Consider the following 72,089-nt stretch of genomic DNA (forward strand, 5'->3'; position numbering starts at 1 on the left):
TTGCTTCAGGTTTTGTATGATATAGCGTTCATGATAGTGCTATTACTGGTTTCGTGAGTGGGGGCGTGTTGTTGGTGGTGACATGTGACACTACAAAGGAAGCACTTTCATCAAATAAATCTCAGTTGGTAGTCAGCACTCGTCCTGTGGTTTTTGTGTCTTCAGTCCCGTACCTCGTGCTGTTATATTTAGAAATCTAAGGCGCGTTTGTGAATCCTCGTACATGTGCATCTGTAGTGCAGTGGGTGGAGCGCCCGGCACCTATCGTCGCGGACCGAGAGGTCGTGGGTTCGACTCCTAGGTCGTCCGAATTGACGAAAGCTTCTCTTCTGGTTTTTCTTTGTCTACTCTTCGTCTGCATTTTACCGATGTCGTTTCCGCGACAGAAATGACGTCAATGAAGTCTTGGTGGGCCCCGGCCGGCATAGAACACTTTCGTGTTAAAAATGGGCAGCATGGCAATAGTCTTGATTGATGTTGGCAACAAGTGCGGAAAAATGAGCTTTCTTTCTTTTTAAAAAAGACAGGCGCATGAAAGATGTCGGTGAATACGCAGTGGTGTATATTATCAGAAAAAACTACGTAGTCTTGAGAAGCCAAGAACCTTGGAGAATGATATCAATGCCACATTTATTGCCAGAATTATTGAAACAAAGTGGTGTATAATAGAGTAAGCGCTGGTAATTCCTCTACATACAGAACGGAGAATTCCCCAGAATATTAAGCGTGTCAGCTCTTGTCATATCGATCTCTCAAATGCTTGGCGCGAAGCAGAGATGTGACGCAAGCAAGAGTATAAGAACAAAATTACTTATAGAAATACACGAAGAAAATGGTTACCGCAGGAAAGAAAACTAGAAGATATAAATATCGACACAACGCAACAAGATTACAAGTGCTCAAGGGGTGCGCGGCATTCAACGAAACATTGATAGCGCCTTGAGTACAAATCGAATCACGAAGGTGACGCCGGCGTCATTTGAATAGTCTGGAGTTTATCTGCACTACATTCTCTTGAGCGTAATTGGAAAGTGAGGATTGCAGAACGCATGTTTTCTGCTATAATTTGGGGCGTTGGAATGTATGCGAGCTTGACGTTGCCCCCACATGTGATATGAAGCGTGTGTTTCTTTTTTTATTAACAGTGACATGTATCAGTCAGGTGCCTGTCGCGAGTGTTACATACTAAATTATCACAAACGAGTGATAACCTTTCTGTTTATGACAGTGGTTCTCAAATGAGGGCCCGCGAAGCCATTTTTGGGGATCAGCGAAACTCATTTTCGAAAAAAAGAAAAAACAACCCATTTTTCGGAGATCCCGTGACAGCAACCCCCTCTGATTTTTGGTATGCTTCACTGCATAACAGTTTTTATTGCGGCGGAGCCGACTTATGTTTCCTATTCTCCGTGAGATGACTGTAGAGCTTTCGTTGAAGCTTGATTCTACCCGAGCATACCTTTCTTAAGTTTACATATTTGAAGAACAAGCATAGCTAGAAACTGGCTGAATGTGGCTGCAGAGCACACAACTTGTTGACAAGCTGTATAGATCGAATTGGCATGGCACTTTAGTTTGACCATTCTTTGCCAGGGAGAAATACAAGGCACCTATTTCACGCTGCATGTTGTGCTAATTTTGAACCTCCCCCCCCCCCCCCCGCCCCCCCCGCCTCCTTGCTTTCACTGCGAGGGGTCCCCGAAACATCCGTGGCTGAGAACCACTGGTTTATGAAATGAAGTGAAACGCGACTGCTTGTGTGCGCTTTCGCAATATTTCTCTGTGATGAATATAAAAACTCACAGGGTCTCTTTATGCATTCGCCTAAGACGACTGCAGCTGTCTTTATATGACGTCACGTGATGATGGCTTCGCAAATATTGGCAATGTGTGACGTCATGATGACGTCATAACATGGTTTTTTCGTATCACCCATGCATCACTCGGTCGACGCCGACGGACAATTTAGGCGTTTGATGAGTATCTAAGGCATTCGCCATACAAGGCATATCAGCCTTAGCATAAGGACGGCCAATTAGTCACCGGTGTGTTACTTTTCGCAAAGGCTAATTAAATAAAGAGTATTGCTTACGAAGTATGTCTGGCTATTTTTCTCCCCGAAATCATCCGAGGAGCTATGCGAACCTGCTTCACGCTCTTTCAGACATCACCGCTCCCAGCGCGAACAAAACGCGCGAAAGACAATAAGTTGTCCTGTCTGCTGCACGTGAGTCAGAGAGCCGACGATTTCTAATGAACTATGATTGGTTCGAAGAAGAGCGTAACAACCGAAATTAGCGCGAGTTGTCTTGGCCGGGTAACGAAAGAGAGGCAGTGAGTCTTACATTCTTATCGAAGACGGAAGTCTAAGAACAGCAGTTCACAAACTAAGAGATCTATTATTCAAAAGGGGCACTGCCACCTTAAATTTCTTCACCTTAAATTTCTTCGTGGTTTGCGTCTCGTAATTTCATGAAATCATTCACAGCGGCGCGACGAAGATCAGGCATGAAGAGTGAGGACAGGCACTGGGAGGGAGGGCGTTTCCAGGTGTCAGCGTCAGTCGGCGTCACAATGAGAACACTCGTATCGTCGTCGTCATCACTACTAGAGCATCGTCACTCAGTATGGCATGGGCCACACCGAACACGTCACAGTGATGTCGATGTCGCAGGGTGCTGAAAGCCCCTTTGAGCTTTGGTACGCTCTTTACCCTCGAAGTACATTAATTTCCAGGTGACGGACGCCATTCAAACTTGGTCAAAAATACTCATCCATACCAAAGAATCTAATGAAGGACACATCTCGAGCTTGAAACTTCGTGTAAGTGCTCCCTCCTTCAAGGTGACTTGCAAACATGATGATAGGCAGGCACGTGAAACTGCCGAAATAAAACGAACATTATATACAAGGCGTCTGTCACAGTGCGCGTTTGCGATCTTCGAAACAACATGGTGATTCTTTCGGAGTTGTTGCCGCCCTAAACCTTGCCTAAGTGTACTCCATGACGCCTACATGCACTCAACAGCCTCGCTGTAACGAAAAAAAAAAAAAATTGATAGAATGATTACCCCGTAGATGTTAGCCTGATTCAACGCCTGCCCTTCTACTCCTGGTGTCGGGTTTACTCTTGTATATTCAATGATGACATATGTACACAAATAACACGTGCTGGTACGGGCGAGTAGCGAAGAGACGAAGCGTGAGGCTGGAAGTCTCGATACCACCTGATTCATTTTTCTTTGCCCTTGCCCATTCGCCGGGAGTCAGCTTCTCTTCCTTCCTCCTTTCTCTGCTCTTTTGTTGCGGTGGAGAGGGAGGAAAGGAATGACGTACTTCCGCAGGGTGCCGCGCTTGCAGCGACACGCCTGGACGGCGGCGCATTTAGAGTTCATCGCACACGTACAGTTATTCTCCTCTTCTAACCACCCCCCTCCCACCTCTAGCGTAGGGTAGCTAACTACGCAATTTTTATAGTTATCCTTACTACTGACTGCCTTTATATTGCCTTCTTTCAAATATCCCGCCATGAGCACTCAGAATGCCGGCGGCGCCGGCTACATCGCTTGTGTCGGCTATCGTCGACTTCGATACTTGCATCGGAACTCGGCGACCCACCGCCTGTATGACGCTGTCCTTCTTATCGTATTCGCTTTGGAGCCACGTATGTTTTTTGCTCTCCGCCCGCCGCTTATCAACCAGCGACAGCTAGCTCCGTCGAGCGCGACGCCAACCCTGCCGCCCCTTGCGACAACCGCCGAAACAGGAAGAAACCGAGCTGTTGAAAACAACGTCTCGAATCGACGTCGTCTTTGCGTGGACGCGTTATTGTGCTCGGTGCTTCGGTTCAGTCTACGCCTTGGTAACTTCACTAACAGCTCGTTAATAGGATAAAGAGGCTCGTTGCGTCGATGCGTTGAAGGTGAGTGCAAACGCTTCTCTCGTTCGTTTTCCGATTGCGATAACGCGGTTATCGCCCCTACAGTCTGAGTCAAATACTCGCCTTGAGTGCACAACGGGTTGATTCGGCTACCCTTCTTCGCAAAGTATGCATAGGTCGGCGCTGTGATGATACCACGCATGGTCATACCGCACGTTGTACTACATCAATAAGTGAAACCTTGCATAAAGTACTGTGAGGTAGTGGCTACGGCCTGCGCAGTGCCGGATCCCAGCCGGCCGCTAGACCACTTTAGACAAGGACGATTCACGGTTGAGACCGTACGTTACACTACTCTTGGTGGTACGAAGAAGGAACCCGAGGCACTTCACCGGAAAAAAAGTTTCTGACGTTAGGAAAATGTGTTATCTGCGCTCGCTTCTTGCTTGTGTTCGCACTGTCGGCTGTGGCCGGTTTTATATTTTGTGCTTGCCAGAAAAGATAATCTTCGCCTCAAAGGCATGGTTCGGCTTTTGCGCGAAAGTTAAATGTTTAGCACCTGAAACGCGAATGAGCAGTGCTCATAATAACACAGGCTAGCAATGAAATTCTGGCGTGTGTTGGGCCTTCTGTAGATTGCAAGTGCGCGAGGCAATCGTTCGAATTGATATTATGGAATGCGGGGGGTGATTTAATTCATATATTGAGTATAGAGGGCAAAATGCGTTTCCTTAATCATATTTCATACACATGGAGCGCTCGATACTGTCTGGTATATTAGCTCAATACGGCAGGACAAAACTCATAGGCATCGCTCCGAATGGAGTAAATTTTTTTTCCCCTTTTGTTGATCGGGGAGCAAAGAGCTATTTTTGTCCTCAAATCTCTTAATTTGCGTATTATCTCTGACGCACCAGTGCGGTGTTGTCGCTTAATGATTTATTTAAACCGCGAAACACTTCCGAAACTATGAATACGTGAAACTGCGAGCGCATAAAACATGGCGTCGCGGTGACTCAAGTAGCTCGGGCCTTTATCAGCCGAACATACCTGTCATGTTTTTTTTTTCAAGAAAGCGTGCGCTTTTATCTCCGTATCGCACTGGCTCATTATCTTCAGCGCTCTTTCGTTTACCGTTCGCACTTCGGCTCGATTTAGTGAACAGTGATGTTGAAATATCAAGTCTTCCGTAAGTCGCTTCACATTTTCCGATCTTATATAGTTGGCAAACGCTACAGCTATGCGAAGCCAGAGTTGCTGAACGAGGCTTTCGTCTACGGTGCAGAAATAGCTCGCGAACCACAGGTTTCGTGTGAAACAAAAAAAAAACTCTCCTGTGTGTAAAAAAATAACGACCGAGTAATGAGCACGATTACAAGTGCTTTAAACGGGCTGACAACTGGCCATAACATGTGATTAGATCCTGGTGGAAATGAACATTGAGATACTTCTGGTCACATGTTTCGCGTTGCCTCTTGTGATTCAAGACAGCTGTGTTTAAAGTGTGGGCAATGCCCAGTGACTTTTGTGTGATGTGATCGCATGCTACAAAGGACTCTGAGTTGAACTCTACGGCAAAGTGCGAATGATTCTTGTGTGTCTTGTGCGTGAACATTGTTGTCATCACGTGGACATTATGCGTGACGTGCGAACATTCCTTTTAAAAGGACATTGCCGTGAGTGAGTCTACTGTTATTTATAAGTTCGTGACGCAAATTAATAAGTAAGGGAAGAGGAGTAGCCGGAGCCATGCATAGACACCAACCTCTCCTTAAACACATTTAATAGTAATAAAAAAAAAACATACCGTGAATTATAGTGACAGATTCAAGCATTCTTTTCGGCAGCTGAGTAGGATTCATATTTTTAAATCGCGTTTTAACTGTAACAAAAAACAACAACAAATGGTATGCTACGCAGCCTAGCGGAAGAGCCTTCAAGCTGGATTATGGAGTCGTTCACTTTGGTGCACGTATATATAGGTATACAGTCAGATGCGTTCATGCGTGCCATAATTGGCGCTCAAAATTAGATTATGTATATTATTCATCCCAGCTCAATTGTGTGCTGCTTATGAGGTAAAAAAAAAAGTTGCACGCTGAAAAGCGGCGCTGCCTTCGAGACGACTAGTGGCACATGTCGAACAGCGGCGCATGCACGGGGAGTGCACGCATGCGCAGCAAACCAGCGCGTACAAACACGAAGCGATCTGACGCTGTCCTCCCACTGTTTGCAGCATGTGTTGTTTATATACGCCCTCATAATCGCCGCACTTCTGAAAAATTGATTATAAACGTTCGACGGCGTTTTCCGCGTTACCATTCCATGACTAAACACTCTGACCGCTAAGTTATCCGTTGCGCTAGAGAAAACAGGTACCATAATAAATGGCTGTCGATCCTTTCAAAACAGTATACCCTGGTATGTGCGCCCTCAATTTGTGTATTTTTTAATGATGATGATCGTCAGTTATGTTCGCTTTTATACAAATAAAACTACAAATAGCGATCTGGCCTGTTTGTTAATTTGTAACCTGACGTTATTTCATCTACAGGTAGAGGTGTGCGAATATTCGAAAATTTCGAATAACGAACCAACAAGCGCTCTATTCGATACGGTACTCGAATGGAGTACTGCGTATCGAAATACCGAATATTTTCAAGTATTTTTCGAATAATCGGCGCCGATGGGATAGACCCAAACGAACTAAACGTAAGAACAGCAAGGGATCATTTTCCTTGTTTTATTAATTTAATTACCAAGATGCGTGCAGCCCAAGCTTTTATCGACGCTACGTTGACCATCGGGTGGAGGCCTTCTTACCTCAACGTTTCCAGTGTCTACCTTCATTATCATGAGGCAGGTCATGGTCATGAACCGGTGTCGAGTACGGCTGCGTTAAGCTACAAAAGTGCGTGCGGTTTTTGTACGTATACGGGAATAACAGGCGTAAACGTTGTTTGTGTAATTTGCTCTTGCAGATACCGTATTCGACACGGCTGTTTGCGTGCTTTTGGTGTTAAGGCCCATGCCGTGATAACTGATTTATCGGTCGCATTACATGTTTAGCTGAATGTTCGGTGTTTGGTTCAACATTGGTTAACTTTATTTCTGTTTTATTTAAAAACTGGTCACAAAGTAACACTTTGATTACTGTCGTCACTGCTGCATTTTAACGTGCAGTTAAAATATATTTCAAAGGCTCTAGTAACTGCTATATGGGAGCTTACCTCAATATACATAATTGCGGCATTCTCCGTCGATTAAAAGTAATGGTAATGTTCTTTTACTAAAGTCCGTGAATGTTTATTATAAAAAAATGTCCTGGAAACCTAGAGCTGTATTCAAAATGGTTACCTCATTATTCGAAATTTAATCGAATAGAGTTCAACTCGTTTCTAGAATTCGCTACTCGCATACCCCTATCTGCTACAGTTCAAGCATACTGATAGTTTTATTTAATTGTTTTTTATCGCGATAGCAACTATATGGACAGTCTCGGCTGGTTTTGCCGTCCCCGTCGCCGCCGTCATGCATCGTATATGTATGTATGTATGTATGTATGTATGTATGTATATATATATATATATATATATATATATATATATATATATATATATATATATATATATATATATATATATACATATTTGTATATATAATAATTCCCCAATAAAAATAATTAAGAAAAATGCTTCCGAAGCGCGGAATCGAACCAGCGAACTCTCGCTCCGCAGCGCGTCGCGCTAACCACTACGCCACAAAACGCAGATCCCTCAGGTAGCTAACGGCGAGCGTTATATACACACCCTTTACCGCTGGCAGGACTCAGAGACGGCAGGCGCTTTAAGCGTTTCTTCATTACCAGCGAGATGGTGCGAGGAGCGCAACGGGCGCATTTAAAATTCGTCGGCCAGCTCGCTCGCTTCTTCTAATATTTGCGCAGGAAGAACCTTGCCCTTCCGCTGTCTGCTTGCGTGATAGGTGCTGCCGGGGGGGGGGGGGGGGGCAGATATTTCTGCAGCGTAGCAACGTGTCCATCAGGGCCGCTTTTCTTGCTATCGCATTCATTGCTTCGCCCTTACGGCGAAACTGTTACTTTTCTTTCATACAAGCCTCTCGTTCAACTGTGCACTGTTTTCTACGCTATATCTAGCCTTTATCAATCTCTCCCAGGCTTGTTTTTTGTTCCCCAATACTCTGAACGTCTCTCGCTTATCTCAACCTCCGGCCGCTTGAGACTTCCATCCGCATTGAAACCCAGAGCCTCTGAAAGATTCACATCTTTTGCGGGTCTTGTTGGCCAAGTACTTGGGCATTCCACTGAAATGTGTTGAGCGTTTAACGAACTATGCTTGTAACAAACACATACCTGATTCTATGGCGGCTATTCGCGCCGGTGTGTTTTTGTCCTCAGCCAGTTAGCTCGGTCATTAAACAACACAGCATTGCCCCTAATGTTCTCACACTAAATTTTCTTTCAGATTTTTGTCGCATTTGTAAATCTACGTGTTTAAGACTGGAACATACAGCGCTCAACACGGGACGGTGAAAGAACGACAGGCGAGGGCGCTGAACTAACAAGCACTGGTTTATTGCTGAGGTATGCAATATATACAGAAGCTTTATGTTGTTGTTTTTTTCTTTGCATCCTTCGCATTACTTTCCTTTCTTTGTTTCTGTTGCTGATGTCAATAATGGTGAGACGTGGCTGTCCCTTTGAAACGGTATGTCACATATGCTTCTTTTGAGCACTGGCGACACCTACTGAGCAGTACTCAAGTCACCGCTTGGCGGCGCCAAAAGCAAAATGTGTTGCGTAAGGGCTGCTACATTGTGGGCGTTCAAGTATCCTGCCGTATACGCATGACCTTGACGCGTTTTGGTTGTTTTGTAATTGGGTGCAATTTTGAGGATTCCGTTCCAGATTGTACAGCCAAATATGGGCAACGAAAACGATTTATCGTCGTACTGATCTCACGATCCATGAGTATTGAGCCTATAGCGATTCAAGGTAGCGACAAATCGTGTTGCTGAACACACCTTAAGTTACAATTTGCGCCTGCTGCGGTAGATTACAAGCCAAGAAACTTGTGCCGAGGACGCCAGCTCGATTTCCAGCCACGGCGGCCACATTTTTATGGCAAAGAAATTCAAAAAGGCCCTTGTCAGATTTAGTCGCTAGTTAATGAATCCCAAGAGGTCGAAATTAGCACAGAGTCCTGCACTATACGGCTTGCCTCATAACCATATCGTGGTTTTGACTCGCAAAACCCCCATATCGACACTTCAGGGCGCGAGAAGCAACGCAGGGGGGCCGTGTCAAAACAATCGACTGAGGAAAAAAAACGGAGGAAAAGGAAGAAGAGCATGGTTTTCGCCTTCGAGTTGTCTTCGGTGAATGCAATAAAAGACTGTGTGACTTATAGTCTCCTTGCTGTTTTTCATTATGTTAACTGTCGAAATTTTTCACCAACTAGCCAATAGTTAGCCACCTCGCTAAGTAAATTCGCAGAATTTAATTGTAAGTGCAATCTGTGCTAGTAATTGGCATTCTCATTCTTCGAGCAATATGCCACGCGCACTGTCTCCTAAATCGGCCCGCACTGCAATGGCACTCGCTCTTCAGGATGACGGCTGTATGACGATGACGCATTGAAAAAGAAGGAATGACGTCGATGTGACTTCAGAGGCGGCATGACTACATTCGATGGGATGACAATTCTGAAACGATTCAATCGTCCTTGCATAGAAGGTTAGGTCACGTGGAATCGCTTTGCTGAGGCGAGAGATGTGCTGTCGCGCCTATACTATATACAAGACGACGCTATAGTATTGTACTATGTACTCTTCTAGAGGAGAGCTGTACGGATGTGTCACTATAATTGTTTATTTAGAAACAAAGGGGAGAGATTAGAGTACTTGGTATTCTACCATGGGACAGCGGTAAGCTGCCCCTGTCTGTTAAGAAAAATAAGGTAACAGTTGAGGTCTACACACCCTGCCATGGAGGAGCTGTACGCAGCTGTCCTTCTAAGAGGTCATTTGAATATAGTTTAGAGTATTAAGTACTGTATTATGGGAGAGCAGTGAGCCATCCCTGTGTGTTCAGAAAGAGAAGGAAATGATCAAGAGTATTATGTACTCCACTGTGGGAGTATACTCCGCTGCCTCTTTAACTGTTTATTCAGGAAAAATTACGGTGCGAGTTGGAACAACAGGTACTCCGCTGTTGGACTGGGGTCGAAAGGATGCTTAAGTATTCGTACCACGCCGCAGCCGCGCAAGTCCAAGAAGCTATGGAGGCAGAGAAGATGATGTGCTGTTGGCCCACGTGTGGGAAGCCCCTGGTTGGTAAACCCAGGGCCCGGTTCGCCAGGTGCTCCGAGTGCGCTCACCTCACCTGCCTGCAATGCAAGGCGACACACGAGGGCACGAGCTGCGCGAAGTTTCAAGCTGAACGAGGACCGACAACGAGTCCCGTGCGCTCGCCCGTCTCATTGGGCGCCCGAAGCAAGAGCTACGACGCGTCGTCACCCTCGAAAGGGACAAGGTCAAGCGACGGCGAGAAGGCTTCGCCACGATCAACTCTCGCCGCGGACTTCGAGGACACGACACTGCCAAAGCCCCAAAGACCCTCTTGGGCAAACGCCTCGGCGAGCACGAGCTCGGCGGGCCCGTCCCACTCCCTGAACGTCACAGGACAGTCGACATCGCCGAGCAAGGTGGGTACAAGACAGAGGCGTAGCCAGAAATGTGTTTTCGAGGCGGAGGGGAGAGGTGTGTTAAACCATTCTTTGCGCACATCCACGCGTGGTTTGCATGTGTGGGTGTGTAAATACACATGCAAAATTGAAAAAAAAAATTGGAGGAGAGGGGGGGAGGGCACATTGAGCCTTAGCCCCCCCCCCCCCCCCCCAGAGCCTTCCCCCCCTTGCTATGTCAATGGTGGAAGAATTATTTTGCTTCCGTGTGTTACATAAGATAGAGCTCAAGGAAGGAAAGGTGGGAACATTAACGAGAAGCAATATTGTGGCTGGTACTTCACGTTAGAGGGTGGGGGAGGGATTCTTGCGGTGTTGGGATGAGGATAGAACGGTGGACGGGTGAGATCAGCCATGGGCTAGGAGCTCCGTGTGCAGCGTTCTCAAGGGAAACGCCTAATGCATTTATTGCAATTACACTAGATGATAGGACAACCAAAGATGGCAAAAAAAACGACATCAAAAAACATTTCAGCTAGCAATAAGAAAAATTTACTGTTATTCCGATTGAAACGTTGAAACTGTAAGGAAAAGGTGATTTAACAGTAGACGCATTTTAAAAATGCAGCTCGCGGAGGGAGCTGAAGCGTTTTATAATAATCTGTCATGCTATTTCTTTGTTTCAGTTAGAAAATAAATATTAAAACAGAAGCAGTTTAGTGGCGGCAAGGCATGGTAGAAGAAAAGAAGAAAGCATCGCTTTAAAAGTAATGACATGAGCTTCGTCTCATGAGTTAAATATAAGGTTCAGGTTGATGTTATCTGACCGTTTTTCCCGTACCAACAGTCTCCGTAATTCTGCTATTCAACTGAAAAAAAAAAAAAAGGAACCGTCGATATTTAAAGACGTCTACTTCTAAGAAACATCCTGAATTCAAGAAACATTCCTCGAACATGCAGATCCATTCTCTCATTCATCTTCTTTACACTCTCCATTTCTCACTTACTCTCCATGCGTTGCCTCCTTCAGCAGTCGGTGGTGGCTGATCGAGTGACCAGGTCAGAAAATCCAGGCGCATCGGGCCCATTGCGCAAGGCCATCTGTCGCACCGAAGACTGTGGTTACGAAAAGCAGGTGGACGCGAGTGAGACGGAATTGATGTGCCACAAGTGCCGAAAGACCACCTGCCTCGTCTGCAACGCCATACACGGCTATATCAGCTGTGAAGAGTATCGGCGACAGGTATGCCCATCAATCCATTACTCTAGATTGCGCGGTTGTGAGGCTGAGGTTAAAAAAAAAGGACATGGCTATTCCCTCCGACATAGGAATGGGTATAACACGAAAGTGGAGCCTGTGTTTACAGAAGTAGTCGATTGTTTACTGTGCAGTGGTATATGAGAGCTTGTGTAATGTCTATTGGTGTTTAACAGCTATAGCACCGCTTGCACCCACGGATGCACCATCGTTGACGCCTAGTGGCACATCTCCATCCCGACGACTAGCGCCCATGATTGTGATTTAACCGCTGTGGTAGCTAAAGTTATTAACATATACCTGGACACAGCATATCGTGAATCCCGCTCAAAGATAGCATAAACAAGCACATAATAAGCACTGCTAATCTATAGGCACTCCTTCAAAGCGTCGTCAATTGAAAAGAGAAACGCCAAGGTGTGCGCTCCCGAGTAATAGGGTAGGCAACCTGGGTCTGTGCTCATGCATGCACTACTACACTGCACTTCAGCAACACGAGCGGCAGGTGCTCGTAGCTTGAGCCGTGAACGCGCGAAGGCTATCCACTTCCCGCTGGCCTCTGTCTCGCCCCACCAAGGAACGACACTCGCCCGACGACATCGTTGCCTTTTTGCGGCGCTTATTGCATCAGTTTTATTAATCGGTGCTATTGCCCTCGAAACAGTATGCGGTGGAGAAACATCGTTGGTGCATGTGGAAGCTGCACTACTCCGACAATAAGCCGTCAATCGCTAACGCGAAACGAAAGGCAAAGAACGTAACTGCGTCTAGGGCGACTGCTCGAAGCCATTGCGGCCAGCGTTCCTTCGCTGGCATCGAGACGCCCTAACGGCGTCATCACCGAATCGCTGCCTATCGGCTTCGTTAGCGTCATGACGCAGTACTTCACTTCAATGCTCCTGCACGGCGGCACCATCCCGCCATCTAAGAGCACCGTGCGAGAGGGAATGTGTGAGATATAAGGCGTGTTTGTGGAGCCTAGTGCATGTGCGCCGGTAGCATAGTGGGTAGAACGCCGGGCACCTATCGTCGTGGGCCGACAGGTCGTGGGTTCAGTTACAGGCGACGTAACTTTTTCTTGCAGCTTTTCTTTGCCATTCGTTAGTGTGCCTTTTACCAACGTCATGTGCGTGACGGAAATCGTCAGTGAAGTGTTGGTTGGCCATGGCATAACACACTTTCGTGTTAAAAATTCAGAGCCTTTCCACTAGTGTGAAGACGGTAGCCAGCGGCTGCACGTTCTGCGGCAGTGGTTTCCCGTCGTTTTCGCGCCCATTCGTGTTTCTTCCTCCGAGCGAACGACACGCGTCCGCGCCATACCGAATCCAAAGGGCAAATGCCGATAACAGCGATAAAGCCATCTCTGCGTCACGAGGCAAGGGGCCCAACTACTGGTGGAAAGTACCGCACCGAGTATCGCGACAGTTGTGAAGGAGGCATTGGAGGTGGCGAGCTGCCGAGGGGCGCCGAAAATTGTTCTATGCGTCGTTTTGTCCGCGGACATGATCCACAAGAACCTAGCGATAAACAGCTTCGCTGTATTGACTAAAAAGCTGGGCTTAACCGCCGCTCTCCTTCTCATCGTCACTTCTCTACCTTTCAGCTCGAGGACCAAGAGGAAGAGATCCAAGTATGGTGCGCCGGCAAGGATTGCAAATATACAGTCTACGTGGGCGCTAGTGCGCAGCAACTCAAGTGCACACTGTGCGATAGCATCACATGCATCAAGTGCCAAGCTGTGCACGAGTTCCAGACCTGCGAGGCCTACGCTCGGGTTCGCCGTCGGTCGAACGGCCCGCAGCCGCGAGAAGCGACGACCGCGACGACTGGCGGCGCCGACGAGACTCACCCGGAGGAGGAGCCCACAGTAGAAGATAGTAGGGGGGAGAAGAGCGAGTCGCGTGACGTGCCACCGGCTTGCGTCGCCTCTGCGAAAGCACCTATCCGCCGAGAAGCACCGAGACAGAAGGAAGTGCTTGTTCAGCAGGCAGCGAACAAGGCAAGTAATGTAAGAATGGAGCCTGAGCAAGCACAACGTGGGCAATGAGGATGCAACTTGGGATCGTTGGTGGGACATCATTCAGACTTGAAAAACTTTCTAGTGCGCAAAAACTTGAACGAAATGAAGGTGGACGCGCGAAAGTAGGAAAGCCTTTTGAGTGCGCTCGTTCCTGTCATCTTAATTTCTTTGAACACTCTGTTCACTACAAGTATTCTCCTTGTCTGAAAGATGAAGATCAGGGATACTTGGAAAGCGCCGAACTACGTCTTTTCTACAGAGCACTGACTTGCACGAACAGCACAAGTCCTGTTAGTGACGTCTTTCCGTCGTGTTTTCTTTTTTCTTTTTTTCATTTGCGTGTGCCTCATTAGTGCACTACAATCAGTAGCATACGAGAAGCTAAAGTTCCGTTATGGTTGTCACCATTGCGCTTTCGTTTTTTGTCTGCAGCTTCGTCCCAGCGAGACTGCGTCTGAGCGTCCGCAACCCAGAGCCAGGCAAAAGGCGACTGCTGCGGCACCGCGAGAAAATGTCGTGATGGTCGAGTGCTGCGCTTGCGCAGTTGAGTCAAATATCGAGGAAATTGTCGATATCCTTGGATGCGGCCATTTGCTCTGCAGGTAAGACAATAAACAAAACTTCATTTTATTCTGAGGGATGAAAATCACTCTTTCTGCTCGTGCGTTATGCCGTCGTTGAAAATACGGCTGTTCCCCGTAACGGGAGCCAATATTAAACGTTCTCCGGCTCTGTACGCTTGTACGCTTAACCATGGCCGCTGGATAGAAGCGTACGTGGTGCGTTTCCGTCCAGTGGTCGTGGTTTAACATATATTTAACGCATTTGCTACTGGTAATGTGAACTAAACTACTTTTTGAATTGACCAGCTGATTTTTGGTACAGAGGCTTCGAGGTATATACCTCGCTCCAGCCTGCTCTTCTGCCCTGAAGACCGGATGGCAAAGGCTGTGCCGGTAACAATATTGCACCACATGCATGGCAACAACTCATGCATGAAAAGTTATAATATAGTTCATAGGGCTAAGCAATGATGAATTAAGTGAGGATGAACGAATATGACTTTCGCAAGTGAGCAATAAAAAATTATCACCCACTTGCTGTAACATCTTTCAGATGCGCTCAGTTTTATATAATTCCTGATGAGATCGGGCCACCGGCCAAAACTATTGATGATTGAACTAAGCATTACTGCTCAGTTATAATATTTGTTGTACGCCATCAGAGCGGCCACGACGTTTTGCCGTAGCGCCATATTAATTATACCTGCAGTGCAATGTTGCTGGAGTCGAATTGCCATTACAGACTCTGACCGCCGCTTTTACGCTATCGTCTCCACAGGGAGTGTGTTCACGCCACAGCAGTCGGCGCGCTCACATACATCGTGCGTTGCCCCGTCACCACAGAGGAGGGAGTCTCCTGTGACTCCTACATCCAAGAGTCGGCGCTGAAATCCGTAAGTATCTTGGGACAATTGCTAAGGGAAAATAATGCGGGCAAGTCTGGACTAACAGCGGGGAATGTGCCCGACCTAGCTTATTAGCGAGAACTTAATTAGCGCGGTCTTAATTCAATGTGTCTTAATTAACATGGTTCTCTTTCCGCTCCTGTCTATTTCTTTCTCTTCCGCTTATATGTTCTGTGCTTCTCTTTTGTTTTCTTCAGAAGGCACACGCATTGAAGAAACGCCTACATTGCACATCCATCAGGTCAACCTCAATGGGTGTGCTGGCATACAGGCCTTATTATCCACCACATTACTAGGCGATACCGAAAAAAAGTCACATTTTCGCCTCAAGGGCGAAGCAATGAATGCAATAGCAAGAAATTGTAATGTCACAGGCAGAGCGGCAATAGCTAGAAACTTGCTGCGCGCTTTATTGCGTTGCACGCGTTAGTCGCAGCTTAGATTTCTGGTCACACGAAACGGCTTAACGAAAAGCTTAAATAGCTCCGCTGTTCAAAAAAAAAAAAAAAAACAGGTTGGCCTTTCTGCGAGCTTTTGATGCTTTTCCTAACACATCCCTTGTGGATCGATAATTTCAATTTCAATTTTATTTTCCCATCTTACAAATACAGATGGAGGGGTTGTAGGTAAAAGCTGCTTAAAGGCAGCTTGACGAGCCTACAAACCTAAAGTACAGCAGGGAGGCAGTTGTAGAAATTATACAATTCAAAACGTAAGGATTACATAATTATACAAGGATCACCGGATAATACGCGAATCAACACTATGTACATCAACACTATAACAGTGCAATATTAGGGGTCCTCACCAGGTTTCATTTCATATCGTTGTAATTCACTGGAAGCTGTGACGTGCCATCTGGGGAGCGTTTTACAGAAATAATTGTTCAAATCAGATTACTTCTGGTCACGTTTGGAGAAATCTGACTGTCTGTTGCAACGGTTTCCATCTCTCTTTGCCTAGGATAGTGTTCGCAAGCGCGAAAACTAGAAGCCGCAATATTAAGGGGCCAGTCGTGCGCTGGAAAAAAAAATTGGTGCTGTGGGGCGTGGAGGTGAACAATGATACATATAGTTTAATGACACAACAATATACATACATATTTCGCCGCCGCGGTGGTATAGCGGTTACGGTGCTTGGCTGCTGACCCGAAGGGTCCTGGGTTCGATCCCGGCCGTGGCGGTCGCATTTCGATGGAGGCGAAATGGTAGAGGCCCGTGTACTTAGATTTAGGTGCACGTTAAGGAACACCAGATGGTCCAAATTTCCGGAGCCCTCCGCTACGGCGTCTCTCATAATCATATCGTGGTTTTGGGGCGTAAAACCCCAGATATTATTATTAATATGCATACATACATACATACATACATACACTCACACAATATGTATGTATGTATGTATGTATGTATGTATGTATGTATGTATGTATGTATGTATGTATGTATGTATGTATGTATGTATGTATGTATGTATGTATGTATGTATGTATGTATGTATGTATGTATGTATGTATGTATGTATGTATGTCAATCTCAAGTCTTTACTGTGTTATTTCTATATTTAAACATATCCATTTCCCTTACGTGTTTTCGTACTTTGGTTCTTCGAAAGGATGTGAACAAAAATCCGAGCCTATTCTTGATCATAACTTCCTTTTTCGCCTTCGCGCTACAGGTGCTGAGCGAAGAAGAGTACGCGCTCCGCAAGGGACTGCTCAACTTGCCCATCATTCGGTGTCCGACGGAGGGCTGTTCCGGAAAGTTCTCCGTCAGGCCTGGAACACAAAGGCTCAACTGCCCGTCGTGCCAGAGCGAGTACTGCGCCGCCTGCAACGCGAACCACTCGGGCATAACCTGCGAGCAGTTCATTCGCGCGGTGGTTGACGACGTGGATGGCCCGGGCACATCGGACAACGAGGTGCGTGCTCGTGTTCTTGTACAGCGTATGGGCCTGTGTGAATAGGGATTTTCGAGACCCAATAAAATACGACACTATTAGGGCCAGATGCGAATAGAAGCGAATGGCGAATATTTTTGGAATTGCGTGTATAATTGAAGGAAGAAAGGAAGGACGAAACAGACTGAAGGACAAGGATGTTAGCTTGTTCTAAGACCACCTGGCTACCCTGCGCTGAAAAAAAGGAGGAAAGGAGGAATGAAAGAGAATAGAAAAGAGACGCTGCAAAAGAAGGGATGTTATCCATCGTGTAGTCCTACCGTCAAGCTTCACACCGGCGGCAAGACTACCGTCTACCGGCAGGACCATCGTATTTCTGAGTTGTATTCAAACTAGAATGAATCCCTAATATCATGGAAATTTATGAATACTAGAATATATTCTATCATTAGGATACATCCTAGGATTCATAATTTTAACCTTAAAACCACAAATAGGGAGCATAAGGAACAAATAAGCAGATTCTTCACACGCGTAGAACTCGACAGAGTGCGAATGATCGTTTTATAGTCGGTAATTTCCGACATCCCTAGTGACAGACATACCGCCCCGTACATAAGTTTTCATTTTCGATACCAACGCTAAGCACGCGTGTATGAAAAAAGCTTTCTTTTTTTTCTACCTCTTTACGAATATCGCATTTATACGAGATCGAAAATTATTGGAATTTACAAATAGCTGCCATTCAATTTGAAAACAGGGCATTATTCAATGTTGCATCCTAAATTTTCGGAGATTCGCAAGCACCTAATAGCCTGTGAAACTTAAGCTATTTTTTCCTACTCATCAGGGTTTGGCATGCATGCTGTTGCAACCCCATGCTGGCTGTTTTATGTTCGGTCGTTTTGCACCTCTGTGGATGTATGTTCCCAAGAAATGGGGTCGATTTAGAATACCAAGTACTTTACTATAGGAGAGTGGTAAGTTGTTTCTTATATACAAGAAATTAGTACGTTCAAGCTCAGCTGAAATGGTTTAAAAGAATGCCTGGACCAGCTAACAAGTTATACAACCCCTATATATGCTGACCGACCAAGCAGTACAAGTGACCGCTCCTGTGTACTGCGTAATGAGGAGAAATAAGTCACGCATGTGGCCTGAACACATACTATGGGCTCATAGGTATCTATTACGACCCTCGATCTCTTAATCAAGTGTGAATTAGGCACAATTGATTCCTCGATGTGTTTGGATTTTATATTTAGCGATATTGTGTGCGCGATTGCGTGCGTGCCTATTCTTGGCTAATTACCCAGAATTGGTAGGCGCCATGGAATGTGGCACAAGGTGCTAAGAAACCTTAAATGCACTGAAACGTATGTCTTACGTGATTTTAGAGCGAAAGCTCTACTACACCATGTTTCCCAAAGTCGTTCATCGCGTCGCAATAACCTTGAGCCGCCGGAGCGCAAGTGTCGCAGGCGGGACGTCACGCCACGTGGTCCGTCGCGGAGAGGCGTCGCAGCTGTGCGCTCTCGGAGCATCTTCGCTGCACTACCACGTACGTTATCGGGCTAATGTTTAAAGGCTGCTTTTCAGGCGCTTGGGCGCTCAGTCTCGCCATATATGGTGCGTGCGTTTAGCGCAAGCGACAGGCTGAATCATATCATTCAGCAGATAACGCTAACTGCGGGCTGTGAAATCTCAAGCAAAGGTAAAGTTGCCTGTCGAAACACCGGAACAAAACGAGACCAGATTAGCACGTTATAGAGCAGCTTACCAAGCGCGAAAGCGTGCCAATATCGAAGCTACTGCCGCCGCTGTCGTCGTTAAGCAACAACTACATAAAGGAGAAGCCTAACTTTGATGAAACACAGCGTGTCTAGTCTTTGCAAAACCAAGCCAAACGTACCCTTCGCTCGGTATAACTAGGTTTACAAGAGTTAAACCTCAAGCAATTTATTTTTTTAGTACATGGTGTTAGCTTTTAGTGTGTGGTGTTAGGTGTTAGTTCTTAGGCGCATGCACTGTGTTAGACAGCCACTGTCTAACACCATGTGCGTTGGATATACACATTAAAAAAAAAAAACTTTTGATATCGTATCACATGAAGACTACTGAAACGAAAGAGCGGTGAAATCGGGGCGTCCCATCGGCTCCTTCGCGCGCAAGGTTGTGTAATAGAGCCAGAGAGAGCCGCGGATTGCAGTTATATTTAGGTGTACGCGTACAAGGAGGTAGTATATGGCGAACTAGACATTTCTTGTCGTATAGTTTTTGTTGCCACGTATGTGCTTTGATATGGGTGGTTTTGGTGAGCTGCGATAGTCTTCTTATGACATGTTCGAGGGCTACACAGACCTTTCGGCCATTAATTCACAACGTATTCCAGTCACTTAGCACTAGAAAAATGACCAGCCATTTTTCCCAAGTGTCTCCCAACAGTTTAGTCTCTACGACCCCTAATGCGCTCATTGGCTGTATTATTGTGCAATAAAGAAAGTTCCTACTAACATTCACCAGCACCGTTATGCGCGAATTGAGCTTTGCAGCGCCGCTTCACGGTAGCCTCACGTGCGTAGCGTTGAAGCCTCCTAACGCATCGCGCTGCTTCTCGGCAATGCGTAAATCACTGCGGTGAAGCGGCACGGCGGATCAACGAATAAGTGAAAGTGGTTGCACAGTGGAAGATAAGTAAAGATGTTGCTGCCTATGGAATGTTCACAATTTAACAACCAGTTAGGCAGCCAGCGGATGTTTGCTTTATTCTTCATTGTTGCGGCCTCTTCAAGTGGTACTTCAGCTGGCTACGTGCTGCTCGCAACGCTTCCTCTTGCTGGAGAATGTACTCGTAAAGGTTGTCGCACTTCACGCGAAAGTTCAGCTAAAGTGACTAAAGCCCCTCGCAGCCACCGCTAGCAGTCGCAACATTGCTTCGTGCGTGCGATTCGTGCGAACTTCGTGTTCCGTAGCATGAGGCACGTTGTTGGGCGTGCGTTAGATCACGTACAAATTTTTAACTGGATGGTCTGGAACAAATCCGTGACATATAGCTGTCCCGACAGGGACAGCGCGGAACTCGGGACACTGTTTGGAAAGTCGGGACAGTCTAGGAAAATCCGGGACGGTTGGTAACCTACTCCGGGAACGTGAGCTGCAAGGTGCGCTTTGAAAGTATGCCGCGCAGTTTTAAATCCTTAAGTGAGTTTCGGTAGAGTTACATGAACAGCCTAATAATCATTGCGAACTCGTATTGTTTGTTTAGTTTGGACGCCAGTGCTCGGGCATGTTACCTAAGACAGCGAGTGTAGTGATCGATGTTTGCAAAAACCCTATTGATGGGGAGCCAACGAACTCAGCCTTACACCATTAAATCAGTGCATAACGACGCGTGGATATCGTCACTGTACAGTTACATAGACGTTGCAAGCTACTCGCATAACCTGCCTGGTGGCACTTATTGAACAACAAGTAGGCTGTGGAGGAAGACGCAACAAAAGACTGTTATTTACGTTTGCAGAACCTGTGCTACTCTGGAGTACGGGCTTACTCTGCTCTCAGCTGCTCAACGCAAATATGTAGAATTTTCGCAGGTACTTAAATTTACACAAAAAAAAAAGGATTATCCCGACGTTGCAGTTTTAAGAGGTATGTTGTGTGATGCTTCTCAGAACTACATAACAGAATATCTGCAAGAGTCATACTAGCACTGCCGGAAGCTCGCAAGACAGGGATCAGGGAGAGAATACAAACACGCAGTGCTTTCTTCTGATTGAAACTTACTGAAGCCACACAGGTGCATCCGGGGGACATAAACTGTCTGTCTTGTAAATCATACACGTGGTTTAACGTGAAAGCTCGCGCGCCGCGAGACGTTGGCTGCGGCCCCCGCCCCCGCGGTGGAAGCAGTTAAATCAACTCCGTCCACTTTGCAACCCAGCCCGGCGACTCCGGTGCCATTGCGTCTCAAAGCCTCGTCTCACCAGGCGAGGTATCAAACAAGAAATAAAGCAGCCTGCAGCTGCAGGCATCCAACGCATCTCGGAACACGATGGAAACAGCACCGGCACCTTTGGTGCCGAAAAAATCCGCGAGACTTTCTCGAGCGCGTCAGGATAACCAGAAAAACCCACAACAGGGCTAAACGACGATCCGCGTTACCTGAAAGACACAACTACGCAACTGAGCGCAGAGCACTTATTTCTTGAATAACATGGCGACACGGATCAACTGGAAAGCTCGTGGAAAGCTGGAAAGCTCGGAATAAGGACCAAACCAGTCCTTATTCGAGCCGGTGTTCAGACAAATCCGGAAAGTGGCTAACGCAGGCTCGCTGCGCGGTGCACTCACGGCTCGACTGCATCTGAATTTCGGTCGCCAAAACACTGAAATTACGGTGGCGGCCACGGCCTGTTTTCGGGTGCACGTGTAACGGAGGCCCACCGCCGTGTCTCCGCGCCGGCGCTTGCCGCCGAAAGTTCGCTCCGTGTGGGTAGTTCTTCAGAGGTGTACGCACACGGCCGGGTAGGGGCCCTTCATATGAAATCATACGTAACAACTGCGTTTATCTAAACACGTGTTTGCGTTTCTGTGTTCCTAATATATCGGCCTTTCCTGAGCAACATTCAATAAACTGTGCAGTCGCAGGTAAGCGATTTGTCGTTCGTGTATTCGTTGTGACCTGTTATTTCGAGCCGTTTCGACTGCGATATTCACCGCCAGAACCACGTCAGACCTCTCGTTCTTCGAAGCTAGCGAAGCAGCATGACAAAGATACCGAAAGTAAGTGCTTCTAACAAAAATACAAGAAAAGGACGCGAATCTAGCGTGCGGCTATGTCGTCGACTCCATTCCTTGAAACTGCAGTGCCACGAGTCGGAATTTCGACGCACGCCATCAGGGAAGATGTCTTGTCGAGGACTAAGAAAGAAAAAGTACGTAATCTGGATACGCGTAATTAAGAAGCGCGCACGCATCACTTGCGAATGCTTACATATTAGTATAGTAAAGATAGTTATTATCGTTTCGTTTCAGTCTAGCGGCCGCGGCGAGTCTCCACTTCCCGACGAGCCTGCGTCAAGTGAGGGGGAATCGGTGGAATGCAACGGATGTTTGGCCGATACGCCACCCGAGGATGTGATCACTGTTGAGCATTGCAGACACTTGATCTGCAGGTGAGATGCGCTCTTGTCGAATGTGTTTTTTTAGATGTGAAGCATCTTATAGCGGGGTTCAATCCGGTGGTGGTGGTGTGCGGCGTGACCACCCTTACTGCGCATGCGCAATACCTCTCCACACACCCCCTCTCCACTCCCCTCTCCCCTCCGCTCTCCACTTCACATTTCCCCATCACCCTTTCCCCCTTCACCCTTTCCCCCTTCACCCTCTCCCCTATTTCTCTCCCCTTCCCCTTCCCTCTCCCCTTCCCATATCGCCCTCTCCTCCCCCTCTCCTTGTTCCCCTCCCCCTTTCACTTCCTCCCCTCCCACTCTCCCCTGCCCTTCTCCACTTCCCCTCTCCCCTTTGCCTCTCTCCCCTCCCCTCTCCACTCCCCCTCTGAAACGCGGGCTCTACATGCCGAAACGCTGCTTCGCATCGCCTCATGGTCCCCTTTAGCGGGAGATGGTGTGATTTTTTTTCTTCTGATACGTATCGCTTGCGTGAAAGAGGTTAAGTGTGGGCTCAAATAAAACCAAAGCCAAACGAAATCAAAAAAGACCGTAAGTCTTTCGCAAACTAGTGCTATAATTTCCAAAACTATGCAGTATTTTGAAACTCGGAGGTCATGAAGGCAAGTAGTCAGGGTAAACAGAAGAGGGGGCGAAAGAGGGTAGTTGCAGGGTGTACGCCGGTACTTCAGCCACCTCTGGTCTTCGGGAACGAGGAATCTCAGCTCCTCCTTTCAACATCCGTTATCCTTAGGCAAAACAGTCTTTATATCCACACGGATCCGTGGGGTTATCTCATGCGTAACCTCTTCTCCAAGAAGCTTGCTGCGTGTCAGCCAGGAACGGGCACCTGTCTTTTATGATAAAAAAATGCTATAACCATAGAAAGGGACCTTTATAGGAGGAGCCGTCTTTCGTTCCTGAATCATAATTCCATGGTTTCTTTCAATGTGTGCCAACTCGCACTGTGTAGTGAGACCTCGTTTTCTTTTATGCTAAACCATAGTCACGTCCAGTCTGGAGGCGCGCACTGGCTTTTTAAAAAGGAGCGAGCGCGCGCCTCTAGGCCGGTGGCGCCATAGTTTTAATCTTCTCTTGCTGCTTTGCTATTTAAAGGCATAATGCATTGTTAATAAGTGACGTGTGAGATGCGCGTCACAATGAGAACATATGCGTGACAAGCCCCGCCACGGTGATCTAGTGGTTATGGCACTCGACTGCTGATCGAATCCCGGCCGCGGCGGCTGCATTTTCGATGGAGGCGAAAATGTTTGAGGCCCGTGTACTTAGATTTAGGTACATGTTAAATAACCAAAGGTGGTCGAAATTTCCGGAGCCCTTTACAACAGCGTCTTTCATAATCATATGGTGGTTTTGGGACGTTAAACCCCAGATCTTCTTCTTCTTCTTCTTCTTCTTCTTCTTCTTCTTCTTATTATTATTATTATTATTATTATTATTATTATTGCACATTACAAAGAAGCTAAAAGAAGACATGGTGTTGGCTGGCTTCTCGGGACATTTTGGAAACTCTCCAAAATGCAGGTTACCGCATTGATGCACTAGGAAACTGACCGCTGCTTGAATGTGTACGCCGGTGCGAGCGCTAAGGACACGTTACGCAAAATGTGGCTGCGTTTTGGCATTTGAGCACACTTCAGTTCTGTTCACCAATGAGATTGTGGTAGCCTTCTTTATTAAGGAGAGTTGGCGATGCATGTATGAATTGTGCGTCCATGTCACTACGGGATTATGAATTTTTTTCATAGTCTTTTATCGTTGTCGCGTTATTTTCATTTTTACCATTCCCAATGTTTAGGACCCCTTGATAGTACGACAAAAGTATATGGACATGGTAAGCTTCAAGGACAACCTTGAATCGTCTAGAAATATAATATGAACCCAGAAATCTTTGTTCCGGCTGACGCTATCATTCATTTTTGTTTACAAATATCCCGTACAGATGTTTTGTATCTTGTGCAGGGAGTGCATACGCAGAAACACAATTGACATGTCTGGGAATGCCGCGCTCTGCCCTGTCATTTTGGAGGACGGCACCCCGTGCAACTCTCGCGTACAAGATTCAGCGTTGTACCCGTGAGTATGTACTGAATGAAGCGCTGAAATAATTAAATAGCAGCACACTATGATGATGTGAGCAAATACGTATACTATCGCGACTTTAGGCACGAAGGTGCACGATGAGCCAGAGGCTGGAACGGCTTGATCTTTCAATAGTCATCTCGATTCTGTCATACACATGCATCGATACGGTTCAAATCAAGCATAATATGTATGCTTGGCTGTACCAATCAAATAGCTTGCACGCATATTGCATATTTTTTCTGCGAGGTGCTAATAATCAGCGTTGTAAAGCAGCGTGTGTGCTGTGTGTGCTTTCACCAGACACTCATGCTTGCGTTTAGTTATGTACAATTCGCAATTTAGTGAATCTTCACTTAAAATATGCGGCGTAGACAGCTTTGTATATGGCTTGTCGCCCACCCCGCAGACGATATCGCTTCTTGCTGTAGTCCACTAATACACAGTTTCTACAGTGTTGTACTGTTATGCTGTGTTCTACTCTCAAATCGTTTCTACCTTCTGTACCTTGTCTCTGTGCGCGCTGTTTCGCACGTTAAGATGAACTGTCACTAACTCGCCTGACCTTCAACCTTGCAGAGCGTTCTACGGGGTAGCAAACATAGCAGAGAGGAAAGAACATTACTGTACAATGGGCCTTTTACCTGTCTAGCTAAATTCTAAATCATTGTATGGCGTTAACGTCAGTATTTGTAGAACTGGGCGGCAAATAATAATGCGCCCAAAATTCTCTTTGCAGCCAGCCGCAAGGGACGACTGAGCTGGAGCTCCCGCGTCTACGGGATCTGCTGCTTGCGCCGTTTTTTGTACCCAGAGGACTTGCTCAGAAGCAATAAGCTGTGCTGTCCGTCCACGTGTCTGACTCGAATTGTTTTCCCTTTTCCCGGGTTGTGCCACTTCAATCAGTCCCCTGGTTACTCAATTGGTATACGACGTTTCGCAATAATCTCACCGCGGACGTGAAACAGCATTCAGCGTTGTCGGCCGATAAGGCGTGCACCAGCCTCCTCTATAGTGAAGGGTCGCAAAGCGGACAAATTCTCGGGCTCTCCTTCTCTTCACTCTAGTCACTACCTCTACCTCCCTCTACCATTATGAATTTACGCATATCGAATCAATCAAAACGTGATAGTGCGATTACGTGCTTGCCCACCACATGTCCCTCTGCGCCAGAGAGTTATATGTTTTCACACTGCTGAATGCTGTAGCCTATCGCAGTATTGCCGTAGTAGTCATCGTTTCTCTTACTTAAACGCCAGAGAATTGCTAGGCAGCATGTACAACTAAGGGCATTCTGTTCTGTGTACGGGGGTTGTGGTGGAGTGATTGAGGTAGACAGTTCCTTGGGTACTCCATGTCTGTATGTAGTGAGAGTAAATGAACAGGAAATAAAAGCGCTAAGGTATATGAACAACTAAGACAATAACTACGTTAATACAAAATACTAAACAAAAGGCAACTTGGCCATAGTCTTGTATTTATGATGGCATCAAGTGCTGCATAAGCTTTCTGCCTGAAAAAGGTGCATGAAAGACGTCGTTGAATACGTAGTTGGGTATATTGTCTAAAAAAATGACTGCAGAGTCGTGAAAAAGCCATGAATTAGGAGAATATCGGCGCCAGATTGATTGCACAACACTACTGAAATACAGTGGTGTAGAAACTCTAGACGCCCATAACTGATCGATATAGACAGGAGAATTTGCCTGAATTGAGTATGTCGGTTCTCGTTAAAACAGTCCCTCACAACATTGGTGCAACGCAGAGATGTGAAGCAACTTGCTTAAGACGCACTAGTGGGCAAGTTTGTATATGATAGCTCGTGGTAACGCACATCAAGAACAAGGACGAAGCGTACACATAAAGAGACAGACATAGACGTAAGCATTGGCAAACAAACGCATGTACTCTCTTCAACGCATGCGTTAAATCGCTCGTCGATAAATCTAAGGACAATGGAAGTCTTCGTGGGGTATACAGATTGCAAAAATCGAGTCTGATATAGTAGAATTGATCACACAGGATCAAAAAAGGAACGTATTATTTTTTACAAGCCACATTTAGTACCCTAAAAACTTTCCTTATGCGGCAGTGCAACCGAAGGGTAACTTATTCAATCTTTCTTCCACTTAGCGCTTGCGTCTATGTTCATATTTATGTGGCCGTTTGATCCTTGTTTTTGATGCGTGCTGCCATGAGCTATGTGACGCAAGCAAGAGCGTAAAGAACAAAAAAAAATCTATAGAAACACAAGAGGAAAGCGGTTACCACTGGAAAGATAGCAGAAATAAATATCGACACAGCTCAACACGATTACGATTGAGACGTGTGCGCGGCATTCAACGTAACAATATTGATAACGCCTTGAGTGCATGTTCGAACCACGAACACGACGCGGGCGTCATTTGAATAGACTGGACTTCATCTTCACTACATTCACTTGAACATAGTTGGGAAGTGAGAATTGCACAATTAATGTTTTCTACTATAATTTGGGGCGTTGGAATGTATGCGAGCTTGACGTTGCCCCTACATGTGATATGGAGCGTGTTGTTTCTTTTTTTATGAACAGTCACATGTATCAATCAGGTGCTTGTCGCGAGCTTTACATCGTAAATTATCACGCACGAGTGATAACCTTTCTGTTTATGAAATAAAGAGTGAAATACGACTGCTGTCCTGTGTTCGCTTTCGTAATATTTTTTCAGTGTGGACTATAAAAGGCATTTCGGCCTTAAACATTAAAGGGGCTCTGCAACAATTTTTCTAACACGGTGAGGAAATGCTGCAGATTGGCAGTCGAGGCTCCTGTGAGCATGTGAGCCAAACATGCAATATACCCAAATCAATTGCGTCACATGCCGAAATGATACGCGGCCATTGGCTGATTTGAACATCGTGAGCCACATAGTTACTGCGGTCGCCGCTGTGTGCCGCAGCGCGGATTAGTGAGCCGCGCGCAACGTTTGTACGTTGGCAGCGCGCGCGTTCAAAGAAAACAAGAGAAGGAATTGCTCCCCTTTACGCCCCCAACTCCCCTGCGTAGCCTTCAACGCGCTCGCTGGGATGAAAGGACGGAGAAAGCTCCCGCAGCGTGCGACAAATCTCTGTAACTCAGCTCGTACTTTGCGGATTATAAAATTTTTCCGGCAATCGATTCTTGAGGCAATAAACTCGGATGGTGAGGTCATTGCATGATTACTTGCAAAAGTGTTTCAGGGCCCCTTTAAAAAGAAAGAAGAGAGTCCACTGACTCTTTTGTGATTCGTTACTAGCCACGTATATATCTCTCACTGAAGAGACACGTGAACTCTCTTTGAACATAATTGTGCTATCGTCGGAGATTAGGAGGACCCAAACCAGTCCTTTAAGAGAGTCATATAGGTGGCAATTCAGTACTCGCCGAGAGAAGCGGAGAGGAGGAGCGGCGGCATAGGTGGCAGGGCGGAGTTGCGCTAGAGTGGAGCCAATGCGCAGTCGCGCCAAGTGCATTTGGTGTGACGTAACTAACGACGTCAGCTCTGCCTAGTAAAAGGCGCGCTCTCACCATGGCGGACCTCTTCCTAGCCGTGGTCGTTCTCGACGTAGAGCTTTCGGCGGCAAAGGTTCAACTTGGGCTATTTGTTACGACATTCTAATGTAGTTGCGCTGCGCGAAAGGCACGAAGGACAAACGACAATGCGAACTTGACAAATATTGCGCACTACTTGTCCAGTTCTCTTTGTCGTTTTTCCTTTGTGCCTTTCGCTGAGCACAACTACATTAGATCTCGGCGTATGGCTTTGGTCGCTGAGGCTTCCCCTCGGCTCCGCTGTCCATGTGTTTGCGATAGTAAAGCCACGCCTAGAATTATTTTTGTTTTTCTTAAGGTGTAGTTCACAAGGACAGCCGTTAGTCGCTGGTGTATTACTTATCGCAAAGGATGATTAAGGAAAGGGTATCGAACACTTCCGTTGCTACAGGAAGTGTTGCCTGTAGCAACACTTCGACGGTTATGCGGTCTTATCCAGGAAGCAATGAAATGTGGCAACGTGGAATGATTCCCTCGATAAAAGATCAGAACGCCATATCAAAAGCGGCTGATCGCTGAAAGTCCACGATCGAAACAGCATCAATTATTGGAAAACGGCACACACAAGTACGCATGCCCAAGTCGCACCTTCGAGGGTCGCATTTCTGTATGCTCGCCGGTGAGGCGTTTTAAGCGTACGACGCCGCCACTGAAATGTATGTCATGCCATGGCTGCTACATAAAAACAGAATGGTTGTGGCCCGTTGCGTGGCGCGGAAACGGCGTCTCGGGCATAGTTCTCCTCGCGCCCTCTCTGGCGCCACTGCTCGGATACATCTGTTCACGGAGAAGCGCTTCCACAGTCGTGTTATTACGCGTGACACTCGCTCTATTGAGGCCTTAAATCACGCGTTTTATAGTTGCACATTGCAGGTTGAATATTGAAGTCTTTATTAGAAGTGCCGGTTACCCCACATATGTGAACAATTTGCCCTGGGAGTGCCAATATTTTGTAGAGTGGGCCTCAATATTGTCATTGAAGGTTGCCCGCTTGACTCACCGGAAATAAAAAGAAGTGCTCATTATTACGATTTATCCCGAGTAGATCTACGTTTTTTTTTATTCGAGACAAAGCAGCGAGTGATGCAGGCACTGAGGAGGGTGGCCGAAGAGCCCGGGTGCCTTTTCCCTTAAAATTTAACTTTTCCTCTTGCCTCTGTTCTCGGCAATCTCACAAGTGCACCAGGTTGAGCAGGTTGGTAAAGATGCATGAATTGAAATCAGTAGCACGTAAAGAAACGGCGACAAAATAAAATATGCGTAGAAACGAAAAAGTAACATTTTCGCCTCAAGGGCGAAGCAATTAATGCGATAGCAAGAAAATGGAATGTCACAGGAAGAACGGCAAGCAGCTAGGAACTTACTGCGCGCTGCTGAAGCACAAAGGACGCAGGAAAAGCAAACACACAAGGCGAATGCGAACTAACAACTGTCACAGCTCTACACTTGCAGCGCGCTGCAAAAACACAAAACAGGACGCAGGAAAGCAACGCACCGGAAACTGATCATGTTAACCGGCCACGTGCACCCTCGTCCCCCAGAGAAAAAAGTTCTGGCTTTTTAAAGGGCCGGTAAACAACCCCGAAGTCCAAAAATTGCAATGAAGAGAAATATGCGCACTTTTGCTATGTGAACACGCTTCCGCAAGAACATTGCGAGTACGTGAGATCGCAGGCCGCGAGATCGAGCAGAGTCGCCGCCTGGTGGCTACTGGATGAAGCGCGCCTAGTGTGGATTGCTCCCTGCGTCGTCTGCTAGCCTCGTCGTGTTTGCATGTGCGCGTACGTCATGCACGTTCTCAAAGGGCGGCTTGTTCTGTTGTGTTAGGGCGAGTTTACCTGCTCGTACGTATACCTAACAAGGTGTACAGAAGCAAATGGGCTTGCTAGGCTGCATGCGTATTGTAATAAGATCAGTGAGTGCCACTTTCGAGAGGGCTGTGTATAGGTGTCGTATCCTTCTTTCGCCAGAATCCTTTCAGTGTTGACGCCGCTTTTTAGTTCATGCGCATCCTAAAGTGCGCTAGGCATGGTCCCAAACATGACGAGCATTAAATAGCGTGTGCAGGCAGCGTTTTGGCGACTCGTTCGTAAACAAACGCGAGGCCATGCACTTTCGCGTTGTTGTTGGGTGTATAACTGCGACAATGTAGTTCATCGGTTATGCGATGAGCTTTAGTTGTGCTTAAGATGGCCTTTTATTGTACGGTCGTGGTTCCGCTACAGCGAAATATTCCTATGAAGTGAAGTCTGACACTTCGGTACTCAAACTGTCCCTTAAAAAAAACAGACAATGGAATGACACGGCAGTGATAAAACGGAGTGGCCGCACACAATTTTAACTTGGGGCGAAATTTACGCAGAACCACCCGTGTTCTTAGATTTAGGTACGCTTTGAAGAACCCAGATGTTCAACATTAATCCCGACGGCATGCCTTACATTTCAGTCGTATAATTTCACGCAAAAGCTCATCCTTCTTCTTTTACATTATCTTGAGCTTTTGTGTGGAGTTGTTATACATTGATGGAAGGCAGCGGACATTATTTGTTTGAACAAAAAAGGACACTTATTCTATAAGATAACCGGACCTTTGTTGCATCGCTGTCGTGCATGTAATCAATCGATGAAAGCTCTGCGCTAAACTCCTACCTTTTTATTCTGTTACTGGAGGAAGAACAAGTGCGTACGCGTTGCACGTCTCCGTGGCGCTAAAGCGCTGTCGATCACGTAGCTTTCCTGACTACTCTTATCAACTGTCCTGCATTTCATGGAGAACTGAACAATAATAAAAAAATGTGTATTCGCGCGAGCAGTGCTCATTGCACAGGAATATGGGCTGATATACAAATGAACAAGAAGTAAACACTTAACTTAGTAGTTCAGTCGTGCTACAGCAGCGCGTAGTACACAGAACACAAACCCAACACGTACAGAGAAAACAACCAAAAACGTCATAAAGTGTGTAAGCGCAGACTGTCGGCCAGGGCGAGCATCCCTTTCATCGGCAGATTGCGCTTCTCTCACTGGTAATATTAACGTTGGATGATCTTCGTGCATCGATTCAACAATTAAGAGCGTATATATTACCAGTAAGCTGCAATACACACATTTTATTCGCCGAGAATCGGCTCAAACCGCTCACAACGAAGCGCCGCTGTGTGCATTTCTATACGCAACTCCGACGGCCTCTCCACACTAACGCGGCGACGGCGCTGCCACCTATAGGTCGATCTCGCGGCCAATAATAATGAAGTTACAAGGGTTAGAACATCCGTTTCAGCTGTTTTCAAATTTTCGCGCGGCCTCGCCACCCTTCTCCGCCACAGGGAGGGGAAGGCGTAGCCCGTCGTCGTGACTCCGCCCACTTCGGCAACATGCCACGACGTCAGCAATTGACATCATCTGCGAGCTGGGTCAGTCGGTCGCAATGCACTTCCGCGTGCTGCGGCTCGGTTTATTGCGGTTTATTGTTTAAATTGTCGCACGTACTCGATGACTTCACGGGCAGTTTTCGGCTCTTCGATATTTTTAAACCTTTGTTACAGTTCACGATGCAGCCGGAATGCGTGCCTGCTTTCCAAGCCCACGAAGGGGCGCGAGAGAAAAGCGTGGATAACCCCGCTTGCCGCGCGTGCAATGGGAAAACCAAGCAAGTGCGATCCGGCCGAGCTAAAGTCCTTGATTTTTCCCTGTTCTTTCTTAAGTACCGACAACCATTGAAGCGCCACCGACGAATCTCATTGGCTAACGCTCGTTTTCGGTAGCCATGTTCTTCCTAACGCTTTTCCAACACCTGGGGAAACGCGTCCCTCGCACACTAATGACGGGGGGTTGGCGGGAGGATAAAGGCGCCTCGCGTTAGCATATTGTCCACTGAAAGATGCGTGGCTAATTTACTTAGATGCACGTGGCTTTGTAAATTTTCCAAGTTAGGAAGAAAATGGCGGCAGACGCCAGCTGCGCGTGAGATAGGGTCGGGAGAGGAGGCAGTTGTCGGTACAGAGGTAAAAAAGAATAGTCCGAGCTAAAGTCCCTAGATTTTCCCTGTTCTTTCTAAAAGGAAAAATCTAGGGACTTTAGTCCGAGCTACCGGAGATTCCCTCTCTTTGCAGCCGACAAGAGAACAACGCTTCCTCCACGTGTTGCTCATGTCGAAGGCAAAGTGCGTGCAGGTGCTATGCAGTGCGAGGAATATACGCGCGACAACCCGACAACTGCGTGGCCAAAACCGCGTCACCGCAGTGCCAAGAAACAAGGCGCAGTATCATGGAGGTGGGTGGGAACAGGAACTGACGTTTAACTTTTGTGCCCTGGTTTACACCAATCGACGAGCACGGTGGTACGTCAAGTTGCCCATGGGCAAGTTTGTGTCACTGCGCGTACGAGGGGGTTTGGTAAGGCGAGGGAAAGAGGCGCGGGAATTGTATTTCGAAATGGAGGGTCTGCGCGGCGCGCAGCGTTGTAATATTCGGAAAATGTGATCGCCACGGTCTACTGTACGAATGGGCGAGCGAGCTTGTTTGGGGGGTGTCGGAGCCTGTTAAATGCAAAGCATTTCTTAGCGAACTTCTGCGACTTTGAGCGTAAATATCTATCTATCTATCTATCTATCTATCTATCTATCTATCTATCTATCTATCTATCTATCTATCTATCTATCTATCTATCTATCTATCTATCTATCTATCTATCTATCTATCTATCTATCTATCTATCTATCTATCTATCTGTCTGTCTATCTGTCTGTCTGTCTGTCTGTCTGTCTGTCTGTCTGTCTGTCTGTCTGTCTGTCTGTCTGTCTGTCTGTCCGCCTACGACTTAGTGCTCTCCTAGCCGTTTCGTTAATCGGATGCACACCAAAATTGATGTGGCATAATATTACCCTATTACGAACAAAAATGACAGGTAATAACATGAAAACCATGATATGCATGTCATGAACAGCATGATTTACATTCCTCGGCCTTGGGGCTCTTGCGGCCGTTCCATTAACTTCATATATACCAAAATTGGTATCGCGTGGCAAGGGTTCATGAAAACATAATGACAGGTCCTAACATAAGAATCGTGACACGTATTTCATGTGCAGCATGATTTACATGACATGGTCTCGGGGCGCTCGTGGTCGTTTAAATGAATTGATATATACGAAAACTGGTATGACGAGACATTTCTGTATGACGAACATAACGGACACGTGGTAACATGAAAATTATGACATGCATGTCATGTATGACATGGTTTACATGCCACGCTCATGGCGCACTCGCGGCTGTTTCGCTTACTTGATAGATGATATACATCAAAATTGGTATTGCGCGACACGACTGTATGACGAACGTAAATGATAGGGGGTAACATGAATATCAAGACATGCAAGTCATGTCCGACATGATTTACATGCCACGCTCATGGTGCGCTCGCGGCCGTTTCGCTAGATTGATATACATCAAAATATGTATTGCGCGATGTGATTGTATGAAGAACGTGAATAACAGTTGGTAACATGAAAACCGTGACATGTATGTCATGATTTACGTGCCACGCTCATTATGCATTCGCGGCCGCTTCGGTAGCTTGATATACACCAAAATTAGTATTGCGCGACGCAACTGCATGACGAACGTAAATGAGAGGTGGTAACATGAAAGTCGTAACATGCATGGCATGTACGACGTGATTTATATGCCATGCTCATGGCGCACTCGTGGCCGTTTCGTTAGATTGATATATACCAAAATTGGTATTGCGCGATGGGACTGTATGACGAACATAAATGACAGGTCTTAACATGCGAATCATGTTATGCATGTCATGTACAGCAAGAGTTACATGGCACTGCTATGGTGCGCTTCCGGCCGTTTTGTTAACTGGATATATACCAAAATTGGTATGGCATGACACGAGCGCGTGATGAACATAAATGACAGGCCATGCATTGTATATACCAGAATATACGTTTCATTGGCATGGTGTATACCAGATCGTGCATGCATGCGTACATGGCAAGCATGCGATATATGGTGAACTAGATGCCATGGCATTAATGATTTCATTTGGCTCAAAGACAAACAAGGCGATGTATGGAGCTCCTTGCTGGCTGCTTCGCATTACATCGAGTCCCACAGTGCGTGGGATCTGCCGGATCTTTTTTTTGCTTTATTTGCACATGTTTAAATTTTATTTTGCCTATACCACAAAAGTGTTGCGCGACTGAGTCAATCAAGTATTTACTTCTTGCTTTAGCGGCTACAAAAATAGAGAACCTGTACTTCTGCGTAATTAAATGAAGTAGAACTTTGTGCATTCTGCTTTTCTATTTGCATGAATACGCGTACTTATAGGCGTGCGCAGGGTTCCCCTTCAGGCGGAGGGGAGGGGAGTAAAGGTTCATCGCGGGCCCCCCCCCCCCCTTTATTAGGTCTTTGTATGAGGCTGACTTCGCGCCCTCCCATCTTCTTAGGTGACAAGGGGGAGGGGGGGTGCTGCCCTGCCTCTGCGCACGCCTGTGCGCGTACTTCTATAGAAATGCGTGGATTCAGGAATTTTTTACCGCCGATCGGCCTCTGCAGACGCTAGTTCATGCTTTGCGGTATCACAAGGATTTCCAAATCGCCATTTCACGAGATGGTGTCGCAAAAATTCTGCATTCACACGTCAACATTTAGTACATTTTTTTTTCTTTAGGACGACGCCAAATGCATTATGTGATGTACCTGAACGACAAAATGGTAACCACATTGAAATGATTTTGGCGAATGGAAGGTACGATGGTTAGACCTAGCACCATACCGACACGTGCATGTACTCAATTATTAGAGTGCATACAAACCTCGTAAGGCGAAATGCTTATGTATATCGTGTAGGCATACGTACAAGCATTTGATAGTGTGCTAGTCCAACGGAATAAGCTGTAATCTGAGGACGTGCAGGACGTACGCACACATGCGAACACGGTGTGGCTGGCAGACGACGCAAGGAGCCATCCACATCACGGGGTTTCGTCCGCTCGCCGCTAGGTGCCGACTCTGCTCGATCTCGCGGTCAATAGCCGAACATTATCTGGACAAGCTCTCCGTCGCGGCGGGCGGAGAGTGTTAACACCTTATTTTTTTTACACCGTGCACATGATGTATCAAACGGAGTACAAAAAAAAAAGGTTGTGATCTTTTTTCTTGCTTCCAGTTTTAGTGTCTTTAACGACGATAAGGTCACCGAAGTGATTATGAAAACAAGGATAATGTAAGGGTAAGCTTGATTTGTGGATGCGGGCCAATTGTGACTTAACATGTCGAACGCAGTGGTAAAAAAAAGCCACGCTACATTGAAATGATATTATCCGTGGAGCGCTAAAAACTAGCACTTGTTCCGTGCATGAATACAGCCCATGAGCGAAGCTCCTTAGAAATGGGACGCAAACGATTATGCGCCTGATCTCGCTGCTGGCTTTCATGAAGGCGGTAGGATGGAGAGCAGGTGGGGAGAGCGTCTGCTGCGCTCGGTGGCGGGAAAGACTGACCAGGGCCGTGGACTGACCGAGTGAGTGTGCGGCGCGCGCCGCGCAGTGTGAGGGAGACAGGTGGGAGAGGAGCGCGAGCGGTGATGCGGCGGCGACCTAATTCTGGAGTGGAAGCTTTCGCAACGCCTTGCCAGCAAAAGTGAAGCCAGCTTTTGCCCACCAAAGAGCTCGGAAACATGTTCTTTTCTGGTGGTGCCCACTCAGAGATCAAATGGCTTTGATCTGTTAGTGTAAATACTACGTTAATTATGAAATAAAAGATCGTTGTTGCCGACAAAAGTAATCCGTCCAGAGGAGTATTGGCGATTGATCTACAATAAAATTTGCCATGACTTTGAGGCTTATTTGCGAAAACTAGTAACGCAACGACACACTTGGAGCAATATCTGACCCCTAAAAGTTGCCATATTAAACTCGGCTAGCGTGCGAGGAAAACGCTGGCTTTCGGTCGCCAAACGCCGATGGTTCATCGTGCCCCTACTAAGATGGCGGGCGCCGCCGCCATCTTGTGGTGGGTACGGCTTCACTCTTGCGCAATAGTCGCCACTCCAGCAATTTTTTGTTTAACCTCCTTGGGCGACCTTCGATGGCGGCGACGGAACGCCGCGCGCAGCGTTTCATTGTCTTATTGCGCCGGCGCCGGGTGGGGAGACCGTCTGCTACTACCTTCGAGAAAGCGCCCGTAATGCACTAGAATGATGGTTGTCCTTTCACAATCCACGATAAAGGTGTTGAAAATGAAGACGACCATTATAACCAGTAGCGCACAGAGCTTATTTCTTTTAACCTCGAATTTCTGGTGCGCAAGAACGAAACCGCTCAAGGCCTAAACATTTCCTCTTATGTCACCGCCACGGCAACCTAAAGAGATGCCTAAAGGGACACTAAAGGCAAATAACAATTTATGTCAGAGTGAAAGCTCAATGTATGACTACGACTAAAGCGGCAATATCATCAACAGCAGTGCCCTACTTACCGAGAAATTAAGCTATATGTATCACATGACGTGCTCCACGAGTGGGACATTTTTGAAATGATACCGATGACGTGAGGGCGTCCGACTACAATAATCAATAGTAATCAAACCAGCTGCAATAAAAAAAGAACCTTCCGTGCATCAAGAGACGTAACAAAATGCTGCTTGTTTGTTTCTGTTTGATCCATGGAAAAAAGAACTTCTTTCAACCACGCGCGGCGTTCCCATAGGGAACGCCGCGCGTGGTTGAAAGGCTCCGTTTTCGCCGAACTGCGCTTCGCCCGGCAGCCAGCTTCGCTCATGCGGTCGCGTGACAGAAAGTCGCTGTGACAGAAAGTCGCTGTGACAGAAAGTTCGACAAAATGCCGCATGCATGTGATGTTGCCGGATGCCCGATTGGTGCACGCCGCCAATTCTTGCCGCCGCGCAGTAAAGCCGGGGAACGTTGGGCACGGCAACAGTGACGTCAGAAAGACCGCTTTCAGGCGGGTGATTTGAAGTGCGCTAACGCGATGCGGACCACTAAAACGTGACTTAGTGATAAAACGGACCACTAAAATAAGCACTTCCTTGGCCCAAAAGTAGCACTACGAGGTTTCTGGACCGCTATTTCAACAATCAACGTCGACTTAATATTTGCCTTTAGTGTTCTTTTAGGAGTAGGGAGCTTCCAAGCGCGCGGAGGAGTGCAGGCCTAAGGAGCTTCGCTCCTAAAAAGCAGGACAACAACATGTGGGCGCAGAGAAAGACATACCGACAAGCTCGAATTGAAGCGCTTTCAACATAGAGTTAAAGGGACCGACAACTGATTTTTCTTGACCCAGTTTTTCACGGCGCTACAGAAAGCTCACCCTTCGTAGCGTTTGTATCTGCAGTGGTTTATCCGAAAAGCACGTAGTTATTTTATAAGCTTTATAAGCAGTATTTTTCGATCTGAAAGGCTCCAAACACGCATGGAGGCTTGCTCCAGCAACGCTGAGAATTGATAGCGATGTCGCTAGCCCTTGTGAAAGCTGTCGTTGTTCTCCTTTCGCAGGAGTTACTGTAACTATGCTTAACCACCTTTATTTTGAGCTTTCCCACCATTTTTGAAAATAGCAAACTGTTACAATGAGATGTGTGGCTTTATACACCTTCCCGGTATTTGTACAGCGTTGTGTGCGCCTGCGCCCAAGGTTGCCTGCGCCTGTTTCATGGATGGCTTGACCCGGCGTCGTTACTCTCTCGATACACGAGCCAAGCCAAGTAATCGAAAACGTAACTGTGCATATGCACGGCCGCACCGAATAGCAGCGAGCGTCATTTCTGAGACGAAGTGTAGGTAGCAAAACTATGTCGCTCCAAAATCTTAGCGACCTGGAAACTGCGTGCACGGTCGCATGAGCACGCTGAAAAGTTGCTCAAGACGCGCTGACGAGCATGGGATCATTGCGTCACACGAAGGCAGCGCCACTTTAATGCATACTACTAACTCTGGCCTATACGTACATTATTATGGAGTAATACCTTTTAATATAAAGAAATGAACAATATTTCAATACTAACAAAAAAATCGTCGACCGCGTACAGCAATCAACGGTCACGTGGCCGTCTTCACCGGATCATTCATGTTCTTGCCGCCAGAGGCGCCACAGGTCATTTTTCGCGACTTTCAATTAAGTAATAAAAATATAAATCCATCTCTCATCGAAAAAAAAAAAAACAGGGTTGGTTTGAGTCAGTAAAACGGACAATCTTTACGTCAGTGGAGTCAACTCATTTCATATCCTGGGCAGTGAGGAAAAGCTGGGCCGCGAGACCGCTAACCACAAGAACGCTGACGTCTTGGAACGTTGTCATTATTCTCATCACATATCAATCCTAAAGAAGCATTTACACAATTAAAAACACGCGGATATTATTTTGTGTTTATTTCTAATACTTTTACAAAAGAATACGACGGCTATTTATGCAATTTACTGTGCGCGGAAAGGAGCGTTTGCAGGCTGGTTTGCTTAGGTTTGCTAGATGGCGCCACCATATCAACACCAACACTCGAGAGTGCGCTCGCAGCCATAGAGTTAATATACTGACTCTAGAGGAAAAGCTACCCATAGGGCCCATGTATTGAAACCTATAACCGCATGGGTTCCAGCATGATGGAACAAAACGAACGTCTGAGACGCTTGCTATATTTGGCGGTAGTAATCAGTTTTAATCTACCAACCTAAGCCAGCTACGCGCTGTTCAGGGAACATCAGCTGTGTTTTGATGCGTGAAGGCGTGTGTTAGCGTAGCGTTGTCTGTGCAGCTGGCCCAATTGATAGCAGTTAGCATTTCCACCTGTTTATGCATGGTTTTTACTAGGCACGCCTTACCATTAATGCATATAACGAACAAAGTTTCTCCGTTCGCTGGCAAAAGGGTCACTCGGCAGATTCGCAGCTCGAAGCAAAGTGCGTAGGCCGTGGTCACGTGGTGCTTCGACTTGCAATGACGAGACACCTGTATCCACGTTCTTTTTCAGCTCATTGCTGCCGTACTTCAGCGCAGAGTGCCATAAGCAGAACAATGTCGATTACAGCATGCAGCGGCGAATGTGAGTGAGACGTCACCAGAAAGCTTCAGTCAAAGTGAAAGATACACGGCACACGAAATTTTGTCGCCGTTAAAAAGACTAAACAAAACTTCGGTTGCGCCTAGTTGGTACATAACTTCCAGTGCTTCTCTTATCTCTTCTTTGCCGTCCGTCCTGGTTTGCACTGAAGTTTTCAGCTTGAAAGAAAAAAGGGCTGTCACATGAAGTCGAGTGGTACGTGGCAACGGAAAACGCACACAACAGGACACTATGGCAACTACGAGATACACGACGTAAACGAAGTTTCAAGGGCTTTAACACGACGCGGAAACCGGCGCAATCGGCTGCGAGCATAGAGTTAATATACTGACTCTAGAGGAAAAGCTGAACCGCGAGACCGCTAACCACAAGAAGGCTGACATCTTGGAACGTTGTCATTCTTGCCATCACTTATCAATCCTAAAGAAGCATTTGCACAATGAAAAACGCATGGATATTTTGTGTTTATTTTAAATACTTTTACGAAAGAATACGACGGCTATTTCTGAAATTTACTGTGCGCGGAAAGGAGCGTTTGCAGGCTGGTTTACTAGATGGCGCCGCCATATCAACATCAACGCTTGAGAGTGCGCTTGTGGCCGAAGCGCTTGCGCTTGCGGCCACAAGCGCACTCTCAAGCGTTGATGTTGATATGGCGGCGCCATCTAGTAAACCAGCCTGCAAACGCTCCTTTCCGCGCACAGTAAATTTCAGAAATAGCCGTCGTATTCTTTCGTAAAAGTATTTAAAATAAACACAAAATATCCATGCGTTTTTCATTGTGCAAATGCTTCTTTAGGATTGATAAGTGATGGCAAGAATGACAACGTTCCAAGATGTCAGCCTTCTTGTGGTTAGCGGTCTCGCGGTTCAGCTTTTCCTCTAGAGTCAGTATATTAACTCTATGCTCGCAGCCGATTGCGCCGGTTTCCGCGTCGTGTTAAAGCCCTTGAAACTTCGTTTACGTCGTGTATCTCGTAGTTGCCATAGTGTCCTGTTGTGTGCGTTTTCCGTTGCCACGTACCACTCGACTTCATGTGACAGCCCTTTTTTCTTTCAAGCTGAAAACTTCAGTGCAAACCAGGACGGACGGCAAAGGAGAGATAGACAAGCACTGAAAGTTATGTACCAACTAGGCGCAAGCGAAGTTTTTTTTAGTCTTTTTAACGGCGATAACATTTCTTGTGCCGTGCATCTTCAGTTTTGATTGAAGCTTTCGGGCGACGTCTCACTCACATTTGCCGCTGCATGCTGCAATCGACATTTTTTCTGCTTTATGGCACTCTGCGCTGAAGTCCTGCAGCAATGAGCTGAACAAGAACGTGGATACAGGTGTCTCGTCATTGCAAGTCGCAGCACCGCGCGACCACGGCCTACGCACTTTGCTTCGAGCTGCGAATCTGTCGAGTGACCCTGGTGCCAGCGAACGGAGAAACTTTATTCGTCATGCATTATTGGTAGGACGTGCCTAGCAAAAACCAGGCACACAGAGGTGGGAATGTTAACTGTAATCAATCGGGCCAGCTGCACAGACAACGCTACACTAACACACGGCTTCACGCATCAAAACGCACCTGATGTTTCCTGAACAGCACGTAGCTGGCATAGGTTGGTAGATTAAAACTGATTACTACCGTCAAATATAGCGAGCGTCTCAGGGTCTGGCAACGTTCGTTTTGTTCCATCATGGCGGAACCCATGCGGTTATACGTTTCGATGCATGGGTAGCATGGGCCCATGGAGGAAGGAATACTAAGGAGAGGCCGTTACGTCACATTTTCTGAAGCCGGATGTGGGGTAGGGAAGAGAGCTCCTCCTCGCAAGGTTGGCGCCGCGGTGGACGAGGAGCCAGGCGAGCATCGAGCTCGGTCGCGCCAGGCCGCCGCCAACTGGCAGGCGAGCCTGAAAAGTGAAACTTATGTGCCGCTCAAGAACAAACGTGCTGCGATGCTCGCTTGTAGCATGCCTGGGTGCCACTCGCAGCCTCATTATGTCCCATATTGTACTTCTCCAATAAATTTCCATCTTCGAACTTCGTGTTTGATCAGCTGAATGCAAGTAATCAACGGTGCAACTTGGCAGGATAATCACCGCGGAGAGCTCGGTTTTTTCTGCAGAAACGGTAAGTTCGGGGTACGCAACAGTGACATTTGAATTGATCTTGTTACGCAGGAAGGTGCGCCTCCGCTCTATCCTTTGACCGTGTGTGTCAACACGTTCGCACGAATGCCGTGAATGGCAATCGAGCGAAGCTGTAGCAGCACAGGTCGGTCGACTGCTACCACGTCGAAGAAAACTTGGCCACAGATAAATTTCCCGAGCACAAACGTAAACAGGATGCGAACAATTCAAACAGCTTCGCAAATCGCCTTCAAACACTATTGGGTCAGGCACGTCTTTAATTTTCGACGCTGGAAGCTTCGGTGAGCACACCGGGCCACTGCTTTCCAATCGTTTATTGTGACTCTTGTAGACGGGAACGGGACACCGCCGAATCTCGCATTAAGAGCCGTCGGAGCTGTCGTTCTCGTCTAGGAATTCTAACCTTCTAGCGCTGAGGGTCGCAATATAGCAGTGCCGAACAGCGAAGCTGCGGCGCCAACCATTTTCGGAGAAGCTGCTTCGAAAACAACCGCTTTCGACGGCTAGCAAAATCAATTAAACACGCAAGCGTTAAGACCAACGCTCACTGCAGGCCTCCAGCACGTTGCATCATCCGCGAAATGCAACGACTGCATAAAAATGCGCATTTGCTGCTCCAGCCGGCTCTGTCAACAACGCGGTCATATGGATGGTGGCGCGGACTACGGCACAGGCGACGCGAGAACATCCGTGCGCGAGACGACGGCGTCGACGGCGTGACCAAGGTATCCCAGAAGCCATTGCAAAAGCACGTGACTTCCGCCACACTTTTTGCAATGCAAAGGGCGAGCGAAGGCCTCTCCTCAGTTATTTCCTTCCTCCATGCATGGGCCATATGGCGAGCTTTTCCTCCAGTCAGTATATTAACTCTATCGATTTCAATATTACTTATGCGTGAGTTGGGCGTCGGGTACTTGATTACACTAAATCAGTAAAATTTGTTGCGGGGCTAGTTGGTGCATAGTTAAAGCATAGTTAAAGCCCACTAAATCAATACATTTTTTCTGGTGGTAAAACTTCTGCGTAACGCTATGGGAGAGCTTCATACAGCGTCCGCGTGCGTGCCTGTACTTTTAGATGCGTAGTATCTTATGGCGGAGTTCAGTCCGGTGGTGGTGGTGTGCGGCGTGACCACCCTTACAGCGCATGCGCATACCCTCTCCCCTCCCCTCTCCCCTTCCCCCGCTCCACTTTCCCTCTCCCATCCCCTTTCCACTCTTCCTCTGAAACGTGGGCTAGACATGCCGAAATTCTCTCCTGCGCAACGCCTCGATGAGCACCAGCGCATGCGCGTCCCCTCCCCCTCTCTCTCCTCTCCTACGCTGCCCCCCTCTCGCACGCCTGTCGACCGCGTTCCCCGCTCGCCCTGTGAGGATTAACCACTGACCTCCATTAAAAAGGCTGGACGGCGCATCCTCGCTCCGCGAGGCGGGCGCTTGTGAAGCCACCGGAAGGTGCCCTGTTTGTCCCGGAAGCCGGCGTCTTCTGTGCGTCTCAGTCGCGCAATTCAAATATTCTCGGGTGGCAGCTGTTGTTATGATCGTTTTTATTTTTTATTTTTTCAAACTCTGCGATTACGCCTCACTTTAGACGCCGACGAACGCTACACAAAAGATGACAGACGCCGTGCCGACGCCGTCCGAATACGGCGGAGTGCTGCAACGTACAAAATGCGTAAAAAGTAATGCAACTTTGAGGTACTTGCGCGTGAAATGTTTTCCCTGACGACGTTTCTGGTCGATTCGTGCAGTTTATTGCGCTACAAGCAGGTATTTCTTTAAAAAAAGAAGAGAAAAGCTCTTTTCCGGGACAAAAACGGCCGCTTCCGGTGGCTTCACGCCCGCGTGCTCGATGCGCCATCCAGCTCCTCCTAGTGGAGATCAGTGGGATTAACGGCCAGGCTAGAGGGAAGACAAGACGCGCGTAGCGTTCCTCTTCGCGTTCCACGACGCGAGGTCGGTAGCTTGCCCGAAGAACGCCAACGGAACGCGATCGTGCAAGTGCTCCGGCTTCACATCGCCTCATGGTCCCCTTTAGCGGGAAATGGTGTAATTTTTCCACCTCGACGTGTCTCTGTGTGGTGAGATCGATGTTTTGGTAGCCTCCACAAGAACACTCGGTGTACTGTTATCTTGAGAAGAGAGATGTTGTACATAAGTATACGGAGCGAGTTTAAAATAATTTCGCTTTACACGTTTATCTCAAGTTTGGCCCAAATAATATTTTTATGTACTGACAAAACCAAAAATCTAACCAGAACCTCCACCTAGGCTTTTCACTATAACAAATCCTTGCAGTTTCTGTTGCTGTTGGCTCCATGCACAGTGTGTACAAAGTCTATTGCTTGCTCGCGCATGTGTTGATTTACAGGTGTAATATTCGTGCTCGTATTCGGGACAATTTAACCCTCACTACAAAGCACTGCAAATCGTGAGCCGTCGTTATGGCGCTAACACTTAGCGACGTTATGTTCCTTGCGGAACACGTAAGATTCACTACCGAGTGGGGTTGTCCGTAAATTCCTCAGAAAAAGAAATATAGCGAAATTAACACAACATAAGGAGATATGTAAGCATTCCATTTTATCGATATGATAAGCATAATTTTATTGCAAAAAAGGGGCAATTAACAGTCAATATATTTAATTAAAATAATTGAATTGTGGTAGGTACGGTTCGAAACTACAGAACCGGACAGATTAGCTCACCCTAAGCAGTGTTGTAGGCATTACCGAAAAGAGGTAACTAAGTACGTCATTCATTACGCTAACAAAATAAAAAGGAACGCGTTATCGCCCTACGTTACCACCGAAAAAAGGTAACTCATTACCATTATGGGCCGTCCAGAAAGCCCACGGTGCGGCGATCAGGCTTAGCCTGCCCATCCCAACGTGGGAGGAGCCCACTGGGCACTAGTCCCATCTCTCAGGACAGTTAATAAAGTTTGACTAACCAACCAATTACAGAATTAACCATTACAGAAAAAAAGTAACGCACGTTACTTGTGCCGTTACTCCATGGTCAGAAATTTGAATCAGTGCGTCTTCGCTGCAGGAAAGCTCACATCTATATATTAAGTTAGAAAGCTCACATTTATATTTCCAATAAAACTTTTAGCCCAGACGACTTTACATGCAATACTGATTTAACGAGAATATTTTGCACAAATGTGCCGGACCCCAGCGATATATTATAGTGGCCACTGGCCTATGAAGTTGTCTGTAGGTTGTGATTGCTTGCATACCAGTGATGGCTTTACCATGTCATGGCTTTTAACTCTGCGGCACATGGTAAAGCCATTTTTCTCAGTGTGACATCAAACACAAAATAAAATTTTATCAATACTCCTCCCAAAGAAAACACCACTCATCTCTCAACCAATTTACAGCAATTTTGACGGCGTGCTTCTACTAACAAGACAGATGCACAAATGTTGTACTCATAAAGAAATGCTTAAACGGCTTTGTTCCGGGAGAAGAATATTTGCGTGCATATGCCAATTTTCTCCCTTTAACATGTATAATTTTCTCAAAAATTGCGTATGTTTACGTGAAGGTGTTCGAGGCCAGTTCTCGCTCGCTCAAAAATTGAGTAACTATGGAAACGTATACCCGCAGTTGCCGAGAGAAAGAAGCAAATTTCACTTTGAAACAAAGTTGATAACCAGCGCTAGAGGACTATTCAATAACTACAAAATGTTGTAGAACTTAAACAGCTGCATTTCAAAGCTGTAATTGGACAGCTTGCCTCATATCTTATGAATACGTGCGCACTTACTCTAAATAGGTGCTCGATTGGTGCATTGGATTGTATATACTTTTAACGTACTTCAGAAACCATATATAGCACACTAAACGAATAACACGAGGCAGGATGAAGACAGGCCCTTGTGTTCGCTTAGTGCTCTATGGTTTCTGATGCACGACGAACTATAAACACGCCCGAACGTCCTCTCTTCGGAATGGTATACTCTTAACTCCCGGCAGCAGTTCGCCTGAGCTGCGCGAAAGTGGCGCCTCTGGGATGATGGAGCTTTCAGTAAAAATACTGGGATAATTTGAATAAAAAAATGTAGTTTTTCTGTAGGTCTTGCTGTAGTTCTAAACACCGCGATAAATCCTGCGCTAATGTTGTTCGTGCTTAGGCCCTGGTGTAGTTATAAATTTCACTGTGCATTAATGTCACTCTTGTGTGACATTAAAATCCCGCGCTTATGCTGCTCCGCTACCATGTAACCTGACAAAATGCGTAGGGCAACCCAGCGATCCCCGGGCAATAGCGCGCTTGCCACTGCCTCGGTAATCGCGCGCTTGCCGAGGCGGTGGCGCCCTTTCTTGCGCGGCGCAGGTATCAGCCGGAAGTTTCAGAATTCTTTTTCGCGATTTTAAGTAAATTGTTGAGATTAATTTTCGGTTATTTCTGTAGTTTACACTGTTACAGGCAATCAGTTCACCAAAAGGTTGAGAAGCAGACCAGCCTGGATGGTTGGCGTTTTTCAGAGCGGTGCCCCGAGACAGCACACCAAACGCCATTCTCCTTTTCCACGTTTTGTCTGCCTGGTCATTCGCGCTGCATGCGTGGTTCATTGCAAATTCTCGTGACATTTCCACGTTGGCAGACGAAGCACGCTGGGCGAGTCAGTCAGCGGTTCGTGAATTGCAGAGCTTCATGCGAGCGACATGCCTCACTTGTATTGTGGTCGAGCGTCATCCAGTGCTTGTGAACTAAGTGGGTCTTTGTAGGACCCGCAGTTATCCGGGAGCAGTTCCTGATCTGGTGCGCAGCATGTGAGATCTCGCACAGCAGAGAATTGCAGTCATTGGGGCTGACAGCCGGTATCACTTTGACCATTTGTTCTACACCATGCGAACTCACAGGCAAGGCGTAGTAATTGGCAGCATGTACCGTAAGGTAACTAATAAAACATGTGTAACTAGTAATACTAACTAGTAATGATACTCAGATCACCAGAAAAGAACAATGTGTCGGAGTATTGGACTTGTTCCTTCAAAGTGCCCCTCCATACAGTGCTCGTGTATGAAGTAATACTGCTAATAATTGTTGGGATTTTACGCCCTAAAACCGCGATATGATTATGAGAGTCGCCGTAGTGGAGGGCTCCGGAAATTCCTTTCACTTGGGGTTCTTTACCGTGCATCTAAATCTAGGTACACGGGTCTCTAGCATTTCGCCTCCACCGAAAATGCGGGCGCCGCGGCCGGGATTCGATCCCTCGACCTTCGGGTCTACAGTCGAGCGCCATGACCACTAGACGCAGCGGCGGGTAATGTAGGAAGTAGAGCAATGAAGCTTCGAAGCTGTGTTACTAGGATAAGCTATCACACGAAAACGAGCGATGCACCAACGTTTTCAGTGAAAGCTCTCGTTTTTATAGAGACTCGCAGCAGATCTTGGACACGATATCATACGGGGGCGCCATCCTTTTTATCTTCTCGCGGACATGCATAGGGATGGCACGGTGTGTTCTGCACAGAAAATTTCGCGTTCCGAGGTCAAAACGTTCTTGTATTTCATGCCCATTAAAGTGCACCACGAAAAGGAAAATAAAAATGTCCACAGTGTCATTTAAGCGTACATTTAAGCTGATTTGCATGGCCCCATTTCATTCCAGGCATCAGCAAGCGGCAGTACTACCTCGGTGAACGCCCAGCAAGCCACATCGAGCGATGCTGTAGGGGGCGCTGCCGTTGCCTCGGAGAAGTCACCAGCGTCCTTCACGGTTGAATGTAGCCAGTGTCTAGCAGAGACTCCGTTCGGGGAAATCGTCGACCTCCTTTGGTGCGGGCACCTTTTGTGCAGGTACGCCATGTCGGCACTGCTGTACTGTAGCTTCTCGAAAAATTTCTTGAGAAATTCCAACCAGTCGAGAGATGAAACATAGAGGAGAGCGAGTGCCCATTTCGCGCAGGCTGTTTCCAGGCTTTCGTTTATCTCTTACCATGCGCAGGGAGTGCGTGCAAAGAACTGCTACGAACACGGCTGCCATCTTTGTCCGTTGCCCTGTTGCTCGAGAAGGCGGCTCGCAGTGCGAGTCTTACATCCAAGAATCTGCGCTGAAATCTGTAAGTAAACGACAGGTGGTAGAACATCATCATCATCGGCCTGACTACGCCCACTGCAGGGCAAAGGCCTCTCCCACCTTTCGCCAATCAACCCTGTCACATTCTTGCTGCTGCCACGTTGTCCCCGCAAACTTCTTAATCGCATCTGCCCACCAAACATTCTGCCTCCCCCTCGCGCGCTTGCTGTCTCTTAATTTGGAATACTGTCTGTTACTCTTAGTGACAGCGGTTACCTCGCCTTCGCGCTACATGCCCTGCCCATGTCCATCTCTTCCTGATTTTGGCTAAGATGTGCTCAGTCGGTGCTACAACTGCGCGGCAAATATAGAAAGCAAGAGGGAAGCTTTTAAAGGAGTTTGTGCCATACCAACGTCTGTGTACTGAGACGTCTCCGACCGAGTGTGAAGCTCAGGAAATGCTGATAAGATATATTATCTTAACATTCAGGTCAATTTTCGCATGGTGCACCTACCGACATTCACACGAGCGTGACGTCGAGCTACAGTTCAAGTTCCGGTGACTTCTCGGTGGCAGTATGACTAGTCGTAAGGACGTCCGGTACAAAAAGATACAAAATGGCCGCCCGCGCGTTCCTTACTCGTTCGCTTGCTCTTGCCGGGAGGTCACCGTAGTTCAGCGGACCCGTGAAGCGAACGAGCGAAGTCGAACTTGCGCTATATCACAGTCGTCGTTTCCGATTCGCAATCCCTTTTGCATGGCGTTATCGCTATCAAAGCGAATCGTCTTCTGAAGTGCTTGAGACGTGGTTGACTGCGAGATGGTTCGCAGGGTCGGCAATCTTGGCATTTTGCACTCTGCCCAAGTCGTTCTTGTCGTCACAGTTGCTAGACAAAATTTTGTCCATCGTTGATTGCGCGCTTGCTTGCCACACATGGGGCGCTTGAAAGACGACGCAGCGGCGGTGGAAACACCACACTGCAGCATCTTGCGCGTGCAAGTGGCCATAAGCGTATGAGTATCGTGACGTGACATGAGTCGTGGCGTAACGATATATTAGGAACCGAAACTAACTTTAAAAAAGAACACGTATTATATTTTTCAGAGCGCACTCAAGCTGACTATCACATTGTCTAGGCTCTTGAGGCAGCGCCTTTCATTTGACGCAAAAACAACAAAGAACAGAATGAACTTCGTGTCAGAGCCCCTTTATATATTACTGCGGATGACGCATAGTGTTTTTTTTTTTTCTTAGAGTTACTGCCTTAGAAGAACGAAGCGCTGGGCGTGTTGATCGTCGCAGTTGCTATACGTCGCAGTTGATCGCCGCAACTGCTATATTCGCGTGCTTATTGGGCCAGCCGTGTTTGAGATGATGAGTTCACAGCTCTATATAGCATGGTCGGCAGTCCCTATGTGATCGAATTCAGTTTAGCGTGGAAGCTGGGACGCCTTTTTTTAAATCCATTACAAAACAAATACAGCTCGAGAGAACGGGGACAAGAAAGACAGACACACGCACTGCGCTGACTTACAACAGTTTATTGTTGATGACAGGAAGCAGCAGATACATACTGCACCGACATGTGCAACACGCGAACGATCAGCGAAAAAAAGAAACAACAGGACGCACAACAACAATGGTGATAATGGCCACATGTTACTAATGCACAAGACCTGCTTGCGATACTAACGTATAAATTTAATCACAGGATAATGAGAACGCAACAAAAGCTCAGCAACACACGTTTTCCCTACCATTTCTCATGTCACTTCATTGTTGAACGAGACATTGCAAATAACATCTGCAGGTGCTGTCCGTCCAGGAGTGGGCACAACGCAAGGAATTGGTTCAAAAGCAGTCTAGCCAGCCCATCCTTCCCGGCGATTATCTTGAAAGCCCAGCGTACGACAGTGACGAGTATGAGTAGCGACTTCTGCGTGTCCAGTGCTGCAACCATCGAGAAAGCTAACATGTGTGCCAAGCCCGGCAGCTGCGTCAAACTTGCCGTACCTACCATGGGGGAAGGGGTGGGGGGGACTGCATGGGAACCTTTGTCCATAATTTATTCTGCAGGCTAAGATAAAGACCTCGCTGATTCCTCACTTTAACCACGAGGTAAGTCCTAATGGCTCTTAATATTCAACACAGGCGAGCATTCGCTCTGATGATACACTGACGGAGAGGTGGAATGTGACAAATAGTGCGCACTTCAGCACCATTTTTTTTCGTGATCATTATTCTGGCAATAAAGTAAGCATAAGTACTGTTACATGTGTGCTTGTCAGTTATCTAATTATACGCACGTGTGTTTAATGTGCGTCTATGTCTTTAAAACACCATTAACTTCAAAGCAAGTGCCGTAATTAGCTGATGGTATTTGTGTACCAGAAGTGCAATCCAATGGAGTAAACCTGAACTGTATTGCTGTGGCGCCCTGCCCGACTCCTTCGGAACCTTAGACGCGCCGCTTGATGTGATTTCTTCATTACGCAGCGAAGAGACACTCGGAAATCTTAGGTTGGCCCTAGTTCAATATGAAGCACTAGCTTCGGTTGGAACTAGCCCCAACACAAGATTGAAATAGCCCCAACCCCAGATTGAGCGCCGTAGTTCATATGGTAGAACATCGGACACGTAATTCAAAGGCTGTGGGTTCGGATCCCACCGACGCAAAAGGCGATTTTTCGTCCAGTTTAATTATTTCAACTTATATCATAATTATTGAACTACAGTTAAACACAACAGCTAATGTCCCCCATGCTTTACCTGGCCTAATTGTCTGTTGAATTCATTTGGTTGGTTGTAACATAGAAACCATCCTCGAAGATTTCCCCTTGTTTCTCAGCGCGGGAGAGACATTCAGTAGACAGTTCAAGCAGAAAGTTTCCTGCCGTAGGCGTGCGCAGGGTTACCCATCGGGGGGGGGGGGGGGGGGCAAAGGTCCATCGCAGCGCCCCCCCCACCCTAATAAGTCAATGTATGGGGCAGTTTTTCGCCTCCCCCCCCCCTCTTAGGTGACTAGAAGGGCCAATATACGGGGCAGATTTTGCGCCCCCTCTTGCCCCCCCCCCCCCCCCTGTGCACACGCTTATGTTTCCTGCACTCCACACCAATCGCTCACACGTACACAGCCCAAGCGGTTGACCGAAGCAAGAATTGGGTTTGAAACATCTAGTTCAGTGTTTGAAGCTTGCGTGGGACCACTGCGCCACCTGGTTGTGAGGAATGAGGCTAAATCAAAGAGTATACAACACATTCAAGCCTAGCCGGCAAAGGTGAAGTCATGGTGAAGCCTTTTCTTCAGATATGATTTTTTTTCGCCTGTTTCCCATTCAGTTACGGCAGGCCACCGCTGTCCACGACGAGAGGTGGCCCTACGTGCACATGTCCCCAAATCCTGGTCATGCTAGAATTCTTCATAAGAGATGTTTTCAGCCAATCGCGGTTCCGGACATATCACTGTAGAAGTCAGCTTGCCATTTGCAAAGAGCACTTACGAACGAAAAAGTTTCCTCATTTCGGACCCCGAATCGTCAGCCTTTTTTTTTTTTAACACGAAAGTGTTTTATGCCGGGGTCCACCAAGTACATCCGTCACGGATATGACGTTGATAGAATGGACACCAACGGGTGAGAAAGAAAAAAACATGGCTGATCCCTCTGTCATAGGAATCGGTATAACACGAAAGTGACACGTGTCTTCACAGAAGTACTGCTTATTGTGTAGTGATATATGAGAGCTTGTACAATGTCTATTCGTGTTTGGCAGCTATAGCACCGTTTGACGTGGATGCACCCATGTTGACAGCATGTCTATATCGCGATGACTAACGCCCATGATCATGATTAAACCGTTGCGCACGGTAGCTGAAGGTGTGAACATATATTTGGACACAGCGAATCGTGAATCCCGCGTAAGGATGATATCAACAAGCTCATAATCAACATTGGTACCCGGTATGCACTTCTTCAAAGCGTCGTCAATTAAGGAGAGAAACGGCACGGTGTGCGCTTTCTAGTAAAGGGTAGCCGACGCCTGTGCTCATGCATACATAGCACACACTGCGCTTCAGCAACACGGAAGGTAGAGGTTCGTAGCCTGAGCCGCAAACGCGTGCGTCCCGCTGGCCTCTGTCTCGCAGGCGCTGCTCTCGCTCCACCAAGGCACGACATTCGCCCGTCGAACTCGGGTCCTTTCAGCAACGCATATTGCAGCAGTTTTGTTAGTCGGTGCTCTCGCAATTGAAGCAGTCGGCGGCGGAGAAATCCCGTTGGTGCACGTGGGAGCTGCACTACTCCGATGAGCCGACGCACGCTAACACGAAGCCAAAGGCAAAGAACGTAACTGCGTCAAGGGTGCCTCGGCGACGCCAGCGCGGCCAGTCTACCGCTCTGGTATCGAGACGCTTTAACCATGACCTCCGATATCGCGTGCAATCTCGGAGTAAGCGCTAGTAAGTGTCGAGCGTGAAGTATTACTTCTTTTCACATCTCACAGACGGCGGCACCGCCCCGCTCCGCCAGCCGCGAAAGAGAATGTGTGAAAGATATAAGGCGCGTTCGCGCCGCGTCTAGCATTTCCCGAGTTAGCTTAGTCGGTAATGCGTCGGGCGCTTGCCGTCGCGGCCGCAACGTCGTGGGTTCGATTCCCAGCGGGGTATCTTTTTCTTGGTTTTTTTCTTTCTCACCCGTTGGCGTCCATTTTATCAACGTCATATCCGTGACGGATGTACTTGGTGGACCCCGGCATAAAACACTTTCGTGTTAAAAAACCAAGAAAAAGATACCCCGCTGGGAATCGAACCCACGACGTTGCGGCCGCGACGGCAAGCGCCCGACGCGCTACCCACTAGGCCATCTCGGGAGATGCTAGGCACAGCGCGAACGCGCCTTATATCTTTCACACACTCTCTTTCGCGGCGGGCGGAGCGGGGCGGTGCCGCCGTCTGTGAGAGGTGAAAAGAAGTAATACTTCACGATCGACACTAGCGCGCTTACTCCGAGATTGCACGCGACATCTGAGGTCATGGTTAAAGCGTCTCGATACCAGAGAGGTAGAGCGGCCGCGCTGGCGTCGCCGAGGCGGCCGAGGCACCCTTGACGCAGTTACGTTCTTTGCCTTGGCTTCGTGTTAGCGTGCGTCGGCTCATATCTTCCACGTGCACCAACGGGATTTCTCCGCCGCCGACTGCTTCAATTGCGAGAGCACCGACTAACAAAACTGCTGCAGTATGCGTTGCAGAAAAGGACGCGATTTCGACGGGCGAATGTCGTGCCTTGGTGGAGCGAGAGCAGCGCCTGCGAGACAGAGGCCAGCGGGACGTACGCGTTTGCGGCTCAGGCTACGAACCTCTACCTCCCGTGTTGCTGAAGCGCAGTGCGTGTTATGTATGCATGAGCACAGGCGTCGGCTACCCATTACTAGAAAGCGCACACCGTGCTGTTTCTCTCCTTAATTGACGACGCTTTGAAGAAGTGCATACCTGGTACCAGTGTTGATTATGAGCTTGTTGATATCATCCTTACGCGGGATTCACGATTCGCTGTGTCCAAAATATATGTTCACACCGTCAGCTACCACAACAGTTTAATCATGATCATGGGCGTTAGTCGTCGCGATAGAGACATGCTGTCAACATGGGTGCATCCACGTCAAACGGTGCTATAGCTGCCAAACACGAATAGACATTGTACAAGCTCTGATATATCATTACACAATAAGCACTACTTCTGTGAAGACACGTTTCACTTTCGTGTTATACCGATTCCTATGACGGAGGGATCAACCATGTTTTTTTCTAAATGCAACAGCCTGCCTTGACTTTCTCCACATCCCAACTGTCCGGGACTGTTTAAAGCTCTCCCGCAGTAGAGCCAGGGCCCGCAAACTCTCAAGATACAGAAATAGAAATCGCAATGTTTCTTTGAAGCACTTCAACGTTTAGGCTTGCCGCACAACAGTGTAAATGACATCGCGTTTCCGCGTGGTCACTGGATATTCAGGAAAGCGGTGTCGCGGCTACTCTTGAAGTTTTTAAATGTTACATACCTCGCATGTGACTGGTGATGAGTGACACTTATGTTGCGGTGGGGTGGGGTGTGGTGATATGGGGGTCCGGTACAACACTATGCGGAATAGCTCATAGGCCACCGGCTTGTGCATGGTTGCGCCGCGCTGCGCGCGACTTCTTCGTAGCCAGCCCGCGCTGTGCTTTAGAAAGGACATTAGTTCAATGTAATCCGGAAAGAGGAAACCGGGTGGGGTAATTGCCTGCAAATTTCGCAAGGGTAGATCCGCCGGCAACCTACGACATCATTATCATCATCTCAGTACAAGGCTAAAAACCTAGTTCCAGCTTGAAGCGTAGGGAGCGGATCGGTGGATCTACCTCTCTCTCTCTCTCTCTTATCTCGCCCCATTGTACTTTTACGTAGGGACGCCTGCGTCAGGGGCCAAACTTTAATGCAAGATATTCTTGAAGTAAGTGAATAGAATTTCTTTGCATAGTATTGAACATAAATAAAATAAATTGCTGCTTATACAGGATGTTGTTGTGGGGTAATACATCAACTACTTTAATTAAAAGGGCTCTGCAACATTCTTTGAGCGTGGTCGCGAAATGCTGCCGATCGCTAGTCGAGGCTCCAGCGAGTGAGTGAGCCAAACATTATAGCGTAGAAGGCGGCAGGAAACATACAATTAAGTTCCAGAGTCAGCTAGAAGTCGCTCCCTCTTCTCTGGACAAATGATGCAATAGACCCAATTTGAACTGCGTCGTATGCTCGCTGACACGGCCATTGGCTGATTTGGGCATCGTGCACTGCATAGTCACTGCGGCCGCCGCGGGGTGCCGCCACGTACCCGCGCCACGCTTTGTAGTGCTAGATCTACATTAGCACTCTCATGATCGCACTGAAAGTAAGCCGGGCGTTCATGGAAACAAAAAGAAAGAAAATAAAGTGTTCAAGGTCCCGACGCGCGGCGGCATACAGATGTAGCTCCTTGCCCCCTTGTCATCCTCCCTGTGTAAAGTGACTTTATCCCTGTGCAGCTTTCAGCGCGCTCAATTGGACGAAAGGAGAGAGAACGCGCTTACAGCGTGCGACATATTCCTGCACGGACCGGTAAGTGTAAGCCCACTGTTACTCTTCGTTATTGTTGGCTTTGTTTGCGTATCATACGGAAGCGACGAGCTGCAATCCTAAATCTTTAAACGTGCCATACACTAGCACCGATAGAATCTGCGTTCGCCCTAACTGTAATTTTTAGGGTCTTACGTATACTTTCACCCCACGTGCTTTCTTAGCAGGCTCAGGTGTCGCGCTGCTTAGCTCGAGGTCGTATGTTCCATTCCTGGTCACGAAGGCCGCATTTCAATGGGATCAAAATGCAATAACACCAGCGTATTTAGATCTAGGCGCACGTTAAGGAACCGCAGGTGGTCGATATTAATACGTGCACTTACCCACTACGGCGTGCCTCATAATCATATTGTGTTTTGGCATGTAAAACCCTATAAATTATTCAAACGAAACTTGTATTGACTGTCCTATGAAGCTGGTTGTGTTCCCAGAAACCCACTGCAGCGGAACAAATTTTCTTTCCGGGGCTGTGGCTTGAACCCGGGTCACCCCTGTCCGAGAGCAAGAGCCTTGACCTCCAGGCCAGGCGCCCAAGTTTGCCCAATGTGAACTGAACTGTAGCATACGAATGCGTTCTACCGACGATGCAAAAGACAATTGGGTAGCAGCATCCTCGCTATGGCCGCTTCACTGAAATATCTCGTGTTGGTGGACTAAAAGCGATCTGCTGGACAACGCGTAAGGGTGGTATCAGGAACTGCACGTACATTTCAGGAACGGTCCCAATTCGAGAAAATTTATATCCTTAACCATATTTCCATGGTCGCGTGATGGCCCTTTCGTGGCGGCGTTCTAAATGCTGACGAACGCTGGAAACAACATGAAATACACCATGCCGATTCAGCCCGAAAACAGCGTTGTGGGGATGACCGCTTAAAAAATTCGGCAGATCCCACGCGTTGTGGGAATCGGTTTCTCATGTGGAGCAGTCAGCGAGTACTTCTATGCGGTATTTTATGGCTTTGAGCCAAGCGTTACGAGGTGGATCGACATGTTTTTGTAAGTGCACCCATCATGGGCTTACCAGGCACGTCGACCATACCGGCGTTTAAAGGGTAACTTAAGGTGCGACGTAACGTCAGCCCTCAATTAGAGTACATACGTCAGTATTATCGAAACTAAGTGTACTTCAGGGTGCAATCAGGTGAATATCATACGTAACTTTTGTTATTGTATTCCTCGGTGGTCGAGCAATGCTTCAATATAGCTATCTGGATCATAGGAATAAAGTGTAATGTTTATTAGATTGCTACAAAAGCGGAGCCAACACTGGAACCACAGACATTAATCTGATATGACGCCTGTATCATGGGAGAAGATATGTAGTGTTTGTCGCTTTCTTGTAAAATTAGATAGCCAGCACCACAACCACAATTGACGTTGCAAAGACATTACACATGCATCGGCTGTTTTTCCGAACCAGTTCATAGACCTGGCGTGGCTCTGTGGTAGAATACCTAATTGCCACACAGGATGCTTGGTTTCGATTCCTGCTGGGATCCTAATTCTGTTTCTTTGCATTCGTCGGGTCAACGCTGCCGATGTCGGTTTTTCTTAACGCTCTCGCATTTGAATTACCAATCTCTGTTCTCGCCGTTCGTGGGTAGATGTAGACTGTCAATCACCTGTGGCGCATACCCGTACATCGCGGCCCGTGGTAAACGGGTATGTGCTACACGTGTCTGGAGGAAATGGTTTGAGGACGTACGCGACAGGATCTTTACATTATTCATGTCATGACCCGACAGTCGTATTCGTCAAGTCATCTTAGCCTTCCATGCCAATTTTGGTCTACACCAAGTTATGGAGGCGATCATGAGGTCACCAAGACGTAGGCGGCTAGATAGGTAGACAGATAGATACGTAAATAGAAAAGCTCAAAGTGACAAAGGTTGGCTAAAAAATGCTTCGCACTTAAAATGAAAGTTTACGTTACGATGGAATGTTGAGAATGCAGAAAGAAAGAAAGAAAGAAAGAAAGAAAGAAAGAAAGAAAGAAAGAAAGAAAGAAAGAAAGAAAGAAAGAAAGAAAGAAAGAAAGAAAGAAAGAAAGAAAGAAAGAAAGAAAGAAAGAAAGAAAGGCGCACTTCGTCAGGTGCGCTCACGCCAAGCTTCACCCGTCCCCTTTTCCGCGATAAGGGGAAGGGCTTCTGAATATGTAAAAATTAAAATCATCGTTGTATCTTGCGACGTGACTTCAGTAGAAGTGTATTTCAGGAGTTTATTGCTTGATAACACGTTGTTACCACATGGACCAGCCCACCGTGATTTATTGATCTTTACTGATTGATGTTCTTTCCATTCTCCAATATCGCACTGTTGAACCAGATATGCGCGAAGGCATGCCTTCTATTTGTCAATACTGAACGGATTTAGCCGGCATTAAGGGCCCTTGACAGTGGAAAGGTTAAATTGCACTGTTTACATATTGTATCTAGGCACTAACGCGTGCTGGTCGCCTCCTGTCTTCTTATACAGGCTCCTTTTCGCCACAAAGATTGCACGTACTCGTACTTTCCGGTAAAGAGCGTCTCGCTAACGGGCAAGTTTTTAGCTGTGTACCTTTATTCAAGCGCTTCATGCTAGATTGTTTGAAAAAAGAAAGAAGAAACCTGTATAAAACTTACAAAAACTGCGCAACGCGTGAGAAGAATGCTTTATATATTCATTATAGGTTGGGACGCTAAACATCGGAAGACTATATCTAACGACCGAATGCATTCTGGCTATCGATAGAGCCTCATACCGAAAATTCTGCCCGAGAGAATAAAGAGGAAGAGGAAAGAAGAGCAGTCACTCACAAGGACACGACGCAAGCGCGGAGCTAGCACTCTACACTTGAGGCTCTTCTTAGATAGTTTCGGTATCGATGCCTAGTTCAAAGTCCGCTATATCCGGATCCTCTACTTGAATACTGGTATCTCCATGGGCGTATCGCTGTGCCACTGTCCACCACGTTCAAGTAACAAACTTTGAATTTTAAATGATGATATATGGCAAACAGAGGTAGGTTGACAGGTAAGACAGACCCTATCTATCTATCTATCTATCTATCTATCTATCTATCTATCTATCTATCTATCTATCTATCTATCTATCTATCTATCTATCTATCTATCTATCTATCTATCTATCTATCTATCTATCTATCTATCTATCTATCTATCTATCTATCTTGAAAGAGAGCGATAGAGAGGGTGAGTGGATTGCAAAATTATGGGGCAAGGCGCGGATATCGCCCGAAACGCTGACTTCCGTGCAGGCGAGCGTCGTTTGTGCGCCTGCGTCGACCGCGTATGCCTTTTTGCACGTGCCGTGTGCCTCAAACTTTATTTATCAAGGACGTCGCATGAACCGGGTCATAAAAGAAAAATATCGTATTGTTATTCCTTCGACTTACATTCCTAGAGTGCCTTCCATTCAGGCGTGTCTCCGCACATTCCCGTGGAAACCGCGCACACCTGCATCCGCTCGCGGCGTAAACGTCGTCAGCAAGGTTCGCAGCGTGCGGGCAAACGGCTTCTTTTTCGTTCGGCCCATGCAGGCAGGTCTGTTTACGCACAGCTCGTTCGTCGAACGGAAGAAAGGGTCAGGAGGAGCGTTTGAAGGGGCAACTGAGCTTCCTCTTCCGTCCCGTGCTTTGCACAGGTGCGAGCGCCGCATAATGTCACCGCGGCAGACGCCGTGCGCAGCTATTGTAGCACATGTCTGTTTCCGAGGCGTTTCCTTTATTCGAAGTGCGCTGCGGTGGTGTAGCGGTTACGGTGCTCGGCTGCTGACCACCAAGGTCGCGGGTTCGATCCCGGCCGCGGCGGTCGCATTTCGATGGAGGCGAAATGCTAGAGGCCCCGTGTTCTGTGCGATGTCAATGCACGTTAAACAACACCAGATGGTCAAAATTTCCGGAGTCCTCCACGACGGCGTCCCTCGCAATCATGTCGCGGTTTTGAGACGTAAAACTCCAAACCGTTATTATCATTATCCTTTATTCAAACGAAGTTTATTGTGAATTAAAGATTTTGGTGACGGCGGCGGCGTTGTACGCGAGAACCTCGGCGCCGGCGAGTGTACAGATATGCGGCCTTTGAAGGTGCGCCGGTCACATACGTATATACATGCGTCGTTTTCAAATAAATGATATCCTCTCTATCGTGGGCTGGTCGGCGATGAGCCGTTTCTGATACAGCAGTCTGATAATTTATCGAGGTCACTTGGCATTTCATTGTGGCCTGACTATGAACACATGGCAGTCGTTGTTGCCTGTAGCAAATGTAGTGTTGCGCTATACTAAGCACTTGGATGAAAATCCTATTCGCGGCATGGAGGAAGGAAATAGTTAGGGGGCAGCATTGCGCAATGCGATGAAGAAAAAAGGGAAGGGAGGAAGAAAGAAAAATAGTAGGCCGGGCATGCACACGCCAAGCCCTATTTGGTCCTATTTGCCTACATGGCCTATTTGGCCCTATTTGCCCGATAGGGGACGGATACCTAATTTCCGTAGATTCCTGCTGCCTACCATTATTACTCTCATTCTCATAAAACAGATTAAAGTCAATTGTATCTGCGCAGGGGTAAGGTTAGTCCTTGCCGGGCGCACGTAGTGACAATTCAAAGCGCTTGAGTGGACGAGGACGGTAGAGGAGAGCACAAGACGAGCGCTCGCGTTGTGTTCTCTTCCGTCCTCGTTAGCTCAAGCGCTGTAGATTATTGCTGTATCTGAGCAGTGCGCGCTGTATAGGGCGCGTGTGTGCGTACTTCAGAGATATGTGGCAACGGGCCCACATTTAGACAGGCGGCACGAAGAACACAGCCCAAGGGATCATCCGGCAGCTGATTTTCCTTATAGAAGCATCAGGTCAAACAAAAGCCTTGCCTCCTCGACAGCCAGGCATGTGCGCGGTCATAACAAATCGAGAGCTTTCAGACTATCTTGTCTAACATCACAAATTCTGATGTCCCGAAAACAGAAGAGGTTCCACGTCTGTTGATCGTCGCGAAGCTGATAGGTGTAGGAGTGAGAGATTTCTTGTGCTCAAGAAATCGGAATTTGAATATTAGACAACACAGTGATAAGCTGCATGTCGGGGAAGATTCCGCGAGAGCGACAGTGCTATCACTTGTACATATTGTATAGCGAAACTCATATGTATTTAAATGATGCCTCTGTCACGCTAAGGAAATCGGAATTTGAAATAATTAGATAAGATCGCCTGAATGCTCTCGAGCAGTTAATGGGAAGAGTCTTTTTTTTCTACGTCCTATTTCTAATAAAAAGCACTTTTGAGTTACCACTTGTCCTATATATATTCATTCATTCTCTTTATTTTCCAGTATAAAACAAAAACAATATATTCTGCAAGGTCTCGTGGGCTAAAAGCTGTAATAAAACAGCTTGACTGGGGCCCAGGAGACCAATTACGTAGCAACACGTGACAGCTGAAAAGATTTGAACAAATGTACAAGTCATATCACACATGGTAGAATTTTTTTTAAATAAGCAAAGCATATAACAATACCCATGTAAGCGTAACAGGCAATGATTTTTTGGATAAACACTATTCTAACAACGAACAATACAAACAGAATGCTCGAACTTATTTATAGAAAATAAATGGCAATACATGTACAAGAAAAAAACAGCAATAGAAGAAAGTACACCTGTAATTCTGGCAGTAAACTACACGAAACAATAATATCAACACAATATAATAAAAGAAGAGCATGCAAGGCATCTTATCATATACAGCAATATACAGTGAAATATGGTAGAATAGTATGAAACAATTTAAATGTATGACTACGTTAGTAATTCAGAAATATTTCACGTAATGTATTAAGCGCAGCTTTATGCAAATGTTTATGCTTATTTAGAATACATGGGAGGTTATATTTCAATGACTGTAGTTTATAGTCAGTGCGAAAGAGCGGTACAAGCCAGACTCCCACATTACGAGCATTGATAGCGTGACTGTTGCGTTGCAGAACAGCAGTTAACTGAATGAACTGTTTAAATGCAGAATGGCTTATGTAAAATAATCGCAGGATGCGGAACTCGTACATATATTGGATTTTAATTATACTGTACTTGCGAAAATATGTCGATGTCGGCGATAAATAACCAGTGTTGGCAACATGTGACCGGCAGCGTTCTTCTGCAAAAGCAATATTCTGTTGATGTTGCGTTGAGTTGTAGTAGGCCAAACCAGGCTGCAGTAATTTATATGTGATTGAAACAACGCTTGATATATTCTGACTTTTATTTGTGTAGGGAGAATATCTCGACAACGCGACAGAGCTCCCGCAGTAAAAGAAAGTTTCTTGCATAAATGACTCAAGTGAGAGTCCCAGCTTAGATGAGATGAAAATGTTACACCGAGAATCTTATATTCTGTGATTCTGCGACAATATATATGTATATATATATATATATATATATATATATATATATATATATATATATATATATATATATGTATATATATATATATATATATATATATATATATATATATATATATATATATATATATATATATATATATATATATATATATATATATATATATATATATATATATATGTATATATATTGGTCTGCACACATAATATCTTGTTTAACGTTCAGAATCTTATTTCTATATAGCTCTAAATATTATTGCCTTCGTTTTGTTAGGGTTAATTTGAAGTGTTTGATAGTGGCCGTGATGTAATATTACCGAAGAAACGATTACAACTTGCTCCATGATCCACGACCCAGTTTGTGTTCGCCGATACATATCTGTAAAGTTGAATGTTATCACTAAGCAGTGCTCGCGCTCCCGAATCTTTCTAATTTTGGTCACATCTTGCAGTTTTCCAGTTAATTAGATCGTATAATACATCAATGCTACTCAAAGTGGAACGTAAAATTAAACGAGGTCTCCCATGCACGGAGTGCCTTGATGGTATACGCTTCATTTCAGAACTTGCCTCAGATAGCACTTCATGGCGTTTACGAAAGCATGGTATGATTAGGAGTCCACCGCCATACTTGACAGTGTACCTATAACAACACTAGCTTTTGAAGGAAACGTATGCATGCTATAGTTTCAACACTGAGCTGGCGGTGTTTCGCGTAAATTCCGCATGACCGACGTTCTTGTTATCGCGAATATGTACTAACTATACGAGTAAAGCAGCAGCAAGCGCAACTTCTGCAGAGCGTTGCGATTTGTTGCGTCACATCTCCTTCCCTTTTTAGAACCCTTTCTCCGCTGCGGAGAAACGGTCACTCGCCCAAACTTTCGGTGAATTCTTGTCCACCTTCAGCGCAAAACAACGCGCCTGTGTTCGATCAAGCGCCGCGGCCGCGGCAAAACAAGCTGTGGTCTAGCTGTGCCGGCTTACAGCGAACTTTCATCATCCCGCCAACGCAAGTAGACTTCTTGCCTGCTGGAACAAGAGATTGATCACCTTCCCAACAATCGTGGTCCGTATAGCTGTAACCGCTACATCATACGAACCTGTCGTTTCCTGAAACGCTCTGTTGTGTCATTTTCTGTGTCCTTTCTGTCCGGCTACTAAGAGGTAAACGTCCGACCTGTGTAGGCCCGTTAGCCTTGCGGTTCGCGCGACCCTTGCGACATCGCAAGTCCGCAACAGCTTTCTTTTTAACATCGCTACAATGACGCATCGTACTTACCGCACAATTAAAAAAAAAAAAGGGAACGTATACGTTACAATACGTATAGCTATAGGCGAAGCGAGAAATGCATATAAGTATGTTTTTTTCACTTTTTATATTCTCTCACTGTATACGGTGGTTATGATCTAGAAATAACACGCAAACCTCAGTTCCGGATCTACGTTTCAGAACTCACTTTCAAATTCCATGACTTTCAGTCAAAGCTCTGACCGAATTTTCCCTTTTCCAAGCGCCTGACCGCACGATTGAAAAAAGAAAGATTAAGCTATACGACAGGAGACGTTCAAAAGTGAGTTTCTGCTATGGCCAGAGTAAAAAAAAAAAAGAAAGAAAAAAAGAAGGAAGACTGAAGCAAAGGAATGACTTGAACAAACACATACGTCTACAGGCTTCCGCGTTCGAGCCGTCCTTAGGTTAAGGTTTCCGGAGGCGAACGAAGAGAATTGGAATTTGCGCAGCGCTCGCTGGAGAAACGTGATAACGCCGTCTTCCGACTACATAAGCGGCGCAAAATCAGCCACACCTGGAGAATACTAAATTCAGACAACGTATACGCGAGCGCTTGTTGGAATTTCGCTCGAAAAAAAAAATACATATATGAAAAGGTGCACTGCACCGCTCGGCCACGTAAACAATGTTTCGTTTTATTTGTTTTTTTTTTTGTTTTTCTACGATGCAATAACTGTCTGAAAGGTGACAGCTCTGTCGGTTAGAGCTTTTCCGGGTTACAAGCAAAAAAATCGTGCGCTTGCATTGAAATGTGACTTCGGAACGGAAATCCTCGCGATGGACGCCGGTATGTAATACCGCATCTGCGTCGCAAGTACGTGTGCGTGTACTTCAATTTCGCTTCTGACGCACACCGAGGAAATATTGAATGTCAAAGAAGATTGGCGGACACATTACGGCTTGCTTGCTGCTACCTGCGCGTAGGTGGTACACGAATGTGAAGTATTGCGCCGCTTGCGTGTGCGTATACTTTATCCGCGCGCTTGTGGCGACTTATGGTTGCAGCGAGAGAAAAGAATGAGCGCCGACCACTGCTATAAAAGAAAAAAAAAAGGAAGCAAAAGACTCTCAGGGTTCCTTATGCATTCGCTTGAGACGACACGAAATGCGTTAGACATCTTCGTTTTCTTGTGAGTGGATGTATTGACCCTTCCTCGCCCCCCTCCGAAAGCTCTCTGCACTTACCCTGGTTTTGCGCTGCCTCCAAGATCGGAGGCATAGCAAGCTTTCTGCACCTAACCTGGTTTTGCATTGCCTCCTTGATCGGCCGGCCTTTGACCAACCAACGATGTCACGTGATAACGTCATCGTGACGCCGTCACTCGTGTTGACGCCGAGCGACGCCGATGGTCAGTTTTCGTGTTTGATGAGGAATGTAAGGCTTTCGCCTTAATAAAGACTCGCCTTAGCAGATTGCATCGGCTCAGTAGGCGGTATTGTCCTTCCATATTTCCCCACATTATTACTAGTCTTTCTTTTCTTTGTCTGAAGAAATATTTTTTGTGCGGTAAATGAGGCATTAATTTGTTACTTAGTTTAATTCCTTTCGCGCATCCGTCCTACCGTGCATCCCTCTTACCATCTAATTTCATTCATCCATTAAATAATGGGTTGAAGGAGGAAAGGGTAAGATTGGATATGTGGGATGCCAGCGGAGTACGATGAAAGTGGCCACTGAGCGAATGACATCGTGAGTGCTACAGAACGACGGACAACATCGGCGAAAAAAAAAAAAGAGCTTTAAAGGAAAATTAAATTCCCCGAAACACTTACAAAGCTCTATTTTTATTACTCTCCCTGGTCGAGCTGCTCGGTCGCCAAAGGCGCCTTTCATTCATTTCCTTTCTTTCTTCTTGCACTCTGTTCTCGCTACACCCCTCCCAAATAGATCACACACAAAAAAAAAAAGCGCTTGCGGCTTGCAAAGGACAATCGCGGCGTCTCCCTACTGATACCTCTGCCCCCTGCCTATGCACCTCTTGCCACTCTTCGTGCTAAGCCTATAAGGAGCAGCTTATTTGACGCTGTCCTGCCGTACATCCTTATCGAAGAAAGAGCACCGCCATTTTTCTGCATTCCGATTTAGAAGCGCTACAAAAAGACCTACTAGAGCACCCCCATGAGCTTGTCACATTAGTCCATGCACTTCGGAGCTTGTCGGACTCTCCAGTGTGCCTTGAATAGACTCGATGATCGGCCCTTTAATGAAGGAAAGATCTTAGGAGCCTGGTCGCGCAGCACATCAGCCCAGAAAGCCACACGAGCCCTCCTGCCGTGCTTGAAAGCAACTTCATTGAGCGACCGCCTGTGAAACTCGGCACTGTGTGTGTGATGTGACATGTGTCTATCCTTCTCTCTCTCTCTTTTACTCCCTTATTCCCCCTCCCCATGTCTAGGGTAGAAAACTGGACGCATAGTCTAGTTAAACTCTCTGCCTTTCCTACATTTTTTCTCTCTCTCTCTCTCTCTTGTCGCGCGTGATTTAGTGTGTGCCTACCACCCCTCCCCCTCCCGCAATCTCCTCATCAGGAACTGAAGATTGGATCCGCGTCAAGGCCACCGAAGCTTCACGGCCGCCGCATTGAGTGCCTCGTCTTTGATTGCAGCCAGTTCGCCGGTGTTTGAGCGAAGATTCTCTCTCTCTCTCTCGCTCCCTGTTTGCTTGGGTGTGCTCACACGCGGGAGGCAAAACTCGAACTTCAAAGAAATTGGTTTCTTACGAGCTTCTCCGGTACACGATGTTAAATTTCGGCGCCGAACGACGAGATTAGCCGAACATAGCATGATATTTTACGCCGTTGCCTAGGTACTCTGCACGATTAGAAGCTTCCACAAGCCAGAAGTTACAAATCTTCGCACCGATATCTATCTATCTATCTATCTATCTATCTATCTATCTATCTATCTATCTATCTATCTATCTATCTATCTATCTATCTATCTATCTATCTATCTATCTATCTATCTATCTATCTATCTATCTATCTATCTATCTATCTGGTACGTTTAACTGCCGCTTGGGAAAACACTGCCCCTGCGCGTAAACTAAATACGAAAATAATAATTGTTTGGGTTTTACGTCACAAAACCACGATTTCACTTTGAGGGACACCGTATAGGAGGGCTCCGGAGATTTCGACCACGTGGGGTTCTTTCAAGGTGCACCTAAATCGAAGCCCACGGGTCTCTAGCATTTCGCCTCCATCGAAATACGTCGTCGCGGGCAGGGTTCGATCCCGCGACCTTCAGTTCAGCAGTCAAGCACCGAAACCACCAGACACCACCGCTGCGGGCCACATGCGTAAACAGGCTACAGTGGAAGGAAAACCTTTCCGCAAATGAAATCGAGGAAGTGAAACGTAAACGTTTACGAGTTACGTAAACGGGTTGTAATGAATAAGATTACTATAATAGCAAACGCAAAAAAAAAAGAAAAGAAAGAAAGACAGACAGAGAGAAAGAAAGAAAGAGAGAAAAAAGAACGAAAAAATAGAAATAGAAAGAAGCTATAACACCTGCATGGTAGAGAAAAGCCAATGGCGGAACCGTTTCGACACAACCAGTGAGAGTAGAGGAGGATGGGAGGCGTAAGCTGGAAGAAGTAGAACGGTCGCAGAGGAACCGACTCACAATGTTGTGTGTTCTTCCGTTTACGGCGTTCAACGGCGCGGTTGAAACTTTTCCGCGCTGCGCCAACGGGGGTGTCGTTCGGTAGGCACAGGTGCAGCTCGAGGGGGGCTTCAACATCCAACTGAGCAGCTCTCGTGCGGGCGCGGCCCACTAAAAGGGACAATGAAGCGTCGTGCCCCACCGCCGAGCGCCGGTGGTGAGACGACGGCGTGAAGATGGCCCTCCGTGGAGGAGCTCTCTTCTCCGGGCTGCGCACGTGCGCGTCGGACGAGAGCTGCGTTGCCGCTGCCCCTGTTACAAAAAGCCGCGAAGCAAGAGCGACTCGAGGCGTTGTGACACACTAACACCACTCTCCTTCTCTCTCATGAGAGAGAGAGAGAGGGGGCAAAAAACCCGAAGCGAAGAATGATGCGTAGTTCACGCATGTGTGTGCGGCTGGGCGACCGAACTGGGCTGTAACAAAAGGGGGAAAAAAGGCGGAGGGGGGGGGGTACGTGCAATTTCTCGAGGCGGTCGTTCTTTGCGCAGGTGTCGTTCCACCGCCTTTCTTTCATAGCTGCCCGCGTCCCTTGTTAAGAGAAGCCGTGGTTTACTGCCAACGAGGAAGAGGAAAAAAAAGGCGGCGGGAATGACGGGGAAAGGCGGCACCTCCCCAATCCGCTGGAAAGGAAACAGTTCACGTCTCCTCTCCTTCGAACATCTCTCACTTTCCTCCTCTACCATTCAGGCGTTCTCGACGCGGCGTTGAAGGCAGCAGAAATATCTTTGCTCGGTTCGTCGGGAAACTCGAGAAGCGGTCGTGCTCCTTGACGCCCTGGTCGCTCGTGAGCGTAGTCGTGAAAGTGCCGGGAAAATCGGCTACAGGAAGTACGCGCGGACGAGCCGGAAGTCCTGCTGAAGGCGGGACTTTCGTTCCCGTAGGATTGGGGCAGTCGGAACCACCCTCCTTGAAGTCTAACAAGACGGTGTCTGCACCACGACTTCCGCATCCAGATAGCTCGCTCGGGAGGAGTCGTGCCGCGTAAATCGCGCGGCTTGGTTTCGCCTGTAAGTCGAACCGTTAGGCCCAAGCGCCGTTCGTGCAGCGGAGCTAGGCCTAAACCCTTGGTCTGCGACGGCGTCGGGACACGTGCTGCTGGAGGACAAGGGGCATCGGCGACGGCAGAGGCTGCTCATGGTGTCCTGCGGCTTGGCGACGCTCGTATGCGTCGCCACTGTGGCGGTGGCTGTGGCCGTGGTCGTCACGGCGACCACGCCGGCCACTACTGGCACGGCGACGTCGGCGGCGAATACGACGCCAGCGCCTTCATTCGTTGCCGAAGTTGACCGCAAGGCTCTAGAGGTGCCTTCGAGGAGACGCGAGGGCCCCAAGGGAGTTGCTGGATTGTCCCGGAGGAAACGGGTAAGTGAAACCTTCTCGCGGAGTTCTCTAACAGACAGGGCCCTGTCACACCGTGGCGCACGTTACGCGATAGACCACTTGCGAGACCTTAAATCCATATTTTGTGGAATGACTGCTTTACCTCTCCTCGCTGAAAAAGTATTGGTGCATTGTAGTATTTGTTGGCGTTGGAATACCGGAGATGGGGCTACATAACGAGAGGCTGGGTCGTTTTGATGTGATCGCGCGATGCATGAGATCGCAGAAGACGAATGGAAAATTCGGCGCCCTGCACGTAACAAGTGGAATGAAGCAAGGCTATGGCATCAGTCGTATTAGTTCAACGTTAATGTGCTTACTGATTGCTGATTCACACCGACAACTGCCGCCGTTGGTTGTTTGCGCTTGGCCATAGCAAGACACTGTATCTTCACGTATACGTTGTCGTAAAAAAAAGTGATTTCGAATCAGTAGTTACTGCATGGAAATAATGAAAAAGAAAATCAGTAACGACTGGTATGCCCGATATTTATGAGGATATAGCCGCGACATATAAACAGCAACGACAAAAAAAGTTCAATAGCTGCGATATGCAGAGTTAGATGTTCTGTTCTAATTGAAACCCAAGTACAAGCGATATTCAACGTCGCTCAAGGCGGTTGCGCATCTTACTGTAGCTTTTTCACCGCATGCAGGTAGATAAAGGTTTAGTTGTGTCTACTGCTTGTCAGAAGATATCTGGGTGCTGCTTAGCCGTCACTTCTTTTAGTTCGGCCGCGTGCACTGCATTGAAACTAAATGTATAGTAAACGTAGGGCGGATCAAGCATATATCCTGCTCGCATGCTTTTGAGGACCTCCTGTAGCTCAACTCAGACCAGCAAGACATGGTCTGCGTCGTCCAGCTGGCGAAGGCGGCTGCCTAACCTATAGGCAGAGGGAAGCGGCGCTCTCCCCTTGGTTAGCGGCGGAATGACTTAAGTGCGTCGTAGACCGTCTGGACTGCCGACCTTTTTCGGAGAAGCTTTTGGGTGCTTGGGAGCATGCAGACCAGGCCCAACGAAGTTTAAAGTGCCTATTGAGATTTCTAAGTGATACAGGTTTAGATACTCGTCTTTAGAGCATGTGCATAAAGACTTTTGCGCATGCCCTGTCCCCGTGCAAAACAGTGTGTACAGTGACTCATTTGCCATACCATCGTCGCCTATCATCACACCTTCCTCTTTCTCTTTCTTTCCTCTTTCCCCTTACCCCCGTGAGGAGTAGCAGGCTAGAACCCGCTTTCCAGGCCGACCTCTCCTCTTTCTTCTCATTAAAAGCATCTTCTTCTTCTTCTAGGGCTGATTCTCTCTTTACATATAAATGTTGGTTCGCTCCTGTTTAATAGCAGCAACACTAACAACAACGACAACATTGATAATAATAATAATAATAATAATAATAATAATAATAATAATAATAATAATAATAATATAATAATAATAATAATAATAATAATAATAATAATAATAATAATAATAATAATAATCAAACGTTTATTTAATGTGCCCAGGAACAACCATAAGGTCTTTGTAGCGCACGAAAAAAAAACAAAAAAACAAAGGCAAACATTCATAATAAAATATCAGGGATAAAAAACGTTATAAAATTTCACATATACAACTATGCGCAGGCAGAAAAAAAATATCAACAGTGTACGAGGCTATGTAAGTACAGTGCAAAGCTCGGAGCAGAACAACGACTGGGAGCTGTGAAAAACATCGAGCTCCAAAAAGTAAGCATTGTAAAGACGTTGTATCCTGCCAATGGTCGAATGTTCACAGAGGCAGGCGGTTACATGAAAAGGTCTGTTCTCTCTGGTCAGCTTACGTGGAATTCGGAAATTAAGACAGTTGAGCAGTACAGGGCAGGATATGATACCATGCACAGCTTGTAAAGAAATAACAGATCATCGCAATTTCGTCGGCAGCAAAGTGATGGCAATGATAATAATCCAGCAGCGTTAGAACGAGATCCAGATCATTTCTAGCGAAACGATGGTTGTAAATGCTTAAGAATTTTTTCTGGACTCGCTCAATGGCGTTTGCTGCTGGAATTAGGAATGCCATTCCAGATCACAGATACATACTCGTAGTTGGAGGAAGACATAGCGCGGTGTGCAATTTTCGGAAGGGCACAGGAGAACGGAATTCTCTAGACATTCTGGCAAACACAGCCTAGGGGTGCGAAGACCCCGCAAAGCAACACGCTTAGCGTGATCAGAAAAGTGTAAGGTGCTATCAAAAAGAACACCTAGATCATTGATCTCACATACCTTACAACAACGACACAGAATTGACAGAATATAAATAGGCACACTAGATGTTTTTCGAGTGAACTCATTACCTTGGTTTTTGAAATATGTTAGGGAGAGGTTATTGCTCCTGCACCATTCAGAAAAAGAACACAAATCAGATTGCAGCAAGCGACAATCGATAACTGAATGAATTTCCTTAAATATCTTGATGTCATCGGCATACAAAAGGAAGAAGAATTCCGAACGACAGAAGAAACATCATTAACATAAATTAAAAGAGGAGTGGGCCAGTACCGACCCTTGAGGAACCCCACTAGTAGCTTATACAAAGAGGACGTTTGGCCATTAACGGCAACGTAACATGATCTATCAAGAAGATAGCTATGGAGGAGATTCACAATTGAAGAATCAACATCAAAGTGTGCAAGTTATCTACAAGCAGCGAATGGCTGACAACATCAAAGCTTTGCTAAGGTCGCAATAATAGCGTCAACCTGACCCGTCAATGTGCCGTGCGGTTGCACTTTTCAAACCATTCCGTGGGATTCTCCTCGAAGACCATACTCCAGCCCTCAGAGTGCGCACCCGTAAGCAACGGTGCCGTGTAATTTGGATATTTTTATCAGAACGCTCGGGTCTTCGCACTAAGACGCGCGAATTCTTTGCTATGTGTTTTTCGTCTTCTTTTGGACCTTATTGCGATTTCTGAAACGGGGGCCTGTGCAGTGAAATTCCTTCCTGTGACTATCTTCCGTCGAACTACACCACCGTCCGCAGTGATCGGGACTTCTGTTGCAACTAATACAAAAAGGTGGTGGTGTATTGATGGCTATAGACAGTTCTCTAAGATCTGTTAGACGCAAGGACATAGAAACAATTTCGGAATCAATTTTGGATCGAAATTAGTCTTGAGCACTGTGAAAATTGTTGATTGGATGTTCTATGTATCGCCTAGCGTTTCACCAATTGCTTTTAATGAGATCGTCTCTTCTATTGAAAATGTGGTAATTTCACATAAGAAAGCACAAAATTCTTGTACTTGGCGATTTAACACACGTGGAATTGACTGGACCACACTTAATTTTTTCTCATTATCATCATTCTTAAAGAACAAATGCAGCGTATTGTTAGATTTTCTCGCTTTTAATTCCCTACAACAGCACAATAGTATTGCCAATTCCTGTGGTAACCTCTTAGATCTGTGTATTTTCTAATAATCAACCTATCGAAGTATCACTCTCTCCACTCTCTCTTGTTCGTCCTGACAAATTTCACCCACCACTCAAACTAACACTCTGTATTTCACCAGAAAAACCAAGCTTTCCCAGAAAAATCGACAAAAACGCCCAGATTTGCCTTCAAGCGAGGTGACTACGTTGGCTTGTACCATGACTTGTCTACCACAGATTGGTCACTGGTAACTGACAAACCCAATGTTGATGATCAAGTCGATCAGTTTACGGAGCTTATCTTGACCAGCATGCGCAAGTTTATTCCCCAGTATACACCTCATCATTGTAAATATCCCTCCTGGTTCTCATCAGAACTTATAAGTGCACTGAAACATAAAGATCGTGCACACAGGAAGTATAAACGTTCTGCGTTAACTCATTTGAAGGAAGAATTCTGTCGTTTTCGTACGCTTTGTAAACGCCTTATAAACGGGATCACAGTCTATATATTTCATTTTTAGAAAAAAGCGCGTCTGACAGGCCGGCTGAGTTTGGAAGTATGTGCGCAAACGGTCGAGCAAAAGTGGCGAGTCCTTCAGGATACTGGACCCAAATGGAGTAGAAGTTCAAGCCGTTGCTGACTGTTTTGCCATGCATTTTTCATCTGTCTATAAGTCTCCAGCCTCTGTAGGTAGTAGCGGTCGACAGGTTAAGGCAGTTGGCACAGCTGATGCTGTGTCGCTAGATGAAGATTCCATTTCAGAATGCATTAAGCGCTTGAAACCATCCTTTTCAGCTGGCCCAGATGGCATCCCCTCTGCCATACTAAAAGCCTATGGCAGTATACTTGTACCAGTATTGACTACCATATTTAATAAGTGTCTGCATGCTTCAACGTTTCCTAGCATGTGGAAAACTGCTCGCGTTCTCCCAGTGTTTAAGTCTGGCTGTAAAAGTGACGTCTCGAACTACCGCCCTATTTCCCTTCTTTGTGCCGCATCCAAAATCTTTGAGCTTGATCTTCACAAAATATTGTCTTTTGATGTAAAAAACTCATTGATTGTGAATCAGCATGGATTTCTCGCAGCCCGCTCAACTGTCACTAATCTTGCCAGTTTCATGATGCAAGTCTCCACGCCTATTTAATAATAATAATAATTTAATTAAATTAATAATAATAATAATAATAATAATAATATAATAATAATAATAATAATAATAAAATAATAATAATAATAATAATAATAATAATAATAATAATCAATCAATCAATCAATCGATCAATCAATCATTTATTTAACGTGCCCAGGAACAACCGTGAGGTCTTTGTGCAGGCGCACGCAAAAAAAAATCAATAAAAATAAACAATGCAATACACAGTCTTCAGAAATAAAAAGAGCAAAAACACGTAGACAAAGAGAAATGAACACA

At 46.7% G+C, this 72,089-nt stretch overlaps 2 protein-coding genes across 5 annotated transcripts in view; both read left to right on the top strand.

Moving 5' to 3' along the window:
* The first annotated feature begins 3,675 nt into the window (after positions 1 to 3,675).
* On the top strand, positions 3,676 to 49,361 carry LOC119390082 (uncharacterized). 4 transcript variants are annotated; one of them, XM_037657618.2, is made up of 10 exons: positions 3,676 to 3,922; positions 10,160 to 10,605; positions 11,615 to 11,827; positions 13,446 to 13,841; positions 14,295 to 14,464; positions 15,204 to 15,318; positions 17,005 to 17,247; positions 46,933 to 47,120; positions 47,269 to 47,383; positions 49,153 to 49,361. In XM_037657618.2, the coding sequence occupies exons 2-10, from the start codon at positions 10,180 to 10,182 to the stop codon at positions 49,270 to 49,272; spliced, it is 1,986 nt and encodes a 661-aa protein (XP_037513546.1). In that variant the 5' UTR covers positions 3,676 to 3,922; positions 10,160 to 10,179; the 3' UTR covers positions 49,273 to 49,361. The 4 variants fall into 4 exon arrangements, with proteins under 4 accessions (XP_037513546.1, XP_037513547.1, XP_049270609.1 ...); XM_037657619.2 differs by having other exon boundaries at positions 11,618 to 11,827; XM_049414652.1 differs by lacking the exons at positions 47,269 to 47,383; positions 49,153 to 49,361 and adding exons at positions 22,261 to 22,400; positions 24,378 to 24,499 and having other exon boundaries at positions 46,940 to 47,061.
* A 17,497-nt stretch (positions 49,362 to 66,858) lies between these two features.
* LOC119391242 (erythroferrone) overlaps positions 66,859 to 72,089 on the top strand; it is a 25,252-nt gene continuing 20,021 nt past the window's right edge. Inside the window, exon 1 of the mRNA XM_037658918.2 lies at positions 66,859 to 67,212. Coding sequence (XP_037514846.2) covers positions 66,985 to 67,212 — 228 coding nt within the window. The 5' untranslated portion in view covers positions 66,859 to 66,984. The remainder of the gene's footprint in view (positions 67,213 to 72,089) is intronic.

This window comes from Rhipicephalus sanguineus, chromosome 4, assembly GCF_013339695.2.
Source record: "Rhipicephalus sanguineus isolate Rsan-2018 chromosome 4, BIME_Rsan_1.4, whole genome shotgun sequence".
Classification (NCBI taxonomy): domain Eukaryota; kingdom Metazoa; phylum Arthropoda; class Arachnida; order Ixodida; family Ixodidae; genus Rhipicephalus; species Rhipicephalus sanguineus.

Coding starts and splice junctions, on each gene's coding strand:
- LOC119390082 (XM_037657618.2), top strand. CDS start 10,180: ATGGAGGCAGAGAAGATGATGTGCTGTTGGCCCACGTGTGGGAAGCCC. Junction 10,606..11,614: donor AGTCGACATCGCCGAGCAAG/GTGGGTACAAGA, acceptor TGCCTCCTTCAG/CAGTCGGTGGTGGCTGATCG. Junction 15,319..17,004: donor AAGAGTCGGCGCTGAAATCC/GTAAGTATCTTG, acceptor TTCGCGCTACAG/GTGCTGAGCGAAGAAGAGTA.